The sequence below is a fragment of the Coenobita brevimanus genome, chromosome 39 (genome assembly GCF_032717465.1).
Source record: "Coenobita brevimanus isolate Jiangsu-jjx chromosome 39, ASM3271746v2, whole genome shotgun sequence".
Taxonomy (NCBI): domain Eukaryota; kingdom Metazoa; phylum Arthropoda; class Malacostraca; order Decapoda; family Coenobitidae; genus Coenobita; species Coenobita brevimanus.
In genome coordinates this window covers 3,449,471-3,521,559 of record NC_136992.1, presented here as the reverse complement: position 1 = coordinate 3,521,559, position 72,089 = coordinate 3,449,471, and the positions used below count along the sequence as shown (strand labels likewise).

Sequence of the window (72,089 nt, the reverse complement as noted above, 5' to 3'; positions counted from 1 at the left end):
TAAACACCTACCTACCAAAAGTAAATCCATCCATCCATCCATATACATACATACATACATTAATACATACTGCACATACATACACATGTACGGCACACACACACACACACACACACCACTCAGTCTGGTGGGGCAGGTTGTGTGTGGGATGACTAGGGGTTATTGTGGGTGGGATGAGCGCTAGGTGAGGTGGGGGGCAAGTGGGGTGTGGGTAGGTGGGGTGTGGGACAAGTGGAGTGGGGGCAAATGGGGTGGAGAGGAAGTGAGGTGGAGGCAAGAGAGGTGTGGGTAAGTTGGAGGGGAGCAAGTGGGGTGTGGGTGAGTTGGGTAGGGGCAAGTGGGGGTGGGAGTGAAATGGGCATAAGTGAGATGGGGGCATGTGGGGTAACTGGGGTGGGGGCAAGTGAGGCGTGGGGAAAGTGGGGTGGGGGTAAGAGGAGGGCGGCTGGGGGGGAGGAAAATAAAGTTGGGGGGCAGCTGGGGCAATGGGTATAACAGGTTGGGTAGGGCACATGAGAGAAACAGGATTTCGAGGGGATGGGGAGGGGGGAGTCAGACTGGGCTAGGTGCGGGAGGGAAGGGGGAGGGAGGGAAGGGAAGGAGGAGGTGAGAAGAAGAATAGGTGGGGAACACAGAGGGAGGACGAGAGGTGCAGATGGAGTGAAGGGATGTACAGTAGGAGGAACAGGGAACTGTGAAGAGGGAATAGGGGAGGTGAGTAGAGGGTAGATGAGGGGACAGGACCTGGAGTCGGTCTGGGGAATAGGGTCCTGAGGGGAAGAGGGAAATGGAGGGATGGGAAGGAAGAGAAAAAGAGACTTAAGGAGGGAGGGGAGGAGGTAGGTAGGGTAATATGGAGCAGTAGGAGGAGGGAATCAGGTGAAGGGAACGGGACATGAAAAGGAGAGATAAAAAGAATGGTGAAGGTGAGGGGAGACGAGAGGGAAAGTGAGGGAAACAGAAAAGGAGAGGAATGGAAAAGTAAGGAGTACGGAGTAGATTTATGACAACTCCCTACATACTTGAACCCCTGCCAGCCTACCCTGCCAGGTCTACTGACGTGACTTATATTGCATGACACATCTTTGCCAGGTCATGCACCAGGAAGGAGATTGCATGACCCCTTCTCAAATTAGAGGTTCTTTTTCATGACCCCTCCTTGCCTAACTAGCTCGTATTAAATCTTATGCATCACACTCACCAGTTTTAGCAGTTCGTGCCTTATCATATGCTTGGATACTTATTGCATGACCTCTTCTAGCTAACTGCTTTTCGTCAGACCTCTTGCTGCATGACGGTTTCCACTTGTACTCTACGAACCCTGATCATGCACTTAGCTGCATGACCTTTCCCATTTTCAATATCTCTTGCCTAGTCATTCACCAGGAAGTATACTGCATGACCCCTTCTGGCCTCACTGTCAAACGCATCAAGGTTTGTTTTGCTGTTATCTTTCTCAGTTTCATTACCACACGCTTGACCATGCATTAAAAAAGAATGTAGCTACATGGCATTTTTCAGAATACCTCACATTCATATCAGGGAGTATATTGCCTGACTCCTGCTAACTCCAATATTACACTCCTGGCCATGCACTTGGGTACAATAGATGCATGACCTACCTAATTTCAGCACTTCACATATTCTCATGCACTGGGATGTTGCATGACCACTCGTTGCAAAACATACAATACAATGCGCCAGACATGACATTTGCATGACTCCTACTTTATTACTCCTCACCTTGTCATGCACTACACTCAGCTTTTTCTTATCGAGGCGAAGATGCACTTGACAGGTAGGTGATGACTGGCTGAGTGCAACATTACTTCATAATCTCATTACTCGTCAGCATTACTGTTTGATAACATATATCTGAGGGGGACATTTGGGTTAGTAAATGTTATTAGGACATGTTGCATTCAGCCAATCATCGTCAACGTGTCAAGTGCATCTTCGCCTCAATAAAAAAAAAAAAAAAATGAGTATACAGTATAGTACGTATGCAGCCTGACCTTTTCCATTTCCATATACCTCCATACTGTCATCGGGAGATAGACAGAGAGACAGAGACAGAGACAGACAGACAGACAGACAGACACACACACACACACACAAACACACAGACAGACAGACAGACACACACACACAAACACACAGACAGACAGACAGACAGACACACACACAAATACACACACACACACACACACACACACACACACACACACACACACACACACACACACACACACAAGATACACTGCATGACCCTCGCATCTAGCCTCATGTAAATCTCACACCCTCTCATGCACAAGGATGTTTAGTGCATGACTGTTGTGACGTTACCAGAACATATGCTGCCTAACTTCACCCCCGTCATGCACCAGGAAACAGAGGGCATGGTTTGTGTTAGTTTGGTTGCGTCATGTTTGCACCACTCCTAGATGATACTGCATGACCTTTGAGAGAGATAAATAGATTGACAGATAGATGGACAGATAGATAAATAGGTAGAAACAGACAGAAACAGAGAGACAGACAGACAGACAGACAGGCGATTAAAGAGAGAGAGAGAGAGACAGACAGACAGACAGACAGACAGACATGCGATTAGAGAGAGAGAGAGAGAGAGAGAGAGAGAGAGAGAGAGAGCAATCACCCATACACTCCTAAGATATAATTACTCCATAGCAATTCTTCTTTATCAGTATGTCTGTATAGTTAGCTGTTCTCATCTGACGAAACTGGGCAACTCTGACAAACTGAATACTTAGTCGTGAGTGCATGATATTCAGTGAGCTTTAGTTATGAGTCATAGTTGAATCTCCTTGGTTACTAGTCAAATTCCTTAAATCTGACAACACCTGGCCATCAACTGAACTGAAAGGGGTAGGGATCCTTACTGGACTGAAATTAGTTTACTATAGTGATTGGAAAACGTGCTATAGTTTTCTCACTTTAACTCGGCCAACATTTTCGTCCTTTTTATGGCTCATTTCACGTAGCTCAATGGCAGAAAAATGCAGTACTACGACTGTACATTCGTTTCCATAGCTCTTCCTCGTTACTAGCATTATATTCTAATGTTCAGCTATCGTTACAAGGAAGTATTCAAGGAAGTATTCAAAATGGAGGGATGGTAATTTTAGGCCAAGTTAGAGTAAAAGGGGTGTAGGAACGAAAATATGGGAAAAAATTAATAAAAATATGATAAAGCTAGAATGAATAGGAAATGAATAAGTCTGAACATGGGCAAGAGTGAGTAAAATATGAAAAGGCTAGAATGAATAATGAATAAATAGCCTTGAACATAGACGAGTGAATAGAGATATGTAAAGGCTAGAATGAATAGGAAATGAACAGGCGTGGTGTATGAATGAAGCTTAATATTTGTGAAAGGTTACTCGCTCCCCCAGTGCTGTGATGATCTAGATAAATGATTAGATTAATAAGTCAAAGGAAAAGGTGAAAAGCCAGAGGAAAATGTGACAAAATATCCAGTGGTTGTTGTTGTGCGTGTCTGTTTTGCCTGCCTATCCATCTATCTATCTATCTATCTATCTATCTCGTATATGAAGTGCTGTTGATATATGTTGTCAGGTGAATCTACAAGGGGTGCTAATTAAAACACCGAAGAAGTATAGGTTTCTTAGTGTGTTTACCTATCTTTCTTCTTCGTGTTCTTCGTCTTTTTTCTTTTTTCTTCTTCATACAGCATTACTATCATTAATATTTTCATTATCATCATTGTCATCATCATCATCATTACCACCACCATCACCATCATCACCACTATCATCATCATCATCATCATCATCATCATGTTCTTAGTACTGCAACTAAGGTCGGCAGCGTACAGACGCAGGAAAAAGGAAAACACAAAAGAGGAGAACTATAATAAGAGTACACACACACACACACACACACACACACACACACACACACACACACACACACACACACAGCACCTCAAGGAAGACAGTGAGAGAAGGAGAAAAAACAGAGCGAGAGCTGCAAGAGAAGCAACACACACACAAAAACAAGCTAACAACAGCAGTCCAACTTGAAGGATGAGTGACGGTACCAAGATATGATTCACGTACACACACACACACACACACACACACACACACACAAACACGTACACACACCACTCTCGGAAATAATGCACAGACATATAAGAAACACACACGCACGCACACACACACACACACACACACACACACACACACACACACACACACACGTTATATTTATGCGATTCAGGGCACAGGCTAGACGGTTCCTATACTCCAGTCACGTGCAACATATGGCGCCACACAGCGTCATATGTCACCGCACGGGTACTCACACCGAACCGTCCATACTGAATACATGCTGGGACGGTCGATGGTCATTTATTTTTGTACGAAATGTATCTGTGTCTGTCTGTCTGTGTCGAAAACTCAAATCTCAGAAAGTATTGCTTGTAGAAGGAAAAGTTATTAATCAAAGTTGTTTAGAGTCACAACCTGAGTTCACATGTCACTCAGCCAGCACTGGGAGTCATCCAGGATGCATACTTAACAGTCAAGTTTTCATCTAACAATATTATTACAGTCTACCTGGCTCACAGATGACCTGTAGTCCTCTCTCTCTCTCTCTCTCTCTCTCTCTCTCTCTCTCTCTCTCTCTCTCTCTCTCTCTCTCTCTTTTTCTTCTTTGCTTTGCTTTGCTTTGTGTGTGTGTGTGTGTGTGTGTGTGTGTGTGTGTGTGTGTGTGTGTGTGTGTGTGTGTGTGTGTGTGTGTGTGTGTGTGTGTGTGTGTGTGTAAGGCACGACACAGGTTTAAACAAAATTCAGAATATCGCTGTTCCCTGCTTCAACCAAAATCCAAAGTTTTAATCAGTCAAGGTCACATCTATCCACTCGACTTTAGCATTACCCTGGGATCGCTATTTACCTCGCTCGAGACGGAGTCCGGCGAGGTATTGTTTTTGTTTCTTATTTTCTTTGTTTGTTAGAAGCGTTACGGAAAAACGGCTGAATGAAATTGCATGAAACTTTTTTCAGGATGTGTGGGCACTGATCCCAGAAGAAAGTGATTAAATTTGGGGGGTAATCGAATGACCCTGAAGGGTCAAAATCAAGATCACGGATTTTCAGAATTCTGTAACTGGAAACCGGTATTGAGTGACATTGAAAGGTCAAACTCAAGGTCACGGATATTCAGGGGGCAATAACTCGAAGTTGATTGCAGATAGTTATTTACTAATATCAACATACAGGAAGTCCCTTATGGGTTTTTAATTGGCGGCATGATCTTTGACCGTAAGTAACTTGAAAAGTCAAACTCAAGGTCACGGATACTCAGGGCTCCATAACTCGAAACAGGTTGTAATTAGTGCTGACAGGTAACAAATTCCATTTCAGTTGTGCCATTACCTTAGACCAGGGGTGGGGAACGTACGGCCTCCGGGCCGTATAAGGCCCGCAAGACCATTTGATCAGGCCCGCGAGGCAATTCATAATGGCAATTTAATAAACTCATGAACGAATATATATATATATATATATATATATATATATATATATATATATATATATATATATATATATATATATATATATATATATATATATATATATATATATATATATATATATATATATATATATATATATATAATGTACTGGGATACAGTTGATTATAAGTTGATAATTTTGTATAGCCCGCGAATGACGTTAAAAATCCTAATGGCCCTTAATAGGAGAAAGGTTCCCCTCCCCTGCCTTTGACTTCAATTGTTTACTTACGCTAAATGGCAGTACCGAGTCAGTGTATAAAATAACTGCTGTAGGACGAGATTTTTTGTACCTGGCGCCACTTGTTAGTTTTATCATTAACTAGTCCACTCCTTTACCACTTCATTATCACGAGTCTTCACTATCTATCTTTATATTTCCTCCTCTTCCTACCTAGCAGAAGTTGCCAGTCGGGGTGAAAGTCATAGCTGTCAAATGGTGACCAAGGATTATTTCATCATCTGCTGCCACAAGAGAAGGAGGCCTGTTATCTACCCTTACTCTTAACTGTATCTGCCTTCACTGTTAGTTATATCTACCCTTCCTCTTAACCATCTACCCTTACTCTTAACCATATCTACTCTTGCTCATTACTAAACCCACCTTTAGACTACTCCTAGCTATATTTACCCTTATTCTTAGCTATATTTACCCTTACTCTTAGCCATATCTACCCTTACTGCTAGCTGTATCTACCCCTACTCTTAACTATATCTACCCTTACTCATCTTAACTACGGTGCATGTTTATACTGTGTTCGCTACTCCAAGGAAGGGATTGGGGGTAACTACTGATGCCAGTGTGTAAGAGGTACTGTACCGATACCTGTCGAAAGGTGTAAATTTAGCACTGCGACACTCTCGGTACTCCTTTCCCCTTTCCCACCCCACCCCTACCTCCCACCCCCATCACCACTCCCAACCCCACACCCACAGTCACTCCCCCTTCCCAACCCCACACCCACAGTCACTCCCCCTTCCCAACCCCACACCCACAGTCACTCCCCCTTCCCAACCCCACCCCCACACCCTCCCTCGTTCTCACCCTCCACCTCCATCCCTACCCACCCTATTCCCATCCCATCTTCACCCTCACCCCTTCCCAGTGCACCACCACTCCAACCCTCATTCCTTCCCCCACCCCCACCCCTATCCCCATGCCCCTAGCCAAACCCGTCCCCCTCAAGTCCAACACGTGCCCTGCAACTTACACACCCGGGCAAGCGGCAGAAGTTTTGACTCAGGCAGTATGACTCTAGGTACAGAAGAGAGGCACGTGTGTACCCTCTCTCATGTTGTTCATAGGAAAAAAAACTTCGATATGCGCAAAAGATATTATTCCCCTTTTCAGGTGTACGGATGAGGTGTATTCTAACTTTCTTATTCTTGTTCTTAGGAGAAAACTTTAATTCATGCCTACTTTCTGAGGTATATAAAAGAGGGGTGTGTGAGCTGTTTGCAGGGTAGCGAAATGGCGGGGGCCAGGGCGACATGGAGGCGATTGTTTGTGCCTACCCCTTATGGGATTAAGGCGTCTGGCAGTAGACAGATGGAGAGAAGAGAAAGCTTTGATTTGCACCAAAGAACTTATCCCCAAACAACAACGATCCTTAATTCTACGTAAAGGGATTGGCGCGTGTCTACTTTATTATCGCCCACCTCTAGAAGGCGGAGCGATAATGTTTTTGCCTGCCTCTGTGTGTGTGTGTGTGTGTGTGTGTGTGTGTGTGTGTGTGTGTGTGTGTGTGTGTGTGTGTGTGTGTGTCTGTTCCCGTCATATCTTATGAAAGGCTTGAGCTATCAACATGTAACCTTCAGGGTATCAAGATATGACCTAAAACTTGGCCGACAGCATAATCTACCGGGAGATTAGCATTCTGCTCCTGAATGCTTTTCTTTCATTATTGTTATTATTATTGTTAGAAATAGTAGTAGTAGTAGTAGTAGTAGTAGTACTAGTAGTAGTAGTAGCAGTAGTAGTAGTAGTAGTAGCAGCAGCAGTACTAATAGCAGTATTCGAAAACCCTTTAATGTTTGCCAAAGAGTATATCCGTGCACAACAGCTCTTCTTACTTCTAGGGATAGGGAGAAAATTTTGGCACGTGTGAAAGGACTTATCCCTACACAGCAACGATCCTCCTTTCGGGGGATAGGTAGGGAAGTTAGTGATGTCTGTTTAACCGGGCAGCTAATCCACCCACTCATATCGGTGCCACCTCATGAAGGCGTCCCTCTCCAGTAACCACGATAGGAATTTCTCAGACATTTTTGTTGTTTTTAATGCACCAGTTTTGTGAACTTATAACAGAAAGAAAGTCACAGATGGAAAGGAAAAATGGATGGGGTGTTGACTGCCAATTTCTGCCCAGCTAAAATAAGGAAGGATTAAATCTGGCAGTGTACCTCCTATGGACCAAATGTACCGCAGTGACTAACAGGCTATACTGCACATTTATTTCCTTCTTGTTGCTGCCCTAGTATTTTTAACGCCTTGGAGCTGGTGGCATAATCTACCCGTTTATAATTAGTGGTAGTATCCACCTACTACATAGCTGGAGACTTGTTTTTGCTGGTATTATTATTCCCGCCTCAGAGTCTCGCAACGATTCCAGGAGCAACGGAGACTGCGCAAGGAATCTGAAGGTCCCACGTTATGTGTCCTGGCCTGTTCCATTGCTGATACAGAAAAAAATCCAAATCTCGCCAATGGGGCAAAGGACATTGCAAGAAACAGTAGCAGGAGACTAGTGACTGTCCCGAGAACAGTAGACAAAAACTTGGCGGACAGATTCCTAAGAGTTTATTTCGTTTTATTATTGCAGTCCACCTGCTACATAAGTGGAGACTAATGTTTTCGCTGGTATTATTATTATTATTATTATTATTATTCAGGCCTCAGAGTCTCGCGACGAATCCAGGAGAACCGGAGACTGTACAAGGAATCTGAAGGGCCCAGTTATGTGTCCGGGCATGGACCATTGCTGAGAGAAAATTAAAAAAAAAACGTATCTACCTGAGAGGGTCAAGGTCACTGGAAGAAAGAATAGGTGGAGATTAGTGACTATTCGCAGGGCAGTTACAGAGTACTATATAGTTATTGTTACTGATCTCCACTTATTACCATAGGTGGAGATCTTCTTTTTCCATTATTTTATTATTATTATTATTATTAATATTATTATTATTATTATTATTACTACTACTACTACTACTACTACTACTTCCACTACCGCTACTACTACTACTACTACTACTATTTTAACTTGGCCTAAAATTACCATGGTTCCATCTACAGTGCTGAGTTGTAGCAACAGATTAACACCATAATATGATACTAGTCACAAAGAAGTGCTATGGAGATCATGTACAGATTCAGCATTGTATTTGTCAGCCGCTGTGAAATAAGCTAGAAAAAGACGAGAATCTGGGCCAAGTTAAAGTGAAAGAACTGTAATGCCGTTCTCTCTCTCTCTCTCTCTCTCTCTCTCTCTCTCTCTCTCTGTTATTCACTGCCCTACACCCATTAAAACACCTTCAGCCCGAGGACGTCTTAAATTAAAGCTCTTTCTCCTTAACATGGCCCAGATTTTCGTCCTTGTGTACTTTATTTCACGTAGCTCACTGGCTCTACACCCTTCTCGTAGCACTTCTTCGTGACTAGCATCGTATTTTAGTGCTAATCTCATCCTACAGCTCAGTGTTTAAGATGAAGAGATGGCAATTTTAGGCCAAGTTGGTGGAAAAGGAGTATAGCTTATTCTTCTTATCTCCAGACGATTTTATTCAGCTTAGGAGAGAGAGAGAGAGAGAGAGAGTTGAGGGAGGGGAGAGCAGGTACTAAGAAATGTGTGTGTGTGTGTGTATGTGTGAATGAGAGAGAGAGAGAGAGAGAGAGAGAGAGAGAGAGAGAGAGTTAAGGGAGGGGAGAGCAGGTAATAAGAAATGTGTGTGTGTGTGTGTGTGTGTGTGTGTGTGTGTGTGTGTGTGTGTGTGTGTGTGTGTGTGTGTGTGTGTGTGTGAGAGAGAGAGAGAGAGAGAGAGAGAGAGTTGGGGGAGGGGAGGGCAGGTAATAAGAAATGTGTGTGTGTGTGTGTGTGTGTGTGTGTGTGTGTGTGTGTGTGTGTGTGTGTGTGTGTGTGTGTGTGTGTGTGTGTGTGTGTGTGTGTGTGTGTGTGTGTGTGTGTGTGTGTGTGTGTGTGTGTGTGTGTGTGTGTGAGAGAGAGAGAGGGGGGGGGAAGGGAGGATAACTAAAGCCCCCCTGGCAGCACCTCGACACACATACCCCTTTGCCCTTGACACACTAAGAGGAGAGGGGAGAAAAAGAGGGAGAGGAAATATAAAGGAAAGGAGGAGGGGAGGAAAAAGGGAGAGGAAAGATACAGAAAAGAGGAGGGGGAGGAAAAGAGAAGGGAAAAGAAGAAAGAGGAGAGAGGAGGAAATATAAAGAAAAGAGGACGGGGGAAAAGGGAGGGGAAAAGGGAAGAGAGAAAAGGGGTCATAGAGAAGAAAGAAGAGAAGGAGAACAAAAGGGGATGGGAGAAGAGAAAGAGAGGGAGATTGATAATGAGGTGTAGGTGTAGTGGGGTATGAGAAAGGGGATTTGGAGGTGATGGGGAAGAAGAGGGAGAGGAAGCTGAGGGAAGAAGGGAGGGGAGGACGTCAAAAGGGGTAAGAAAAAGGGGAAATAGTTATGCTAAGGAGGAAAGGGGAAGAGAGGAGGGGAGAAGTGGGGAGAGGGAGGGGAGAAGTGGGGAAGAGAGGAGAGAAGAAATGGGGAGAGGGAGGAGAGAAATGGGGGAGAGGGAGGGAAGAAATGGGAGAGAGGGAGGGAAGAAATGGGAGAGAGGGAGGGAAGAAGTGGGGAAGAGAGGAGGGGAGACGTGGGGAGAGGGTGGGGAGAAGTGGGATGAGGGAGGGGAGAAGTAGGGGGATAAATGGGGAGAGGGAGAGGAGGGAGGAGGGAGCAGAGAAGGGAGGGGGGGAACATGCCCCTGAAGGGAGGGGGAGCAGGGGAGGGGTTGGGACTAGGAACAGAAGAGACACAGAGCAAATGAGGAGATGGGGGAGAAGGGAGGAGAGGAGGGAGGGAGGGAAGAGGGGTACCTGAGGAGGGAGAGAAAGGGAGAGAGAAACGAAGGGAAGGGGGTAGGAGGAAGCAGAGGGAGGAAAGAGGTGGAGAAGGAAAAGATGTAGTAGTGAAGAAGAAGGGGAGGGGAAACAGAGGGGAAAGGGAAGTAAGGGAGGAGGAAGAGGGGAGAAGAATTAGGGAGGGGAGAGGTGTGGGGGGAGGAAGGAAGGAAGAGGTAGAGAGGCGGTAGGAAAGAAGGGTACCTAGGGAAAGGGAGAGAAAGCAGAGGGGGAAGGGAAGGAGGAGAGGGGGGAATGGGGAGAGAGAGGTGGAGCAGGGGAAGGGGGAGGAAGCAGAAGGGAGGTGGAGAGAGAGGAAGGAGGGGAGAGGTAAGGGGAGGGAGAAGAGGGGGAGAGAAAGCAGGGGAGGAGAGAGAGAGGGTGAAGAGGGGGGATGGGGAGGGAGGGGGACGATTTGGAGTCAAGTACACAACAATACCTTAGTCTCAGGGTCGACGTGGCACCACCTACCACCGCCCTTGTACCCGTGGACTTAGAAGGACCCCTGACACCTTAGCGTCTGTCCCTGTGCGGTTTAATGGCTGATTGTATCCGTGCTGAGAACTGGCACCTTTTCTCACTGTTAGTTATTATTATCTATCCATCCACCCATCCATCCATCCAGTATCTAATCCATTTTACCTTGTCCGGACGGAATCCGACGAGTATTATTTTTGGTCGAGTTTGTTTGTTTGTTTGTGTATTGATTGTTTGTTTGTTTATTGTTTGTTTTTTTGTTTGTTAGCAACATTGCGGAAAAACAGCTGAATGAAATTACATGAAACTTTCCTGATATATGGGCACTGGTCCCAAAAGAAAGTGATTAAATTCATTTGGCGCCAAGACCTTTGACCTTACATGATCTTGAAAGGTCAAACTCAAGGTCACGGATATTCAGGGGGCTTTAACTCGAAACTGGCTGAAGATAGAGATATATTTATTATAATCAACATATAGGAAATCCCATATGGGCTTCTAATTAGTACTTGACCTTTGACCGAAAGGGGACCTTGAAGGGTCAAACTCAAGGTCACGGATATTCAGGGGGCTATAATTCGAAAATCGTTGAAGATATATTTACCATTACCAAGATATAGGATGTCTCATATGGGCTTTCATAAGCAGCATGACCTTTGAACTTGAGTTACCATGAAAGGTCAAACGCAAGGTCACGTTTTTCAGAGGGCGTAATTTGAAAACATTTTCGCAATTACCTTAGACTTTAATTTTTGCACTGACACCAAATGGCAGAAACGAGTTAGTATTTAACAGCAATAAAATAACTGTTGGCGGGCAGTTTGTTGTGTCTGCCACCACTTTTTTTTTTTTTTTTTTAACTCCTCAGGAGAGCAGCGACCCAGGGCAATGGTAGTTGGTTCAGACATTTAGATCGACAGTGACTAGCCCTGAGAAGCATTATCTGGGTAATAAACTAGAAACGTAAGCCACTGTTATTATTATTATTATTATTATTATTATTATTACTACTACTACTACTACTACTACTACTATTACTAACACTATCACAACTACTGCTGCTGCTACTACTGTTTGTACTAACTGTGACGAAAAGACTTCTTCCACACCAAGTGCTTCTTGTAAACTCTTTCATCTAACCACATTTTTTTTTTCTTCCTCCAGACGATTTAGTAACGCTCTGCAGATATAGCAAGAACCAGTCCCCATCAACCCCTCCACAGCCTCATTCCTCTCCCTAAGCTGAATAAAATCGTCTGAAGGCAGCAAGAATAAAAATAAGAATACGCCTGCCAACGAAGCCTTCACCACTCTATTTCTGCTTACATTAATTTTTGGCAGTGATTTTGGAGCGCGCAGAAAATACTAGAGTGAGCATTATTAGAACAGTTACTATGGAATCCTTAGTGACCTCTGTATTTCCCCTGCTTCATATGCCATCCTTAGTCAGCTCTTTTTTTTCTCTAGTGAAGCTTTCTTTGTTAGGGGTATTGGTGAGCACAAGAAGCATTAACGTGAGCTTTAATAGAACGGTTAACCATGGAATATTTAGTGAGCTCTATTATATCCCCACTGGAGCTTAATATGGAGTCTCTAGTGAGCTCTATGCTTCCCCAGTCGAGCTTAGAATAGGATTTTTTTGTGAGCTTTATAATTCACCAGCGAAGCCTGCCTTTGGAGGAATTTTTTCATTCAGATGCAAGCAGATCGACTGAGGAACATATCTACAGTGACGTGAACAGAGTAGTAGTAGTAGTAGTTGTAGTAGTAGTAGTTGTAGTAGTAGTAGTTGTAGTAGTAGTAGTAGTAGTAGTAGTAGTAGTACAGTAGTAGTAGTAATAGTAGTAGCCGTAGATGTCGCAGTTCAAGGCTCGTCAGAACGTGATTCCAGGTGAGTGTAAGCTGAAGTTGCCCTCCTCCTATACCACCACCTTTTCGAGGATAGGGAGGGAGCTGAGGGACGTTTGTATAACCGGGCAGTGAAGCCGCCTTGTTACGTCAGTGTCACCACGTGAAGGCACCCAGAGCCGTGGTTAGAGTAAGTATATTGTAGGATAGATTGGGGCATATCGGTATATCGGAGGAACCTATCGTATGTTTGTTTTTTATAGATGTTTCTCTCGCTCTCTCTCTCTCTCTCTCTCTCTCTCTCTCTCTCTCTCTCTCTCTCTCACGCACAAAATCAATTCTCCAACCATTTATTCTCTGCCGTCCTTGCTGCGACCCTGTGTAAACTCTGACACACACACACACACACACACACACACACACACACACACACACACAAGCACGCATGCACGCGAGAGGGCAAACGATCAAACACAAACTCTTAACAATTCTTGCCCACGCTCTCTTCTATTGTGACCCTGCACACACACACACACACACACACACACACACACACACACACACACACACCACAATAAACGCCACTTCAATGCCACACCCACTCTCCCAGCGTTTGTGTCTTGTGTTGGCAGCAGAGCAATGTAGACTGTGCACCTGGGGCAAGAATAATTAGCCACAGGTGAGGTACAAAGACACCTGAGGCAAGAATAATTAGCCACAGGTCAAGTACAAAGACACCTGAGGCAAGAATAATTAGCCACAGGTGAGGTACAATGACACCTGTGGCAAGAATAATTAGCCACAGGTGAGGTACAGACACCTGAGGCAAGACTAATTAGCCACAGGTGAGGTACAAAGACGCCTGAGGCAAGACTAATTAGCCACAGGTGAGAGACAGACACCTAAGGCAAGAGTAATTAGCCACAGGTAAGGTACAAAGACACCTGAGGCAAAACTAATTAGCCACAGGTGAGAGACAAAGAACCCTAAGGTAAGAGTAATTAGCCACAGGTGAGATACAAAGGTAAGCACATGGGGTCTTATTCTACTCTTCACAAATTAACTTGGCCTGATTTTTTTTTTTTTTTTTTAAGACACTGGGGACCTGTATTTCTTAACTTGGATTAAAATTACCATCTATCCACCTTCAGTGCTGAGACGTAGCAAGAGGTTAATAATGGAATATGATACTAGTCACGAAAAAGTGCTATGGAAAGGATGCAAGCCGTATTTTTTTCTGCTACTGACCTACGGGGAGAAAAAAAGCTGTAAAAAAGGACGAAAATCTGGCTAAGTTAAGGTGACGAACTAGCTACAGTGTATATTAATTTCTTGATGTCAAAAGTGCTTTGATGATTATGATAATTATGATGATGAAGACAGTGATGATGATGATGATGATGATGGCGATGATAACGACGATGATGATGACGGTGATGACTATAATAATAATAATAATAATAACAAGAGACCCCCAGGGGGGAATCACACCAGTAGTTAGCCGATACATATCTAGCGCGGCTCGGAATATGACCTTGACCTTGGCCTACTTTCACCAACTTCGAACTCGTAGATTTTCATCCCTACTGCACACCTCTATAATTTTGTAATATCTTGAGCGGTTGCGAAGTTATCGTGCTAACTGAAACACACACAGACAGACACACAGACAAATTAAAAACAACACCAGCTTCGCTATCGCGGCTGGTAATAATGATAATAATAATAATAATAATAATAATAGGAACAACAACAACAATAATAATAATAATAATAATAATAATAATAATAATAATGAGGATCAGGATGATAAATGATTAGCCAAATACAGGTTATCTTAAAATATGTGGCTTTCAGTGAGCTTTACCCCGTCAGTACAAAAGCTCTCCACTAAGCAAAATAAAACCGCCTAAGGATAGAAAAAATTAAAGGCAAAAAACCGTCTTTTAATTATAATTCCTTTCCTACGCGACGTCTCCTCAAAGCTGAATAAAATCGTCTGGCCGTTGCAAGAAAAATGTGAAAAATATATACGTAGTCGCCTAGGAGGGATTGAAATACTCAGCTAACATCACACACACACACACACACACACACCGGTTCAGTGGATAAAAGTTTGGTGTATACAAGAGAATACAATGAGTGTTGGTAAAGGTTGTGTACAGTAGGAGACGTGTGTGTGTGTGTGTGTGTGTGTGTGTGTGTGTGTGTGTGTGTGTGTGTGTGTGTGTGTGTGGTAGTGAGATGTGCGTTTGTGAGGTGTGACAAAATGTAAGGTGTGACAGTTTGAGGTGTGACAGTGAGATGTGGCAGTGTGTGGTGAGGCACTGTAAGGTGTGGCAGTGTGTGTTGTGGCAGCGTGAAGTGTGTAAGTATGAGGTGTGACAGTGTGTTGTGTGTGTGGGGTGTGGCAGTGTGAGGTGTGACAGTTTTTGGTATTACAGTGTAAGGTGTGGTAGTGTGTGGTGTGGTAGTGTGAGGTGTGACAGCGTAAGATGAGTTGAGGCAGCATACGGTATGGGAGTATGTGGTGTGGCAGTATAAGGTGTGACAGTGTGAGATGTGGCAGTGTGAGATGTGACAGTGTGTGGTGTGGCAGTGTGTGATGTGGCAGTGTGTGGTGTGGTAGTGTGAGGTGTGGCAGGGTGAGATGAGTTGTGGCAGTGTGTGGTATAGTAGTATGTGGTGTGGCAGTGTGTGGTGTGGCAGTGTGACGTATGGCAGTGTGAGGTTTGGCAGAGTGTGGTGTGACAGAATGTGGTGAAACAGTGTGAGGTGTGGTAGTGAGAGGTAGGCAGTGTGAGGTCTGACACAGTGTGTGGTGCGGCAGTGTGAGGTGTGGCAAAATGTGGGGTGTGTTAGTCTGTGGTGTGGCCGTGTCAGGTGTGGCAATGCGAGGTGTGGCCGTGTTAGCTGTGGCAGTGGCAATTGTGTATTAGGAATGACGGTATCAGAGGGAGCTTACTGAAGAGAGAGAGAGAGAGAGAGAGAGAGAGAGAGAGAGAGAGAGAGAGAGAGAGAGAGAAAAGTAAAGAAAGAAAAGAAGTCCTCTTACTTCTATAAAGTCTAACATCCTATGTGTCACAGTATTATGTGAATTTGTATCTGCTTAGATTTAATACTGATGATGGTCTGACGCAGACTGATGATTATCCTGCTGCCGATGGTGATGATGATGATGACAGTATACAAATCATAAAAAAAAGTAGTGTGCAGTATTAAGCCTTGACATGCTGTTTAACGATACTGCTATCTGATATTGATCTACTTTGCATAAATAACTTATAAAGACAACCTAACCCGTTTTGTGCAACTGACAAGGACGAGGTGCCAAATGAGTATTTTAAACCTACCTAACAAAGGTCCGTGAAGGAAAGTACCGCCATTAAAAATTTGATCTTGTATGCCATTCACCTCGCGTTCTGACCTCCCGCCCTGCCAACGCGGTCAAGGCCTCCCTCCCACCCCCAGTCACTGTAAATTGGACGTCGCCACCCGGACAAAGCTGCCAAAACCGATCACACCACCACCCCCGCTTCACAGTTGCCAAGCCGAGTTGACGAAGGCCGCTCAAACCTGCTCTCTAAAAATCGCTAGAATGTCGCTAGGCGTCCACAATGTCAACAAACAGTATTTTCTTCCCCCTCTTCACGTTTCGAGACTGTTGATGAAATTTTTTAAATATTTTCTAATACGAGTATACAGTCGTTTGCGTGCATACTGATATTATTTTTCTTACGACAAAACGAAACAATTGGCGCACGCAAAAAAACAAAACAAAAAAAAAATACCTTATCCATAAATTGCATTCACTCTGTACGCCTGCCAGATTACACTCATAAATGCAACCAGGCATATTCTTGAAAGGCTCCAGACTGTTACTAGGTACAATAATCCAGAAAACAATTACATTAAAAGTACCATATTGATAAAATCACTCCAGTACTGATAAAATCTATAGACTGTACAGTATCGTAACGTAATATAATATCATAAAATGTTTAGGAAATAGCAAGAGCATTCTCAGCGCCTCCGGATTGCCGCATAATTCGATTTCAGGCAGTTAGCAATTAAACTTTGGCGCAAAAAATGTGAATACCATTATTTTCTATACAACTGAACTAGTACTGTAAAAGCTAGGAAACTGACAAACCAAATTCATAGACAGCAACAGAAATATTAACTTTTCAATCCAGTGACGCATATTTTCATTGTTTATTCTTGCCGACCAAATGATTTTATTCAGCTCACGAGAGAATTTCCGAACTGGGGATGTCAGATAAAGGCTTCATTAATCCGCAGAATACGAGCGGCCTTTCTGAAGCTGATTAAAAATTGCTTGTTAATAGCAATATATATGACAGAAAGTACATAGCGGAAAAATATTTGAAGAAGAAAATAAAAATAGTTTAAAGACGTCATCGAACTGAAAAGATTACTCTGCAGTTTTTTCCTATACAGTAATTTAATGTAGACTAAAACCCTTCAATCCATTTTTTTTTTTTTTACTTTATTATTGCTACCTCTAGACGATTTTTTTTCGGATTAGTGAGGGGATTTTTTTTTTTTTAACTAGAGAAGTTAGACACAACCTTCACTCATCCCTTCAGTACGGAAGGGGTTTCTTAAGCTGAATAAAATCGTCTGAAAGTTAAAAGGAAAAAGGCAACGAGGACAAAACTGCTTGATGAGGGAGCTTCAAGGCCCTTTGGTTAATGCCCTTGGTGTGTTGTGATGTGGTGTGGTGTGGTGTGGGGTGTGGTGTGGTGTGATGTGGTGTGGAATGGGGTGGGGTGGGGGTGTGATGTGGTTTGCTGTGGTGTTGTGAAGTATGATGAGGTGTGGAAGGGTGATTTAGCGTGGCGTGATGTGGGAGGGTGATTTTGTGTGGTGTGGTGTAAGAGTGATTTTGTGTGTTGTGTGGCGTGGTGTGGTGTTGGGGTTGATTTTACGTGGTGTAGGGCGACAGGGTGATATGGTGTGTGGTATGATATGGTATAGTGTTGTATGGTAGGATAATTTTGTGAGGTGTGGTGTGGTGTGATGTGAGAGGGTGATGTGTTGTGTGGTGGTGTGGTGTGGTGTGAAAGGGTGATATAGTGTGTGGTGTGGTAATGTGGTGTGAGGTGAGAGGGTGATATAGTGTGTTGTGTGGTGGTGTGGTGTGGTGTGAGAGGGTTATATAGTGTGTTATGTGGTATGGTGTGGTGTGAGAGGGAAATATAGTGTGTTATGTGGTGGTGTGATATGAGAGGGTGATATGGTGTGTCCTGTGGTAATGTGTGGTGTGATGTGACTTCGCTACAGCCTACGGAAGTGAAGCACCTCGTATCCGAAAATAGCGAGACAGGCGGGCAGAGTCGTTTCTAGAAATGCTCCCGTTTCTAAAAATAATAATAATAATAATGATAATAAAGATGATAAATAGATAAATAAAAAAGTTGATGAAAAAATAAAATAATAGACAGATGGACAGACAGAGAAGACCGATAGATAGATAGATAGATATAATGAAACATACGCTACGTATAACTGGAACTTCGTGTTTCGAGCGTAAGACTGGCTGACTTGGCAACACTATTCTTTGTCCACTGCCAACACTGCTGCCAACACAAAGTGGGGGGGGGGGAAGAAGACGGAGATCAGTGCCTATCAAGAGCACGTGTGACGCTGAGGGTCTTTTCTGAGTCCAAATCTTCCCTTAGAATGTGACCTATGGCAGTCAGTGTTGCAAGAAGAAATGAAAACAGAAATACGAGTACAGTAGTGGTGGTGGTGGTGGTAATGGTAGCAGTAATAGCAGTAGTAGTAGTAATCATCATAATAATAACAATAATAATAATAATAATAATAATAAGGGATGACTTAATACATACCAAATTCACTAAGGTCACTGAAACAGACATGCAATTTTTTCTCAGTGTCATTCTTCTCCTAGAAACATGACGACACGCAGCAATGGAGATTTCAGTACACCCAAGAATCACAAATACAGAGTAGTCCATAACTAACTCTCCTCTCCTCGGGTTATTTCTCGTGTTTTCTGGGGACGGCTCAGCGTTACCGGAGTCTACCCTGCAAAATATATTCACATCCTACTCCCACTGCCACACCCACGCCCACACCAGCAGAATGAGCAGTCCTTTCAACACACAAGACGAATTACTAGTACAGCGCTATTTACAGACCACCTTATTATAATCATAGGTTGCTTAATTTTTCGTTTTTTTTTTTCACCAATTTCGTTGTAAAGCGTTTGGTAGCTCTACTACTGAACGAAAACGCATACAAAAGACGCTCCTTAACACCTCTTCTTGAGCGATTTAGTTTTGGATGTGACTAGTGAATATCCTCTGGTACGTTGTTTATGCAGAGTAGAACGATGTTGGAAGGATCTATATAAGACGGAGATGGACAATAAGATGTAATAAGCAAAATAAATCGCCTAAAAAAAAGGTGTTAGGAAACTTCCTTAACCGACAAGAATACGCGCCTAGTCTCTATAGTTCATTCACTTTAACTTGGCGGAGATTTTAGCCTTTTTTAGCTTATTTCCCGTAGTTCAGTCGCAGAATGAGGCAATACTATAGCTCCACACCCTTTCCATGGCACTTCTTCGTGACTAGCACCATTTTCTAGTGTTAATCTCTAGCAGTCGCTCCGCATTAAAGATGGAGATATAACAGTTTTTTACACATATAGTTGTTTCAGCTTAACTTGACCAAGATTTTCGTCCTTTTGAGGCTTATTTCACGTGGGTCAGTGGCAGAAAAGAAATGCTACGGCTCTATATCCTTTCCATAGCACTTCTTTGTGACTAGCATCATATTTTAGTGTTCCTTTATTACTTCAGCTCAGCATGCAAGATGGAGGGATGGCAATTTTAGGCCAAGTTAGGGCAAAAAGGGTATAGTTTAAGTGAAGACAGCATACTGTAAGTACTGTAAACATCTGGGTGAACAAAGACAAAGGGAGAAATAGAGAGGATGGAGAAGTGTGAGTAGCCATGCCCCCATCTCCCACATCTTCCCTATCTCCCACATCTCCCCTATCTCCCACATCTCCCACATCTCACTCGCGGTAAGAGCTTGAGCAGGTGCATTCGTTTCCATGCCGACACTCTACTGATACCTTCTCTTTATTTCTCTTTCACTCTCCTTTGCACTCTACTTGGATCCGTGAGAATTTGTCAAAACGCAGAATTTTGAATGAATGAAGTTGTCCCATCTATTTTCCCATGGCCAGTAATGCTGCTATAGTCCTTTTAGGTTAAACTGTCCTAAATTTTCGTCCCTTCGCAGCTTATTTCACATACCTCAACGGCAGAAAAATATAATTACTTCTGCTCTATATCCTTTCCGTAGCACTTCTTCGTGACTAGCACCATATTCTAGTGTTAATGGTTGTAACTCAGAATTCAGGTGGAGAGATGGCAATTTCTGACCAAGTTTTAGGAGAAGGAGTATTATCCTGTGTTTTTCGTGTATTATCTCAGTGTTATAGTCCCGTAAACTGCTAAAACGGAAAAACTATGCTCACTACTGCAGCTGTGTTGATTGTAAATACAGCAACAACTTCTGCCCCACTTGGACCCTCTTTCATAAATTCGATATGTGGGTATGATTATATGTTTTCCTGTGTCTGGGTATGGGAGACTGCCGAAGGTCTGAATGTTTAGCGGATGGATGTTTGTCATGTTTTGCTTGGACACATTGAGGGTAGTTTTTCCTACTTCCGTGTTTTCGTTTTCTTGTTTGATGATGATGATGATGATGATGATGATGAAGGAGGAGGAGGAGGAGGAGGAGGAGGAGGAGGAGGAGGAGAAGAAGAAGAAGAAGAAGATAATAATGATGATGATGATGATGATGATGATTTTGCCAACCTCATGTATAGCAGCAGGAAATAGGAGCCTGGAGAGCTAAAGGCTTGAGTGATGAGACAAGAAATACGTGTCCCAGTTTCACAAGTCACTCTGGTCATAGTTTTACTCTATTGTATTTTTTTTTTCCCCGTGTCATGGATTTGAAAAAAAAATAAATAAAATAAAAATGGAAACCTTGAGTAATGACTGACTAGGTATGTGTTCTATTTCTCTGTTGACTCTGATTTTCTTCACCTTTTGCTGTTTTTGTGGCTTTCATTTCCATGGTTCTGGATATGTGATAATGTGAAATCTTCGAGTATGACTGTGTGTGTCCCATTTTCGTAGCGCATGATATTTAAAAGTGAATGTAGTTAAGAGTAAAGACGTGGTATATGAAAGAAATGAAGTCACGGAGAACATAGTGAGACTGTATGATCAGGAATGTGGGTGCCTTCAAACATTTAAGTAGTGTGATGAACAAGGATGGAATTTTTGAAGATGAAATGTATGAAAGGTTATAGCAGGGAAGAATTGTTGCTGGTCCACAGAGAGCAATAATAAAGAATGGGAAAACGAGCATGGAGGTAAAGAGGTCGCTGCATGACAGTTTGTGATCTGACGTAATGAAGCAAAGCGTAGATCCCGCTGGAGGGACAGAAGTCAAAAGTGAGAGCAGAAATGAGTTAAATAGCATGTGAAGTTACCTGGAGAGACTGACTGATGAATAAGGAAGTGAAGGGGCGTTGTGGTGTTACTATGAATATGCTGGAAAGGAGATGTACTTTGAGATGGTTGACCGTGTGGAGAGATTGGAGAATGAGAGACTGACTAGGAGTATAGTAGGGTGTGTGAATGAGGTGGAGGGAGAGAAGGGAGAGAGAGAGACCGAGGATGAGATGGAGGGATAGGGTGGAGAAATAAGTGAGAGAGGAATGTGTGAGTTGGAGTGAGGGCAGCCTGATAGCAGAGGACAGGGTTATATGGGGCGATTTGTTTGTGGCCACTCCTTCTGAGATTGAAGTATATGATGATAGACAGACAGACTTTGATGATGGCGTTCCTATTCTGCTGTACACTTTGGACAAAAGAAAATTTAAAGTCTTCAGTGATAAATGTGTGTGTGTGTGTGTGTGTGTGTGTGTGTGTGTGTGTGTGTGTGTGTGTGTGTGTGTGTGTGTAACTGGAGCTCTGTATCTGGCTATGTGGCTTATGTCCAGATTCGAGTGTATAAAACAATGACCCTGGTGTGTGAATTGCAAAGTTTATGTTGCAGTAAGTATGTTCTGTTCAAAGTCAGCTTGTATAATGATGAGTTGCAAGAATACTAACTCACTTATGGTCTCTTCCCTTCTACCATTTTATTCCAGATAACACCAAACGATTTTATTCAGTTAACAGAAAGACCCATGAGCCTAGAACTGATAATACTGACTCCATTAACCCACTCATGGTAGATACAACTCTAAAAAATTTTTTCCAGCTAACACCAGACAATATCATTTTTATCCGAGAATGTGTCACAGGAACCTGAGAGAATTAATAAGTGGTTTCTTGAAATTAAGTGACATATTAATCACTCAGCGCGTGTCTTGAGAACACAAGAACATAATAAGAGAGAACATTTTTCGATTATTGCTATGACAAATTAGGGTGACGGTGAGTGCCTCAATAATCTTAGGCATGCTGATTTTTTATTTATCTGTTTATTTACTTACTTATTTTGTGAAATGCTTGTGGAACAAGACCTGATACCAAGTTCACTCCTTCGTTGGTAGGATTTCCCTCCCTCACAACTACTTCGACTGGCTTTTGCCTAAGAAAAAGAGTTTGTGCGGAGCGTCTGAATGTGGGCTGAAAGCAGAAGACTTTAGAGGGAAATAAAAAGTACTCAAACCACAGTTAAGAAGAAGTAGGAACAGAGATGAGGATATAAGTTGAGAATTTGAAGGAAATGTGAAATTAGTAAATTTTCTGGTCTGGAAGGAAGCAACAACTTTACCTCATCATCCTTCCCTCCTCTTTTCTACACTGATGACTCTGTAGCTATTTCCTCTATTGATAAAGCAGATCCCTTCACTCAGACTTTCTCCTCCAATTCCACCTTAGACGATTCCGGTGCTGTTCCTCCATCACTTCCCCCCTCTGACTTCCTCATGGCTAACACTAAAATTTCTTCAGCTGAAGTCTTTTCTGCTATCACTGACCTCAATACTAACAAAGCATATGGGCCTAATAGAGTCCCTCTTGTTGTCCTCAAGAACTGTGCTTCTGTGCTTACACCCTGCCTAGGTAAACTCTTTCGCCTTTGTCCTTCAACTTGTACCTTTCCTTCTTGCTGGAAGATTGCTTTCATTCAGCCTGTCCCAAAAAAGGATGACCATTCCCAACCCTCTAACTATAGCCCAATTGCTTTAACATCCTGTGTCTCAAAAGTATTTGCATCCATTCTTAACATAAAAATTTTAAAGCATCTTTCCTATCACAACCTTCTTTCTGATCGTCAGTATGGGTTCCGTCAGGGACGCTCCGCTGGCGATCTTCTCACCTATCTTTCAGACTCCTGGTCATCCTCCTTTTAGGATTTTGGCGAAAACTTTGCCATCGCACTTGACATTTCAAAGGCTTTCGATCGAGTCTGGCATAAATCTTTAAGTTCCAAACTGCCCTCTTAGGATTTCTATCTTTCTCTCTGTGCCTTCCTCTATAACTTCCTTTCTGGTCGTTCTATAGCTGCTGTTGTAGACGGCCATCGTTCTTCTCGATCTATCAACAGTGGTGTTCCTCAGGGCTCTGTCCTATCACCAACTCTCTTCCCTTTATTCATCACTGACCTTCTAAGCTGTACATCTAACCCTATCCACTGATACGCTGAAGATTCCACCGTTCACCTTTCCGTTCGGTACCTGCAACGTCAGTCTCAGCAGTTACTTCAACAAACAAGGGATGAGGCTATGGCACACCTAATATCTGACTTGGCTCGTATCTCTGACTGGGATAAAAGTAATCTTATTGTTTTTAATGCATCAAAGACTCAGCTCTTACACTATCAACCTGACAAAAGCTTTCACAGGAGTACCCACTAATGTTTAATAATATCCGGCTCAGTCCTGCATCATCCTTGAACATGCTTGGGGTTTCACTCACTTGGGACTTATCTTGGAAAGATCATATTACATCTCTTGTAAAATCTGCTTCCAAGAGATTAGGTGTGCTAAGCCGACTCCATACTTTCTTTACTGCTGCCCAATTGTTGACTCTACACAAGGGTTTTATCCGCCCCTGTGTGGAGTACAACTCTCATGTATGGGGAGGCTCCCCACATACAGCTCTTCTCAATAGGGTGGAGTCAAAGGCTTCTCGTCTCATTAACTCTCCTCCTCTTACTGCCTCCTTTCAACCCCTGTCTCTTCGCCGTACTGTTGCATCTTTATCTCCTTTCTATCGCTACTCCAATGGTCACTGCTCCTCTGAACTGTCTACTTGCATTCCTTCACCTCTACGACGGGCGCGTAGCACCCGTCTAACAGCAAACTCTCAGCCCTTTTCTGTCCAGCTCTCTAATGCAAGAGTTTACCGTTACTCCCAGTCCTTCATTTATGCAATAGGTCAACTCTGGAACTGTCTTCCTCTGTCTGTATTTCCTGCTAGCTATGATCTCCAGTCTTTCAAACGCAGCGTGTCCAGGCATCTCGAAATGATCGAATCTTGAATTTGACTCTCTCTCGTATTTTTTTTTTTTATAATAAATGGAGGAAGGAAAAGCAAAGGAAAAAAAAATAAGTCCATGCGCGTACAGGCATCCTCCATTCATAAAATACTTATAACAATTGGATTTAAATTCGAGACGATTAAAATAAATGTATGTGGGAAGCATCTCCCAGGAAGTGAATTCCAGAGTAGTAGTCTGGGGATAAATGAATTTTGATAAGCAGAGGTTCTGCATTTTGGGGGAGTGTGAGTTCATGGGCGCTCTCAGCTGCCAGAGTATTTAGGGAGAAAATGTGAAGGGGATCGAGGCACAAATGAAGCCAGTTCGTCAGAGCACTTACGGTAAACATATCGATAAAATAATGCTAAAGAAGCAACATCTCTACGTTATGGCAGGATTATTGATTAATCTAATGGCATTATTTTGAATTTTGTCCAACTGCCTCTTGGAAGGAACAATTATTGCGGGCTCGTGGCCTTTGATTCCTTCTTCCTAGTATATATATATATATATATATATATATATATATATATATATAGATAGATAGATAGATAGATAGATAGATAGATATAGATATAGATAGATAGACAGATAGATAGATAGATAAGAGAGAGAGAGAGAGAGAGAGAATGTAGTTGCTTCCTGGCAGCTTGTTTTTAAGAATGAAAATATCTTGCTAATTTGTGTAATTATAAGAATAAGTTGGGTACTGTTCTATTGCATTTCATGAGTTAAAACATGAATGTAAATATTTATATACCTAATCCCTGACAAATGCCGTGCTACGATTGGCTGGCTGGTGTTGTCAATATACGTCAACACATTCCAGAGTTTAAAATGTCTTCGATATTTTTGGTCATTTAATGGCCATTGAAAAAGCAACATGTGATGTTGAACAACAAGTTGCATTACAGTTAGGAGAGTAGGTATTATTTTATACTTTCAATGCGTACGTAAGATGCGATAATAATACAATAATTGAATACTATGAGTATTGTTACCTGGTAGTGTGATTACTGCAGGGTTGTAATTTTGCATTAGGCTAACACGTTGCTTTGCCATTGTGATGCAACTTACCTAAGTAGGTACAATACAGTCAAAGCAATTTCAAAAACCAGCAAACACAAAATCAGGTCTTCAGTAGCTTTGGGTAATGAGAGATGCATCTTAAATCTGCTGCCATCGGTTACAGTAGCAGTTTGGGAGCAGAGATTTTTTTTTTTTTTTACAGTATGATTTAACTTTAGGATGGGAAGTCGCAACGAAGCAGAATGAAAACGTCTGTAACAGTAGGTGAGGACTTTCACACTCCTAAGAGAGCAATTTTAATTGCTGATTCCATCAAATCAAAGATGATACTTCTATTTTAGTGTGATTAATGCCACCTGATTTGGTTCATCAGAGGAGAAACCTTTTAGGGAGAAGGGATGGTAAGTTTCTTGTTTCATCCAATACTAGTCTTGGTGATGTTTGTGGTTTTTCCTTTGCTTGTGTGTGTGTGTGTGTGTGTGTGTGTGTGTGTGTGTGTGTACATTCATTCATTGCCAGACGCCATGTATCCCAAACAGGGTGGCCAAGGGCTTAGAGTTAATTGTTTTACAGGAAGAGGCACTAATCCTCCACCAACCCCACTTGACACATAGGGATGCCAACAGCATCTGGTGTTCCCAGGCGGTCACCCATCCAAGTACTAACCAGACCCAACGTTGCTTAACATGATTTGTTAAATTTTTACAATGGAAATTACCGATATATGAGACACTCCCCCCCTTCCACTGAAGTGATTATAGTAAATTACAAGTCATTTTAGGCAATAACCCAGCCTGGCTCCACTTAATGTAATGTAACCTAGACCCCAAGCAATTCAGTCCAGACCAAAACAAATTCCAACCTTACAGCAGTCAAGAAGCTACCGTTCCTGGAAAACAACAGCTACTGTTGCCCACAGAGGCCATGATGAAACTGAGTTGCCAGGCAGCTTACATAGTGATGGTAAAGAGTCTAGGGAGTCAGAGTTTATAAAGGGTGCCTCTTCTCAAGATGTGAGCCTCATACTGGTCATAGCGATCTTTGAAGGAATTAACATATTCACTCATCAGTACCTATTCCAGGAGATGCTTCCATTTGTTGACAGTCCTTCTACTAAAAGACTTGTTCCTCTTTGTTACAAGCAAGCAAGCGATTAGTTTTTAGCAATATTTACTCATGAGACCAAAGAAACCCCTTGGCCTCCCAGATTTCCAAGGAAATGTACCAAGGGTGCCAGATGACATTCTTCACTAAGAAATCAAATTTAAAAAGATGTCCTGTTTCAACACTGTATTTTCATGCATGAATTCTAACAATTAAATATTGGATATTATGCTCATACTTTTACATGAAAGTTTTTTTCTGTTTGTAGAGGATGAAATCAGCAAGGTTAATTGCCCCATTTCTAGGTTTTATCATTCTGTCAATACCCTAGCATTTAGCAACGTAGTTCGTTGACAGCAAGTCGGGAGCAGAGAATTGGACATTGTGCGTGTGATAAATGCCACAGTGCTTCACTATATGCACATCCAGAGATAAAATCTGGAGAGAGAAAACATGAGAAAGAAATATTGTGGCTTATTTATTCATCTGTTATTGTTCAATTACCTCACCAGAAATGTTAAACGTTTACACCAAGATGAAATTATGATGGTAGGCATATGTACAAAAGCATGCTTGCTCATCACTCTTGCACAAAGTGCACTTTACTGGCAGTATGGTGCCTCTGTTTTCCCAGCTTCAGGGTATGTCCCATGGTCTGTGGATGATCATGTCTTGAGGCCAACTGGAGGAAGTGACCATTCTTAACATTATCTGTGCCCTTCAGGATCTTGAAGATCCAAAGTATGTCACCCCTTACCCTCTTCTGCTCCAGTGTCCTGAGTTCAAGTTCAATCACATCACTTGTCCATGATTTCAACTGTTCGATCTAAAAATGTTGTATCCCCATTATCATTGATTTCTGACAGAAATATCACAGAAGAAAAGGCTTTTGCACAGATAAGCTTTAACTACAAACACTCTCAGAATAACCAGATCAGTTGTGGGCTAAAACGAGAATAATAACGAAGAGGTTTGAAGCAGTCCATTAACCCCTTAAGCCCATGGATGCGTATTTTGTATTTTAATCTAGCAGATGTTGGACAGTACAGGATTATTCATCTGAGGAGAGACCCATTGCACTGAATGGGTCATACCATAGTAAAACCTGAAGTCACTCTTAAGATGAACTGTATTGATTGGTGGTATCCAGAGTGTAATATTCAAGAATTCTTAACTGTTAAAAAGAAATTAAAACTTTTGGTGAAACTCTGGGAGACATCCTCGTTCTATGATTTAACACTGAATGATACCGGTACTGCACGATAGGCTGTTTCTGTACCCTATCCTGTCTGATTAAGGATACACCAGCATCATTTGCCCTACCCTATATTTCTTTTATAACCCTCTATATATACTGTGCACAATGAACAACCACGGAGAGATGACACAGCCCTGTTTCAGTCCAAAATTCAGCAAAAAATAACAAAAATAAATAAATACCGGTACTGTAAATATATAAATACTGTAATAAAATAATAATCATCCATCCATCCATCCAACATCCAATCCTATGTCACCTCAGAGAGGAACTTAGGAACCTGGTGCTAGGCAAGTTGGTCCTGACATTTAAGATGAGAGTGACCAGCATTACTCATCCCTGAGTGGCATTACATGAGCAATATATCCCAACCATCCCTTGGATATAAACCTACACAGGCTCAATCCGATTTGAGCATCTTTAATTACCCACTAAACCACCAGGTGCCACAATTTGGTTATATGGTTAACACCCAGCCTAGTAAATGGTTTCCTAGTGTGCAGGAAATCATTTGGCTTGTCACTCAGTGTACTCACCCATAGGCAGAAAGAAGAGGAAAGTACTGGTATGAAGGAAAGAAAGACAAAAGAGGAAGGATGGAAGAAAGGAAAAGGTAGACACTCAAAGCAGCACTACATCGAGTGAGCAGATGGTGAGCGCTCCCACCTACCACTAAATAATAATAATAATAATATTTTTCCCAGTGGACTGTAACCCATGTGCCTTCATAATACTGTGAACTGCATTCAGCTGTTTCCCAACAGCTTCATATATTCTCAGCACATACCACATTCCTAGTTTGTCTGCCTTTTTTGTATGCTTTCTCCAGATCCATGAAGGCAGGATACAACTTCTTTCCCTTTTCTGAATGCGTGTCTGTTATAGCTAGTTACATCTTAGAACATTTGATCTATGAAACCCTTCCTCTTCTGAAAAATACATTAACAGTATACTGTACTCTGTAGTGTCTGTTGTCTTACTTTCTGACAGAGTGTAGGTAACAGATGTATCCTGATATTCTAAATTGTATATACTTAAGAATTCCTTATTTTATGTAAAGATGACGGTAGACGATGAGGAGCCATTGACAGGATCCAAACGGGAAGGTGACATAGATGCAGAAGCTGGACCAAGTGGGGGTAATGAGAAACTTAACACCATTCTTACCTCAGCACTCCATAAGCATGCTGCTGCCAAGCTGGCAAAGGTGAGGGTTATGCTGGCTTGCTACTATGATTATGTGATGTATATGCATTATCAAGGAATGATGATGATGATAATGAAAACGAGAGTTTAGATAATGCGTACTTAGGAGAATTAGATTTTGTAACTGAAGATGCTCAATTTCAGTTACTGTATTCTTGTTCCAAGTTGGTTTAGGAGTGGTGAGAAAATGTGGGAGAGAACTTGGTAGGAAAGAGAAATTTTACTGAAACTCTGATATCCTGCTGTGCAGATCAGTATGGGACAGAGGCTTTCCATGTCGTGGGATGTTTAGTTTTCACTTTTTAAACTCAAGTAAATAATATTTTCAGTGGGGATAGGAAAAGAAATAATGGTATCCATGCATTTCCTGCATATCACAAAAGCTGACTTTATGGACTGTATGAGCTGGTAGCTGGAACTCCTCCGCCCCACCACTGTGTTGGTGTAGGAATGGGTTACCTTCACTATTCTTTGCATCTGCTACAAGTAGCCTTGTATCTCCATATATGAGGGGGGGAAAGTTGCCTTGTCCTTCATATATTCTCTGATTGTTGTGGCCCTAAAGAAATCAAAGAACTCTAAAATCATAATCACATTTAAATGTGGGAAATTAGATTGATATGGTGATAATGATGAAGAAATGTATTTTAATCCAGTTATCCAGTGCCTTATAAACAGACACTAAAATTTTTGTTTGCTAATAGCATTTCTCAGTGCCCTCTGCTTGATAGAGATATTTTTATGCCTGATTATGTGAATAAATATACAGTAATAAAGTCATGTACGTAATCTGGTCTGTCATATTATCAAGGTTAAAGATTCTTCGAAGTCAGGCAGTTAAGTTTTATATATACATTTTCCTGTGATTTGTCTTCCTGTTTTTTTTTTTTTTTTAAATTGTGTATTCCATGTCATGGCAAAATCCTTTAAATGGGATGTGAGGTCACTGATAAAAAACTTTCTTTGCAGAAGTTGACAAAGAATAAGAAAGGTGCAGCACCAAGTGAAGATGATGCAAAAGGCAAGAAAGAGAGGAAGTAAGTCAGTTTATTATATTATAATATGAGAGTTATATACTGTATAGTGTTAATAATGTTAATAATATAATGATAATAATAGTAATAATGATAGTAATAATACAGTACTTTAGTCTTTCACATCCCAAAAGAGCCAGTTCTACTAATCCTGCCTTGGGCCTTGGGTTTGTATTTGGAATTTTCTTGTCATCCAAGGGTAGCAAGTCCAGCCCACCCCTTGCAACAAGTTGTAGTTGTGTAAATTTGTTATTGTTGTTGTTGCTTAACCCCAGTATGTGTGGTCAAATTGCTTCTGTGGGGCAGTCCTACAGATACATATACAGTAGTAGTAGTAGTAGTAGTAGTAGTAGTAGATGATGTAGTAGAGTAACTCCAGTCTCCATGGTTGAGCAGACCCATCAACCACAGGTAAGCAATCATCCCTGCAGGGCAGTCCCTTGCAGTGGACAGCGCCATGCTTCAACGAAGCACAGGAAAGAGTGTGGAGGTTTGACTCAAAGATGAATAACACATTTGTAGATTAAGATGATTTGGGCATGTGGAGAGGATGGGGAATCATAATTGGGTGCAGAAAGGGAGAAGTGTTAAAGTTGGGGGTAGGGTAATGAGAGGTAGACCGAAAAAGACCTGGGACGAGGTCGATGAGTGTGACCTAAAGGTTAAGGGACTAATAGGGAAGCTACCAGAGATCGAGCGGCATGGAGAGCTCTGAGGTGACCAAGGCCAATGCATGCAAACATGTTGGGGCCTTCAAAAATGAAAACGAATTGTGTTTATCCAGCTAACAGGGAACCAGCACTGCCTTGTGGTAGACAGCTCCTTACCTTGGTTGGACCACGATCCTTTCCACAGTGAGGTGTAGGGAAATATGAGGATGTTTGGCTCTGCTTCAGGTTGGATGCCGCAGCTGCAAACCCAGAGTCATAGTGCTATCACAACTAGTCCCTTAAGCACCTGTGTAGGAGAGCTCTGTATATGAAGTAGACTCAGCCTGGACCCTGTGTAAATGTAGTTGAATTTCTTGCCTGGGAGTGTCATACAAGGGCAGCTACTGGACTTTTGGCCACATACCACTCCCATGTTAGTACCTGGTGATGGTGGTGGTTATAATGACAGTGACCTTACGTGCATTTATTTACATTTTATGTATAACTGAATTTACTTTAGTGGCCTGACCTTATATTTTTTTGTGAGAATTGGGACTAAGTTTGTAATGGTTGTGAGCTTAGTGAGCTTACAAAAGTTTATTATTTTTTTTTAATTATTTTTAGGGACACAAAGAAAAAGGGGAAAAACAAGAAATCTGAAGAAGAGAAGAAAAGTGAAGAAGTCGAGCTTCAGGTGATCAGTGAGGTGCCACAAGAAAGAGAGAAAAGCAAGAGAAAGAAGCAGGGTGAAGGGAAGAAGAAGGAAGAGGAGGAGGAGCAAGCAGTAAAGGAGATTAAAGATGATGAGAAACAAGGAGCAGAGGAGGAGGAGGAGAGGAACCAGGAAGAGAAGGAGAATGAAAATCAGGAAGAGGCAAGTTTAATTTGGAGTGAGTTGCCAACTTGGGTGTGTGAATTTATGATTATTTAACCCTTCAAATAAGATGATGTATTTTATTGGTTTATTTTTACTACATACACGTACCCAGACTGTGGTGTGGCCACCACCCTTCCTTGCAACAGTACCAACAAAAAATACAGCTCATAAACAATCCATATTGCTCACATCATGGGGGAGGCGGTGGCTCATTTGGTAGAGAGGTGGCCTGCAGTCCTACAGGACCCAGATTCAAATCCCCGCTGGGGCAAGGAACAGTTTAAGGATTTGAATTTTGTAAAATCAGACTTTACTGATCTAGCAGGAGACCCACCGACATGTCATAAAAATACCCTTGCTAATAGCAGTACACCAGCTCTGTATGAGACAGCCCTAGCATGTATTCAGTATGGATGGTGGGTGTTAGCACCGAAGTGGTGACATGTAGAGGTGTATGGTATGTAGGAGGGCACTGGGCCTTGGCAGCAGGCTGTGAAGCCTATGCACAGAGTCAGACTCATTATAAAAAAAAAAAAAAAAAAAAAAAAAAAAAAATGCAACCCTGCTGCACCACAACACACTGGCTCACCACGTGCACCACATGATCACAGCACAGAGAGTCCTTCAACATTATATCAACAAAAGACCTCTAGGAGTGGCCAGTGGAAGTGGCTGATTTCCTGTGGTCAACTGAGTTCATAGTGAGATGAACCTGGGGTGGCAGCAACATCAGTGACAACCATTCTCACTACTTTCGGGTGATTGTATTCACCTTAAGAGAGACTGTCTGATATGGCTGCCAATGACTTATTATATGAACTAAGGGAGTTAGTTACTTTAGAGCTCTCATGTATCCCATCACTTTATTATTTTTTTTTTTTTTAAATAATAGAACAGAGGAAGGAAAAACAAATACATAAAAAAAACTAATCCATACACCAGATTACTGGTGTCATCTGTTCATAAAGTATCTTTAACAGTTAGACTTGAACAGCTCTAGGTTGAAGTTTTGAGGGAAACAACTCTGGGGAAGCGAGATCCAGAGGGATGCAGTTCGGGGAATGAAAGAATTCTGATAGGCAGAGGTTCTGCAATATGACTGAGTGACATTCCAGTCATGAGCGCTACCAGATGCCCGTGTAGTATGAGGGAAGGCATGGAGAGGTGGCACCATGGACACAACTTCGTCTGAGCATTTGCTATAAAATTATCTGTAAAATAATGCAAGGGAGGCACCATTCCTTCTTACTTGTAGGGGAAGTAGTTTATTAGTAATAGCAGGATCATTAATAATTCTAACAGCTTTGTTCTGAATTGTGTCTAGTTGTTTTAATGCAACCTCTCCACATCCATTCCACAAGGGTAAGCAGTATTCAAGCAGAGAGTTCACATGACTTTATAAATTACAGCTAATTGCTCGTCAGTGAAGAAGTTATGGACTCTGTACAATAATCCAAGTTTCTTTGAGGTGGTTTTAGCAGTTGATCTGACATGAGAAGTCCAGCTGAGGGCATTGTTAAGTGAGACACCGAGAATTTCAATACTTTTGGAGATGGGAATATTTGTACCATTGAAGGTAATGTACGAATCTGGCAATACCTGTCTATTATTAAATTGTATATATTTAGTTTTACAAGCATTAAATGAGACAATGTTGTTTTGTCCCCATTCACTGATTGTAGATAACATTTGATTTATGGAGATGGCTGTACTAAGTTGAGAGTTAGAGATATCAGACTTTGTAAATGGGTGTCTGAGTGTGAATGAACTATGAAGTGTTGAGTCATCTGCATATGAATGGATGGGATTGTGGGTGATAGATAAGAGATTAATGTGAACCAGGAACAGGGTTGGCGCAAGAACTGATCCCTGTGGCACACCAGTGTTAATTGAGTGGAAATTGGAATATACATTATCTACTTTTACTCCCATTTTTCTGTCACTGAGATATGAGAAAATCAAAGGGACAAAAGACTTCAGTCCATAGCAAGGGAGTTTAGACAACAGGGAACGGTGCCATAATCTGTCAAAAGCTTTAGAAATATTAAGGGCTACTGCATGAGTTGCTCCATGTAGGTCGATTGATTGATGGATGGTATGAGTCAGGAGATTGAGTATGTCAGTGGTGGATCTTTTGTGGCAAAAACCATATTGTGTGTCACTAATAAAGTTTTTGGATTCAAGATATTTAACGATGTGCTTATTAATGAAAGTTTCAAATACCTTACTGAGAGAAGATGTGACAGCTATTGGTCTGTAATCAGATGGGTCAGAGGAACTTCCTTTCTTTGGAAATGGGTGGATATTGGCTTCTTTCCATGAATTAGGGAATGAAGAAGTACGTATGCATAGTCTGAATAATTTAGCAAGAACAGAGGCAAGTTCTGGGGAACACATTTTCAAAACAATTGGCTTAATTCCATCTGGGCCTGGAGCTTTGTTGGTAGGTAAATTGTCTAGGATGGATTTTACGTATCTTGTCTGTATTTTAAGTGGAACAATTTCGGGAGAGTCAAATTCTAGTACTGGGACGTTCTGGTTGATTTCCTCTATGGTAGAATTTCTGGCAAATGTACTGGCAAAGATATCTGCTTTCCCACGTGGGTCATTTGTAATGTTGCCATCTGAAGTTTTTAGTGGAGGAATGGATGATGACTTGTTAAACTTATTATTGAAAGAATTGAGAGTTGACCAGAATATTCTATTGTCATTAGGGTTGTTAAGTACTTTTGATGCTTGATTTTGAAGAAAGTTTGATTTTGCGAGATTTATTACAGCTTTTGCATGGTTTCTAGCAATTTTAAATTGAGAGAGTGATTCAGATGTTTTTTATTTTAAGTAAGAGTTATATGCTAATGACTTTTGGGCTGTTATTCTGGCACAGTTCCTATCAGACCATTTTGGAGAGTTCGATCTTTTAGTGAACTGTTGACTTGGTATGAATAAATCCATACTAGCTAATATTAAGTTGCAAATGTAGGACTGGGTAGAATTGGCATCACTAGAGAAGAAAAACTGCCATGAAATGTCAGCAAGATAATTTCTATATCCATCCCAATTTGCCCTATCAAAGTGCCATCGAGTCACCTTGACAGGTTCAGAATGGGGAGGTTTGGGGGAGCTAACTAATGAAGCTTTGATGAGATTGTGGTCAGAGGATCCAAATGGAGACAATACCTCTATCCTGTATTGATCTGGATCCTCTCTTCCTATTTCTCCCATCTTTCTTGTCACTTCTTATTGCTTTTCTTTCCTTTACAGGTGGCTTTACATTGAGTGACAAGCCAAATGGTTTTCTGTAAACCAAGAAACCACTTACAACGCTGGGTGGTAACCATATAACCAAACCGTACGTGCTCCAACGTGTCAGCAAGTGGGTTGGTGGAGGGTTAGTGCCCCTTCCCGTAAAACAAATAACTCAAAGTCAAATGGCCACCCCTTACAGGATTATGGCGTCTTGCAGTAGATAGATAGATGGATAGAATAGATCCAAGAGATGGGCATTATGGTCAGGATTATCTGGTATTCTGGTTGGTTGCTTTACCAGCTGCATGAGATTAAACGATTCTGCAAACAGCTTGCACTCTAGACCAGCATTGTCAGTCCTGGCAGAATGCAATAACCATTCAACATTACGTATGTTAAAATCCCCCAGAATGGTAATTTCGGTGCTAAGGGAAAGGTTAAGGTTACTCAGCTGTGTGGATATGGAATCAAATACACTGGGTTCTGAAGAAGCATTGAGGGTGCGATACACCACACGGATATATTTGGTAATATTTTGACAATTTAGCTTATACAATGAGTAATCAAAACTGGATGAAGTAAAGTTTAAAATGGTGTCAACTGCATACTGAGATTTGATATAACAACAGGTGCCGCCCTTGTTATGGAAGTTTGTGAAGAGATGGTAACCGGGAAAACAAAATGTGGATATTTCAGTAGATGGTGAGATTTGTGGTTCTGTGAAGAATAGGGTCAGAGGGGATATGGACTGTAGGAAAAAATTAACTGAATTTAAATTGGTACTAAGACCACGGATGTTGGTGAAGAATAAGGCTGCACTTTCACTTCTCCGCTGATGAGCATGACCTGAAATTGCACTAGTCGCTGCCAGTACAGTCGCTTGATGGCAATCGGGAGGACCATATGCTGCAAGCCCTACCCTGTCGGTGGTGGCAAACCAAGGTACCACCTCATTAGAAAGTAATATTGCAGCAGCCATTGCTAAAGAGAGTGGGAGTAGAAGGTGTGATGTCTTATGTGCATGTAGTGTAGTGTAGACAGTCGAAGGTAGAGGTATTAAGAGAGCATGCTGGCCTACTCTCTGTGTAAATGAAAGCACTGATAATGTTCAGCAAATGTTTTCCATGAGATGAATATACAATTAGAAATCAGTACTGTATATGAGTCACAGGTTTGTAAAGCTTTATTTGTTAGGTAGGATTGATTCTGGTAAGAGTTATCATCATCACTACCTTTGTACTTTCTCTGTTACAAGTAGAATGGGTAGGATATAGGAAAAAAAAAAAAAAAAAAAAAAAAGTATAGCAAAAGGTATATGTCAAAATCATACCCAGTAAAATACAGGCAGCCATTGTTATTCATCATTCTTTCATTGCCAGACGCCATGTATCCCAAACGGGGTGGCCAAGGGCTTAGAGTTAATTGTTTTACGGGGAGGGGCACTAATCCTCCACCAACCCCACTTGATATGTTGTTGTTTTTAGGTGTTTTTTTGTGGTAGGCGGGGCACTCACCATCCACTCACTCAGTGTAGTGCTACTCTCGGGTGGCTGCCCTTTCCTCTCTACTTCTTCTTTCCTTCCTTCCTTTTCTGCATTTCTTTCCTTCATCCTTTCCTCTCCCTTCGGTCTGTGGGTGACTCTACACTCAGTGACAAGCCAAATGGTTTCCTGTACACCAGGAAACTTTTTACTCTGCTGGGTGGTAACCATATAACCAAATTTGGTGCCTGGTGGTTTAGGGAGTAATTAAGGAGCTCCAGTCGGATTGAGCTGGTGTAGGTTTATATCCAAGGGGTAGTTGTGATTTATTGCCCACGTAATGCCACTCAGGGATGAGTGAGGCTGGTCACTCTCATCTTGAATGTCAGGACCAACTTGCCTAGCCCGGGGCTCCTACGCTCCGCATGGGGCAACATAGGGTTACATGATGATGATGATGATGTTTTTTTTCAGTACAGGCATAAGGTACCTCTAAACTTCCATCCTTACTCATCACACTACCCAAGTACTTAAATGCACTCACATTTTCCATTTCCTCCTTATCCAGCCTTGCTGTACATTCACTGACTTCACTTCTATCAAAGACCATAACTTTACTCTTCCCTACATTCGCCTTTAGATTCCGTTCTTACACATTCTCCCAAACTCACCCACCAAGCCTTGCAGCTCCCCTTCATCATCACTTAACAACACAGTATCATCTGCAAACAAAAGTACAGGGAGTTTCCAAACACTGCCCTCTCTCACTAGTGCCACTTCAACATCCACTGCCCTACTTTGTATCTCTTTTAATAACCCCATCCATTTACACATTGAACAACCATGGAGACATGACACATTCCTGTTTCATTCCAAGCTTCAAAATAGAAAAATTCACTCAGTTCAATATCCACACGCACATGATATACTGTCTGAAAAGATGAGTTCATATCCAGGCTGGGACAGGGAAATGCGATTTAAAAAAAAAACATTAAGGAGACACTGCTGATTTTCCATAACTCCTCAACATTCAAAATAACACCCTCATTAATGCCATCACACCAGTCTTGAATGGGAAAGCCCAAGCATTTACAGTACTGTTCATTATTAATGGTTGGTATATGTGCTGAAGTGGTGACATGTGATGGTATGTGGCACATTGGGGAACTGCTGAGTATCAAGGAAAGGAAGGACAGTCATCACATCTGAACCCAAAGTCAAATTTGTTGAATGAAAAAGAAAAAAGAAAAAAAAAAGGAGTGGGAGGAAGGAGTGGTTGTGTATCTGCAAATTAAATTACTAGAGGAGCTAGACTCCCAGTACATACTTTGGTACTTGGGAAAGTTTCATGTCTCTCATCTGTCTGCAGGGATGTCCTTCAGGAGTGTCAGTTTCTCTACAGGGATGAGGGTAATCTTATTGGTAGTCTGATGGCAGTTCTGCCATGGCCATTCCCCATAAGGGAGTTTGTGAGAGAGCATGTTGTCGGAGATGATAATGGTGATGATCAAGATTCATGATTTGGAAGGAAAATGAGTACTGTATTTTGTTATGTAACCTGATTTATTTCAAAATAACCACATCATGTTTATCATAAGAAGGCTATTCTTTTGTAGATTCATATTTATATACACAGAGCAGTTCATTACTGTATTTGGAAATCTTGCAAGGTACAGTAGACCCTTGGTATAACGGTCTAATTGGGGGGAATCCAGGTTCACTAAAGCCTAAAGTTCTTCATCTCAGAGGGTCCTCCCCTCAGGGGATAATTCAAGTACATGTTGGAAATAATTAAGTTCAGTATCATATTCTAATACTGTACCAAAAATGAAAACTATAGGCTACCCATTTTTACACTACTTGGCTTATAATTTTGCCTTTTTGCAGCCTGTTTCACATGTGTCATAGCACTTTTTCATGACTAGTCTAGTATTACTGTAATCTGTTATTACAACTTGGGAGTCACAATGGAGGGAGGGCAGTTTCTGGCCAGGTTGGAGTGAAAAGGATAGGACACACATGTATTGTGACCCACCACAACCCATTTAACAACCATTGTTCATTTGTAGCAAATGAAAGTTCAGTGGACTTTAAGGCATTCATTAAATCTGAACTCTGCAATATTGAGGTTTTATATAGCAAGGGTCTACTGTACTTATTAGCACCACATATAACAGTTCATTTGTTGCAGAGTACAGCAAAACTTTCTCTCAAATATGTCATTAATTTTTCATATCTCTGTAAGTAGGAGAGAAAGAACAGTACTCACATTTTCCATGTGTTCTGTAAAAATTATGGAATGGGCCAGTAGTGAATAGTCATAAATTTCCTGTGTTGTGACATAAGCATATGTAGACCTCAGGACCTAGTACTGCTGCTTGAAGCAGCCTCATATGTCTCATGGTGTAGGAGAGGGTGTTGTTGTATCTGTGGCTTTCTTTTTCCTCTGAGACATATACAGTTATTTCATCTGCTAAAAAATATTTCTACGTATAGATTTTGCTGACCCTTGTAAACTCAGTGATTGGATTACAATAGTGTTTTTGACACTCATTAGTACTTATGTCAACAGAATACTGGTACTTAATCATGAAATGTATGAGTCTAGCCTGAACTTTTTCCTGATTCTTCAGGAAAGTGAGGGAGAAAGGAGTCCTACACGGCGATACCTGGCAGCAGTGTCTGTACCCAAGAAACGAAGCCGTGCATCTAAGCAAAACACAGGTAAATTCATTTTTATCTGTTGTGACACGATGGTGCTATGATGGCCATGATATGAAGCCGTAATCTGAGCACAGCAGCAACGAGAGAACTACATGACGATGTATTAGTGCCAGTATCAGTGTATTTGTATGAACTTTGAAAAGGCACATGTATTAGAATGTATTGAATGTACTCTATGTCAGTTGCATTGGCTGGATCAGATAAATGTAGAGATAATAGATGTGGATAGAGGAATTCCATTCGTCAGTGGGCAGACGATTATGCTTTGATGACATGGTCATATAGAGAGCATGGAAGTGAGTAGTGTGGTGAGCTTGAAGGTGGGAGGGGGCATGGGAGGCCAAGAAGTGTGATTAATAATGTTTGAAAATGTTGGAAATAACAAAATATGGAGGTTGGGTAGAAAAAGGAGTTGATGATTTATAGTGGTGGGTGAAGTATGTATGGAAGAGTCTGTGACAAGGGTTGCACCTCTTTTTAATCTTGGCAGTCAGTGGAGTGACTTCGTGCCATAGACAAGTGCAGTTTTGTGTAGATTGTATTATCTGTGAGATTCAGCTGAAAATTTTGAAGGCTTGACCAGGGGCGTCATTTAAATTTTCCTTAAGGGGGGCATAGTTTTTTTTTTTTTGTTTTTTTTTTTTTTAATGTGTCCATTTCTGGGCATAGGCTTCACAGCCTGCTTTCAAGGCCCAGTAGTCCTCCTTCATCCTATACACTTCTACATGTCACCACTTCGGTGCTAACACCCACCGTCCGTACTGAATACATGCTAGGGCTGTCTCATACAGGGCTGGTGTGTTGGTATTAGCGGGGGTATTTTTACGACATGTCGGTTGGTCTTCTGGTAGATTAGTAAAGTCTGTTTTTATTAAATTCAGATCCTTAAACTGTTCCCTGTCCCAGTGAGGATTTGAACCTGGGTCCAGTAGGACCACAAACCATCTCTCTACCGACTGAGCTACCACCCCCCCCTACTCCCACCTCCCCACATGGGTGGGGTGGTGAGTGAGCATTTTGAAGCCACATGGAAAGCTATAGTCAGGGAATTAAAGCAGTAAACAAATGTATATACTGTATGTAATTACTGGTATTTGTTAAACCAATTACTTCCTGACACACACACTAATGGATATTCTAGCACTGGCAGTATGTCTGTATGAAGTTGAATATGTAATTTAAAGTGCATGGTAAAGTACATATCATTGCATTATATGCTACTGACCTTGGATAATAGACCAAGTAGCAATTAAAATATTTGTATTGGTGTAAGCTTAAACTGACTTCATTCTTATAGCCTAATGAAAAGAAAATGACTATAAAATTGGGAATGAAAAGATATCAACTTGTAATTGAAATAAAAATGGAAAGCTTTTAGTTTACTAGCCCCCAGGATACCATGAACCATATAAAGTAATGTGAAAAAGTAAGCTGTACACTAAGAGGTGGGAGAAGTAAAATGATGGTTTTTAAATTTGGAAGAGGCTCAGGTAAGAAGAATATATTAATTTCAGAATTCAATGGAGGAAATTGAAAACTGAACTACATATATTTATTGGATTGAAAAATGAATAAACTACTGCAACAGTGGATATCTCCGTGATCTCTGCTTTGCAAAGTTATCAACCAGGATGTTAAAGTTAAGATTTTTAACAAGTTTCTTTTCTGAGGCCATAAGTAGCAAATCACTTAAGTGATCATTTCTCATTGAGGTTCTTGCATATGTCTTGACTGAGCTGAGTACTGACAAAAGTCATTATATGTCTTGACTGAACTAAATACAGTAATCACTCTAATATCCGGACGCCCAATAACCGAACATCCCCACTAACTGAACCTTATCGTCCTGGGATCAAACATTCCCAAAATGGTCCGAAAATCCAAAAAAAATGGAAAAAAAATCGATTTTTTGCCGTCCGTAATTTGAACTTGCCGCGCGCGCCGTGTGAGAGCATTGTTTTGGTTCGTCATTCCTCCGACGTCCGATAGAGCGCCGCTGCATCCTCCCCACTTCCCGCCTGTCTCTCACCGCGACAAGACCTGCGCTGTTCGCCATGACTTCTGTGTGTTAGTGACTAAGTTCAGTGCAAGACTTCAGGAAGAGTGTAGTGCAAGTGCTTCAGGAAATCGTTCTTACTGTCAGAGTCCGAGAGGAGGCGGTTATTCATCGAGGTGGCCAGGGACTTGCTGTAAGTAGCCAGAATGTTTCATGTTGTACTATTTTCCATACTATATTTACCAGAATGTTTCATATTGTATTTTTTCCCATACTATACTTACCAGAAAGTGTCGTACTGTACTTCTTTCCATACTAAACTTACCTCATGCATGTGCAGTAGGAATGTGTTTTTCAGAGTTCGGTTAGGTTCGGTTAGGTTAGGTTCGGTTAGAGTCCATAAGTACCAGAATGTTTATTAATGTATGAACATACTTCTAAACCCACATTTTATGTTTCTATTGCATTTATTTCAGTCATTTATGTGCCTTATTGGTGTGATTTGGGTGTTAATTAGGTGCTGTGCATGTCCAGAGGGAGTTGTATAGGTGTTTCTCTGTGTTAGGGTCCGTAAGTACAAGTCCATAAGCTGGGGCCCAATATCCGGACAAAACCAATATCCGAACCTACCGATGGCTCTATTGATCCGGATATTGGAGGGGTTACTGTACTGGAAAAAGTCGTTCATTGCCGGCAGTTAGTGGAAGGTTGATAAGAATTTTGACAATTTTCAATATTTCTGGATACGCACAGTCTAATGGTTTGAGTTCATATTATTCAAACAGATTCTTTGGCTTGTCACTCGTACTTAGAAAATGTCTTTTTGCGACAGATATTTGGGAAACAAGAAGAATTTCATCTATGTATATATCTTTGTAAGACTGTACTATAATAGAAAGCTTCTCACATTCTAGAAAGTCTCTGGAACTGCAATGAAGTGCATTCATTGCTTCTGTTAGGGGCATGTTTTGTCTGGAGCGAATATCAAGCTCTGAGAAAAATCACTAATTTATCAAAATAGGTTCTTTTGGTTTCAGTCTTTGGAGCAATACAAATACTCATCTCATTTCTCCTTAGAGCTGAATCAGTTAAGAAGCGCATTAGTCTTGATGATACCTTCTGAATTCTCTTACGTCTGCACAACTGATTTGAATTTTCCAAGTTGGTATCAGCCTTATATGTTGAAGCAAAATCTTTAGCTTTGTCAAAAATATCAGAGAAAGCCTCATCAGTTCTCAAGACCTGCAATTCTTTAATAATTGACTGTATGAGAGAGCAAGCTTCAGATAGTAAGGCTTCCTTTGCTTGAAGCTGATCCGACAAACTACTGGTAACACTAAGGACTTGTTCAGTAATATGTAGATCCATTATGAACCAGAAAGAAGGGATCTTTATTTTGTTTTTGTTGATTTGGAAAAGGCCTTTGACAGAGTCCCTGGAGAGGTGGTGAAGTGGGCAATGAGAAAGCTTGGCTTGGAGGAGTGGCTGGTTAGGGTGGTTATGGCTATGTATGTGGGTGCTCACACCCAGGTAAGAGTGAATGGAGATTTGAGTGATGAGTTTTCCATGAATGTTGGTGTGCATCAGGGGTCAGTCTTGAGTCCCATGTTGTTTTTCATGGTACTTGAAGCCCTTTCACATGACTTTAGAAACGGACTCCTGTGGGAGTTGCTGTATGCTGATGATTTGGTGTTGATTGCAGAGAACGAAAGGGAGGCGGAGGAAAGGTTTAGGAAGTGGAGAGATGGTATGGGGGAAAAGGGTTTAGGGGTAAATGCAGATAAAACAAAAGTGATGATATCTAGGGTTGGTGGCGGTACTGTCAAAGACGAGGGAGAGTGGCCATGTGCAGTTTGCCACAAGGGCGTGGGAGTAATTCCATCTTGTGCGGTGTGTGTGATAAATGGGTGCATAAGAGATGTAGTGGTATCAGAGGTAGACTGCGAGATAATGCTGATTTTATGTGTACGGTGTGTCAGGGTGAGCAGGTGGAGATTGTCAGATGTGAAAGGATTGAACTTGCTGGTGAATCTCTTGAGTGTGTGGAAGAGTTTTGTTATTTGGGAGACATGTTGTGTGCTGGAGGTGGGGCTGGAGTTAGCTCTGTGGCTAGGTTGAGAAGTGGTTGGAAAAAGTTCAGGGAGCTCTTGCCTCTCCTGACATTGAGAGGACTCTCCCTACGTGCCAATGGGTCTTTGTATGCAGCATGTGTTAGGAGTGTAATGCTGTATGGTAGTGAGACCTGGGCAGTGAAGGAGGAGGATATTCGCCGGCTCAGATGTACAGAAATGACAATGATTAGGTGGATGTGCAGTGCATCCCTGCGTCCAAGGCCTGGAGGGGCTGGGTTTACGTTGGAAGAGTTGAGAGGTAGGATGGGACTGGAGTGTATTGGTGTTGTGATGAGGAGAGGTAGATTGAGATGGTTTGGACATGTGAAGAGAATGGGGGATGATAATTGGGTGAGGAAGGTGAGAAGTGTTAATATTGGGGGTGGGGTTATGAGGGGTAGACCGAGAAAGACATGGGACGAGGTCATTAAATGTGACCTCAGGGTTAAGGGACTGAACAGGGAGGCTGCAATGGATCGTGCAGCGTGGAGAGCCGCCATTAGGTGACCAAGGCCGACACATGCAAGCATGTTGGAGCCTTTAAAAACGAAAACAAAATGACTCTAACTTTTTGTACAGTCCATTTGCTTCTGCCGCAGCTTCTGAATCAGAACCCTCTGGAACTGTATGAAGCACTGATAGCAGACTTCCATAGCGAAGCTTGACCTTACATATTGACCTATGATAGTAAGACCATCTAGTTACAGTAGGTCTTCCTAGTGTCAAAACCTGAAGATCTTCTGCTTTCTGTGCCTCTACGTAAAGTTGGTTGCCTGTGTTAATGTTAGTAATAATGTGTAAAGTGTATTAATAACTGAAACAAATTAAGAGAAGCCACTGGTGTTCTTTATGCAGTTGCCCAGTACTAAATTCAGCCTGTGTGCATGGCAGTGTTTGTATACTGCTTGGGGAATTTTATCCCGTAGTGTTGCTTGAATCCCGCTAAAGCATCTACTTATTACACTAGCACCATCATAACACTGAGTCACACAGACCAAATAAAACCAGGTTTTTCTATCTCCTTATATATAAAATAAGCTAAACTTACAGTATCAACTTTTTCCATGTGATAGGTTCCAGTGACACATTCCTTCACAATACTCTCACTAAAGTACCGCACAAGAATAACCATCTGTTCCTTTTTTGACAAGTCTTTCCTTTCATCAGCCATAACTGAAAAGTATTTGGCTTGTTGTGCTTGAGCACAAATTGTGTCCTTGATGTGTCTTCCAACAACTGATATCAACTCATTCTGGTAATGAGGACTTGTGTAATGGCTATATTGTTGATCTAACTTTTGTTTTAGAGAGGGATTTGATTCAGCAATTAGGTGAAGAATTTCTACAGAATTTCCTGAATTTAATGTATCACCACCCTCATTATGTTAACAAAAAGACAGGCCCTGCCTTCCCAGTAATGCAGTGACATTTCAAAGTAACTTTACATATTCCTTGTTGTCCTCAATTTCTTGTAGCCTAGCTGAAGATAGAGAAGATGCTACAAACTGAGTGGACTTTGACTGAATATTCTTGAAAGTAGACCAAGTTGTAATACTTTTAATGCCTGATGTTGTTTGAGATGGGTACTGATATCCTTCCATTTCCTTATTCCAACATCAATAAAAGGTCTCCTACCTAGTCCTTCTCCCTTACGAACAAATGCTCCAGCAAAGTGCCTACATGGAAAGCAGTAACATGCATCTTGTGAGACCGAGTATTCTAACCAAGAAAAAATATCTAAATAGGGACTTCTAAATGTCCTGTTATTCTGGCTGCTTGAGTAGCGTGACAATTTTGGTTGACTGGGTTTATCACGGGGGGACTTAGATATATATATCATCTACTTTAGTCTTTTGAGTTTGTGATGTGGATGGACTGTCTTCTGTGTCTTTTTGATCTTGGTTCAGTGCAACAGTATGTGCTAATGTGACTTCTGGTTCATCAACAGGAATCAAATATGAGTCTTGACTAGGGGATGATGTAGTGGCGAAGTCAGTATTGTCGGTTGCTGTACAGGTTGAAGAACATGAAGCTCTACAGGCATCATCATCCTATAAAGTGGAAACATATATATATATATATATATATATATATATACAATATGTGTTTCCACTTTATAGGATGATGATGCCTGTAGAGCTTCAAGTTCTTCAACCAGTAAAGCAACGCCCACTTTGGGAACCACTGATGTAAATGAACTCTTAACCCTATCCCGTGAAAGGGGGAGCGTAAATTCTGGCTGTGCGCGTAACTCTCGCTCGAGAGCTTTCAGAATAGTTGCGTAGAGATATTTTACTTCTAACGCTCGTAGGAAAGTTACTATTCATCATAGAAAGGCCACTTTGGTCTCATTTTGAAGATGAAGAGTTTTGCTCTGTCGTACATTGTCCAAAAAGACTATATATCAAAATAAAATGCAAAAAACGTGAGTAGAAGTTAGCTGACATGCTAAAGTTTTACAGTCCTTTAAAAAAATATTCAACAAAAAAAACGTATTCAAGAAATAATAATATTTTTTCCTGCAATACGTAGCAGAATAAATTTCCTTTCCAATAATGCATTATTTGTTGTATTTTCTTAAATAATAACACCGCATATATACGCGAGAAAAAGGAGCATAAGTGTTCAGCAGGAGGTCAGGAGGTGTACATTCTACCTGTGAGGAACCTCACACCATGCTGAGCCAAGCAGACAAAGTGAGCACACACGCACCAGCTGTGGCAGGCTTAGCTCTGTCCACTTTTGCCCGTCATCCAACAAAAATGACGACTCTCTAAATATTTCTTTAGAGATTACATCGGATAACGGGCAAAGTCATCATACTGACATCAGAGATTGACAAATGCATGACGACCCAGGTCGTCATTGGTAAGAGTAAGGGTTAAGACTCCTAGCTGCATGAACGTACATCCTAAGATGAATAAAAGCTTTTAATGATAGCCAGAATACATTAAAAAAGGCAGCTCGATACTGAAGTTAACAGAACAGTGGGCTACGAACATATACAGTATACATTTACATCCTTTAATATACCTAGTATATTATTGTGATTATTTTACACACACACACACACACACACACACACACACACACACACACACACACACACACACACACACACACACACACACACACTTCACTCAAAACGTATTGAGGCTAAACACAAATTATTTTTGATTTAACGATATTTACCTTATATTTTTTTTCATTAATTGTAGTTGATTTGGAGACCCCCTCAGACAGCTTAAGGGGGACGAGCGCCCCTCGCTGTCCCCCCCCAAATGATGCCCCTGGGCTTGACTGATGAGTGAATGGATAGCTGTGAGGCCCATTTCACTGTACGCTTTGTTTGTTCTTCAGCTTTTGTACTTTCTTCAGGAACCCTCCCACCCCATGTAGAAGTAGGAAAGAGGGTTAAAGTGATAGATGATGATAAATGTATCTATCATGCCTGCATTTTTTTCCAAGTTTGTTTTATATATGCATTTCCACAAAGATACAAAAAAAAAAAAAAATGTCTGTAGTCTGTGGGCATTTTTATTATACTGTAGTACAGTTTCATCATCAACCTAACCCCAGCTCCCCCCCCCCCACCAAAAAAAAAAAAAAAAATGGATAGGATCCCAGAATTAGGAAAGATATATCACAATAGTTAGGAGAGCTGTCAAACAGAGAGGAATGTCTGTGTGGTCCCTTTAATGTTCCACTCAGTCATTCACACATCATTCTTTTGATTGTCGGCCTTAATGATCCACATGCAGTTGATAGGCATAAATCTTAGGCCTTTTTCTTCCCATACATAATACTTAGCCTCTAAATGTTAGCTGTGACTATTTAAGATTTTTGGCGGGCATCAGGTAAATTTGATCAGCCTAAATGACCACAACACAGAAGTGAAGAGCAGTATTACAGAGTTCTTTATTCATTCATTGAGGAGGAACTCTTAACACTTCCTGTTTACTTCTTTTTTTTTTTTTTTTTCATAATCACTTTCCTATAGGATCTGTGGTTTATGTAGGCTGTGTTGATTTAAAGTTATGTAAGGATATATTAAAGAATATGTGGATGTAATATGAAAAATAAATCCTGTAGGTTGAGGTGTTAGGATGCCATGTAAGTCAACCTAAGGTACAGCTGGAACAAGAGTTTGCCTATTTTTCCACTGCAATTGCTTCAGATTTTGGGCATTTCGGTCAGCGTTTTTATCATATCAGTTAGAATGATTGGCTTCTCAAGGAAACATATGTGCCAAGCCTCGTTCAGTCTAGAATATTAACTAGCAGAAAAAATTAAAAAGTAAAAGAGAGGAAATATGAAGGCTACTTTTGTACCTAGTTATCGGCATATAAGAAATTGCTGGTCTCATTTATGAATAAGTATCAGCAGAGGTTGGAGGAGAATGTGGCCTACCCAATCCCCACCCCCCTTAATTCAGATCCAAAATATGGTTAGAGGTTTTTCTCTCATCTAAATGCTACCAGGGACATAGGGTGGTCTCCTGTGGCATATATTATCTGAAATTCAATAGTCTTTAATTCCCAAGCTGCCGTAGGGTGGTCTCCTGTGGCTTAAATTATCTGCAGTTCAATAGGTTTTAATTTCCACCTTGTTCTAGTATGGTACTGTCCTTTTACTGTGTCTGTGCCTTCATTTCTAGTTTTCTTTCTGGTCTTTTTGTAGCAACTGTTATAGATGGCAATTGTTTTTCTTCAAAAACTATACTGTACAGTAGTAGGGTTCAACAGGGTTCTGTTTTTTTATAAGTTCTCTTCCTTTTTGTTCACCATTGATCTTCTGAGCTACACACCAAGTCTTGTCCAGCCATACACTAATGATTCAACCCTTCCCATTTCAACCCACTAGCCATAACATTCATTGCAACAGTTACTTCAGCAGTCATATGATGGATTAATCTGTGGCACACCTGGTTTCTGGCATCTGTTATTTCTGATTAGGGTAAAAGAAACATTGTTAACCCTTAGACTTACCAATGACGACCTGGGTCGTCATGCGTTTGTCAGTCTCTGACATCAGTATGACGACTTTGCCCTTCATCCGATGTAATCTCTAATGAAAAATTTAGGGAGTCGTCATTTTTGTTGGATGACGGGCAAAAGTGGACAGAGCTAAGCCTGCCACAGCTGGTGCGTGCTTGCTCACTTGGTTTGCTTGGCCCAGTGTGGTGTGAGGTTCCTCACAGGTAGGATATACACCTCTTGACCTCCCGCCGAACACTTATGCTCCTTTTTCTCGTATATATATGCAGTGTTATTATGTAAGAAAATACAACAAATAATGCATTATTGGAAAGGAAATTTATTCTGCTACGTATTGAAGGAAAAATTATTGTTACTTCTGGAATAGTTTTTTTTTTAACTAATATTTTTTAACGGACAGTGTAAAACTTTAGCATGTCAGCTAACTTCTACTCACTTTTTTTGCATTCTATTTCGTATATAGTGTCTTTTTGGACAATGTACAACAAAGCAAAACTCTTCATCTTCAAAATGAGACCAAAGTGGCCTTTCTATGATGAATAGTAACTTTCCTTAGAGCATTAGAAGTAAAATATCTCTACGCGACTGTTCTGAAAGCTCTCGAGTGAGAGTTATGCACACAGCCAGAGTTTACACTCCTCCCTTCATGGGCTAGGGTTAATTTTAATGCTTCAAAAGTGTAATTTATCTATCTACCAGCTCACCAAAGTTTTCACAAATACTTTTCTTAATATTCAGTAATACTTAGCTCAGTTCCTGTCTTGGTAATCTTGGGGTTATACTTTTTTCAAGACCTCTCATGGGGAGATTGTATCATAACATCCCTTGCAAAAGCTGCTTCCTGAAGATTGGATGTACTAAATCAGCTCGGTATTTTTAAAAATTCTATATGGTTATTTACGTTATATAGTTTTTTTTTTTTTACATTGTATGGGAGCTTATTCACCCTTGTGTGGAGTACTCCCCTCATGTGTAGAGGGTATGATCACATATATTACAGCTCTCCTGTACAGGGTGAAGTCCGAGGCTTTTCATCACTGATGTACCCTCCTTTTACTGGCTTCTTTCAGTCTCTCTCTCTCTCTCGGTTAAAAAAAAAAAAAAAACTAGCATCAGGCTGTCATATGCTCCCAAAATGGTGACAGAGAATTACCTGTTATGTTTTTATTGCTGTATATCAACAGGAGGGGTTCTGGGAGTGACTGTACATGCTGCTGATCGCCTTGAAGGCTCTCCACTGCTCCTGCCTCATCCCCTTGTCCAGGTATTACATTGCACTTGATTCTGCTTGCAGTCCACCATCTCCTACCATTTGTGTCTGTGTTTCTCCTTGTTCTTATATAGTAACTGTTAACACTGCTCTTGTGAAGTCCTTGCTTGCATGCTTCATCTTTCAGGGCATGCAGACAGAACCCTTCTAGCCTTTTCCTCTCTGCAGTACCATACTGCAGGTAGTGCACAAATGGTCATCTCTTGAACAGTGTGTCTCGTTCTTTATTTCCTTTAGTTTACAACTCCCACTCGATTGAGCACATTGTCTCCAGGTATTTCACAGTGTACATTGATGATTTGTCTCTTTATTGCTTCTGTGTATGGAAGAGATTATTTATTCTTTTTTTTCAGGTTTGTAACCTTTAGTTCCATCTTACTGTGCTGCATTACAAAAATCACACTTTAGTGAAGATGAGTGATACCATACTTGATGATGCATGATGGAAAAATATCTGCAATTACAATATGGTTTAGCTGTTCTTATCTCTCTGCCAGTGGCTTTGATGATGATGATGGGTTATGGCGTACTGTTACCCATATTATAATGAAAGAATATTGATGGTTAGGTCTCTTCACTACTGACTTTTTAAATATTATGGATTTTAGATTTGTAACTAAGCTGAATCATTTTATGCATATTATAAATTGCATAAGTTTTTAAACTGATGTTCAGAATGAGGGGTCTTTTTAGAGCTGAATATTATTGTCTGGAGATGGCAAGATTGAAATATCATAAGAGACCTCATTCTCTTCAAGAGATTGATGGAGAAAATATTTCACCTCTTTGCTATAAACTGTTGGGATGATGTGAAGCCTACTGTGTATGGTGCCTTTGTTAATTGGACAGAGAGACACAAATGCAGTATCAGTTCAGGAAACAAATCTCTGCACTCTTCCTCATGCCTTACTGTGGCAAGGCACTGTCCACAACAAGGGAACATTGGTTCACTGCAAGGGATCACACGGGAGGGACAGTTGCCTGCCTGTGGTCGGTAGGTCACTCCTTCAAACAGACCGGGGTTGCTCTCTCTTTACATGAATAAGGTTGTCCAGTAGCTGTAGGCATAAGCCAGGCAAAAAGTACTAATAACGTTTATGCTTCCCAGCCTTTTGGAGTGCAAGGAAGGGCCAGAGGAGTGATACATGGCTTATGAGAGTGGATGAAGGAAAGTACAGTATGCATAGGTGATGTTAAATATATTTCAGTAGCATGCACATCCAATGGATAGTGTGCCAAAGAAGGATGCAGAAAGAATGATTGCAAATGATATTGAAAGAAAAAGGTTGTAAATGGTATGGAAGAAGTGAGTAGAACAGGACATTAAGTGAGAGAGATGGAAGAGAAAGGGAGGGACAGAGAGATATCCTGGGTATGCAAGGACAAAATACCATTATCTGAAGGTCATACTGTCATGGCCATTCCTAAGAGCAAGTATGGCTTCAGAAATAATAATGAGTACCTAGAAAGAAATAAAAAAGATTTCATTGTATATATGAAGTCTGTCATTACATGAATTGAAAAAAAAAAAAAGACATGAAGTACATTCTTGTGCGATATGCTTTTTATGACTGACAGTGCAGAACACTAATGGTCTGTATGGGAGGAGGGTGGATGGGACCCAATAATGAGGATAGCGGAGGTACACAATGTGCCAAGTAATTGTGGCAAAGCTGTCCAGAAACAGAGTGAATTGACTGACCTTGAACCTTGAGAGGGCCAGCAATACAGCAGATGAACATGTTCAGATGTAATAGATATATCACTAACAGTTTCATTTACCCCTTAGTATAAGGATGATGCTTTTCTTTTAATCCCAGGTAATGTTGGGTGATTTATTAAGCCTAGGAATGATCTCACACACTAAACGGGTTAATGGCATGGTAGTATGTATTGTACTGGTAACTATGGTAGCAAGTATCAGGTGTAAGGCTTACAACTGTACAGTATTAATGGCATGAGAAGAATGATCTGACAGTTTCAGTAATGGCATGACAGGTGTACATGGTAGAATGTGACACTGGCCACCTGGTAAGCAAGAGAAGCCGTGAAGGTAGAGCTACATCATACTATGAAGCTGGCCGAGTTGACCACATCCTACCCATCATGACACAGCCTTTCTACCTCTCCAAAGCAAGGTGTGCTGATGCATTTTCATCACTGTGTTGCATGACCGTGTGTGGTGGTTTGTGCAGAATTCATGGCATGGCAGTGATACAGTTGTGGATTGATAGATTCATGGTTTCAGTAGCATGCAATGGTAAGTCATAAGGGATGAATACTGTACCTGATTTTGATTCTTTTATGAAGGGATTTCAGTGAGTAAGAATTCTACACACATATTCCTTGCATTTTATAAAATTAGCCTAAACTAGTAAGTGGTGGGAGGCAGGTCTGGAGACCTCTCACTCTTTTTGCCATGTGTAGGGATGTGGCAACCTCACCATCCAAGTCCTTTGGTGCAAATTTATACAGATCCAGGGGAAGGATGACTGTATGTAAGACATTTCTTCTGTTTCCTATGATGGATCTGTTTGCCCCATGTGTTCATTGGACTGGGACATTTCTAAAGTCCATTTTTTTTTTTTTTCTTTAATAAAAGCCAACACATTTTCTTAATAATCTAAATAAAAAAATGACACCATGTTTCCTCTTAAGGAATCCCTGTATTGGGGTTGGCCATGGTACAGCTGAGGTATTCTGTGAAGAGGTTCAAGCCAACCAGTAGCCAAAGCCAGCTACTTTAATTGCCTCCCATCAGTAGGTGGAAGATGTTGAGAAATAAAAAATTTTAGATATTCAGTAAAACTTGTAAAGATGTGAGAGTCTCACCTCAGTCTTTGACTCTATGTGCAATGTGCACTCACTCAGGAAAAAGATCACTGAGGGACTGTATTTGTGGCTGAAATTTTCCTACCTAAATGATGATTGTGTGGCTAGTTACCAAGCTTGTACCCACATTTCACTCTCATGGTAGTACGTCCCAGGGTCAGTAGGAGTCACTGCCCTTATTAGTTAGTTTAAATGAAGTAAGCTATGACCATCTTAAAATGTGGCATTATCTTCGGCTGCTCATTTGAAACAAATTTTGAGTTTGCCTAATTTTGTGTTGTTTAGATCCAAGAAATATGGAAGCTTAAATGAATGGTAAGTGAGTAGATTTATGATTCAGTTTGTTGGGCACTATGTTGATAATTTTTGTACATCTGTGTTTTACTTTTTATGTTTCTGGGTCCTAATCACCCATATTAATTGATGAGAAATGGGTTATGGTGATGATGGTTTGTATTGATGATGATGATGATAATGATAATGGTGATGGTGGTGTCTGTTGTTTGTACTGCAGTATCATTATCTAATGAGTTTGCCATGCAGGAGTGTGGTTTGCCGGTGGGAGGAAGAGCTTGTCTTCAACGAACCAATACGCCGCTTCACTTCCTCAGACAATCCTGTAATGGTGTTCTTCCAGTTAATGGACTTCCCAGACAGTGCCCAGGGAAGTGGCCAAGTGGGCTGGCTCACATTTGCATGGGCCTTTCTGAAAATACGTGCAGCCAATGACAAGCTAAATGTTGGTCAGCGGTTGCGATTGCAGCTTTGGCGTCCTCGACGTACAACTGGGGTAGCCCTGGTGGATCTTTATAGTTGGTGGAAGAGTGGCAGTAGACTCAAGTACCCCTCCACCTTATATGTTACCCTGCAGGAGGTTACCCTGCCACCATGTCCTCCCCCAGCACTCAGGTAGGTGTTCTTTTACCTTATCTCTCACTTATAGCCTAGCCTTGGACTCCAGTACTCCTTCTACTGGGGCAGTATAAAACTGAATGGTGGATGAAGGAATCTTACCTAATGAACATCAAACATTAGACAAATAGGTAATGAACTGGAATGTATAGTCAGGCCTCATCATTAGTCAAGGGATGTATTCTAAAGTACCAGTATCATAATAAATTTGCACATACAGTACAGCTGATACCAGTACAGTGGGTTGGGGAAGATTGCCAAGTTTGCTTTATAGATAGCAGTGGATATGTAAGTGACATTTTTCTGTTAGAGACTTGGGATGTAATAGGCACGTCAAAATAAGGCTACATGTGACAAAGATTTACTTTATTTTTCATTCGTTGTTTTCATCATTATTATTATAAATATGGAATATATAATACAGGGTGGTAGGGGTGGCTGCAAGCATGTTGACAAACCACACAGTCCTGACACCAGGGCAGAACACTCAGCCACAAGCTCTGTATTATACATAGATTCAAAGCCCAGACTGAAACTCTCACATAATTACAAGTCTCATTACCTGTCTCAGATATCACATTGTTGCTTAACAGAGATGTGTACCGATACTTTTTTAATCACGTGTAACTCTAAACTCTAAATTAAGGGGGTGGTGAAAGTACAGGGTATAGACAGTTCTGCATATCAGTAAGGCTTGGTTAAGGTGAGTGAGAGAGAAGAAAAATAACAAAGATGAGCAACAAATGATATAGGAAAAAAAGGAGGATCTGTGCTGTAGATTGCAGTTTGGAAATATATATATATATATATATATATATATATAAATATATGGGTGACCACCTGGGAACACCAGATGCTGTTGGCATCCCTACATGTCAAGTGGGGTTGGTGGAGGATTAGTGCCCCTCCCTGTAAAGCAATTAACTCTAAGCCGTTGGCCACCCCATTTGGGATACATGGCGTCTGACAATGAATGAATGAAAAGCCGTAAGTTTAACTAAGATGGTATGGTGGTTATTTTTTATTTTTTTGTTTGTTTATTTATTTTTTAATTCAGTGCCATCCTTGCTTTGAATCTTTTCAAGAAATCTTAATGCATGAGAGTGCTATCATTGCAGATTATTCATCCATCTGTCATCCAATCCTATGTTGCCCCATGAGGTGCTTAGGAGCCCGGGGTTAGGCTTGTTGGTCGTGACATTAATGATGAGAGTGACCAGCCTCACTCATTCCTGAGTGGCATTACGTGAACAGTAGACCCCAGCCACCCCTTGGATATAAACCTGCACAGGCTCAGTCCGATTGGAGTGCCATAAGTACCCACTAAACCACCAGGCTTCATATAACTTAGTTATATGGTTACCACCCAGCATAGTAAATGGTTTCCTGGTGTATAGGAAACCATTTGGCTTGTCACTCAGTGTAGGGTCACCCTTTTGCCAATGGATGACTTTACACTAAGTGACAAGCCAAATGGTTTCCTGTACACCAGGAAACTGGTAACCATATAATCAAATTATGGAGCCTGGTGGTTTAGTGGGTAATTAAGGTGCTCCTATCAGATTGGGCCTGTGCAGATTTATATCCAAGGGGTGGTTGGAGTTTATTGCTCACATAATGCCACTCAGGGATGAGTGAGGCTGGTCAGTCTCATCTTAAATGTCAGGACCAACTTGCCTAGCCCCGGGCTCCTTCACTTCTCATGGGGCAACATAGGATTGGATGAAGGATGGATGAATGGTATGAAATGATAGCACTCTCACACATTAAGATTTCTTGATAAGATTCAAGGCAAGGATGGTGCTGAATATTTCTGTAGTTCCATAAGCCATTTTTAAAAGTTAAATATCGGTATTGTATATTTTGTTATATCAGTAATTTGACAAAACTGGAACTTCAGGCTTGCCAGATTATTAAGATCTGTGCTCAGTGTGTGTGTGTGTGTGTTTGTGTGTATTTACCTATGGTGGTACCATTCTTAACTGGCGGTTTGGGTGGGGCACCAACCTCTGTACAGTGTTGCCACGTTTTCCATACCTACGATGCCTCTCTCTCTCTCTCTCTCTCTCTCCTGGGGGGAGATGTGCGTCACCCTTGGAATTTTGTTTCTTTTATGAGTGACATAAACTTGTGCTTTCATTTCTTTATTTTGTTTTTATTATATCTGATTATATTTAAAAATATTATTGTTTTACATATGGCGCCAGATGACCTCACTATTGTGGCGCCATGATTTGTTTTCATTCAATCACTCTCCCTCCTTCGTTCCCACCCTTCCTCCATCTCTCACTCAGCTGCACTCAACACTGCCCCTGGTCTGCCTTCCCCCCCCCTCTCTCTCTCTCTCTCTCTCTCTCTCTCTCATCTGTGGTATTTTAGGATACATTTTGGTTATTTTCTTTTACTTTATAATGTACATATTGTCAATTTGGCTTTATTTCCACACCACCCAGGAGGTAAAAGTCTTGGCTCATCTTTTTTTAAGAGGTGTCCCCAAACTGGCCTAGGATAGAGGAAGCTCTGGCCAGGTGGGACTGGGTGTGAGTGTTGCCGCTCACGAGGGTTTAATGTATTATTTTTTTTTTTACTAAGAAATTGACATATTTTTACTTATATTCCTGCACATTATCTTATAATCATAATTGTGACATTATTACCAACCCCAGAAATACGGTAACAGCCAATAAAAGTGACTACTTTTTTTAAGCAACACTGTAAAATATTTATGCCACGTTTCTGTATTGCCGTATAAATATTTTACGCATAATAAGTTTACTGTTCTTTCATATATTATAATACACAATTTACCATTATATTCTTATGTGTTTATCTTATTGTGATGCCTATTACATATATCAGAGCCATTCACATAGGGTATGGAACACGTAACAACACTGTACAGAGGTTGGTGCCCCACCCAAACCACCACTTAAGATTGGTACCACCATAGTTGTAATATACAGGATATGAACTACACTCGTGGGGTCCCGTCTCCATTTCTCAAGAAGTCAAATTTTGCTTTGAACTCATTTAAGTTTTTAGACTGGACGATCTCTCTGTCCAGGCTATTCCACAGGTCTGTGCATCTGTATAGAAAACTGTATTTCTTGTGTGTGTGTGTGTGTTTGTGTGTGTGTGTGTGTGTGTGTGTGTGAGTGTTTTCTTTTTTATAATGTTACCTTCCAAGTCATTGCTGTCAGTACCTACCAGTTATGGTGAAATGGTGTGGTTGGAATTCTGACAGTGACTGCATAATTAGCATGATGAATTATTTCAGATCCATGTTAGCAACACAGGCTGAGGCAAGTGGTGGTTTGGTGAATGAGATCCAGGGATCTCTAGCCAGTGGAAGTGGCACAAGCCCAGTTGCATCACAAGAATCTGAGGTGAAATGGGGTCGGCGGCCACACCAGCCATGTCAACTGCCTGGACAAGTATTAGTCAGGTTGCCACCAACTCCTCAAGGCTGTATGGTGGTGAAATTTTCCCAGGATGGTGTAAGGTTGGCTTGTGGAGGTCACGGGGCTATACGGGTGTACCGCATACCATCTGGTAGTTTGGAACAAATTCTTCCTGGCCACATGGGCCTGGTATATGACCTTTGCTGGGGCAGCCATGACACCATGTTGCTGTCAGCCTCAGCTGATGCCACTGCCAGGGTATGGTCACTGGGGTCAGAGGGTGAGGAACCACAGATTCTAACCCACCCAGCCTTTGTGTATGCAGCCATATTTTTACCCAGTGGTCACGTGGCCACTGGCTGCTATGACCATCTTGTGCGGATTTGGGGCCAGCAGAAAGGTGGGAAAGGGTTCAGTTTAATGCAGGAGTTGCCAGGCCATCAGGGCTATGTTACAACACTGTGTCTGACTCACGCTGGGAAGCAGGTCTTGTCTGGGGATAGTCAGGGGGTTATAATGGTGTGGGATACAGAGAGTGCTGGTGGGGAGAAACATGAAAGCCGACGAAAAAAGATATTGAGAAAGGATCAAAGAGTGGTGTTGGATGAAGCGAGGGGTGTCCCCATCAATGCCATAGTCCCCATACCTGAGGGGTGGAGAGTGTTGGTCCACTGCAGGGACAGTCAGCTGCGCCTAGTGTGTGGCAGAACTTGGACAGTGACACAGAGGCTGAGTGGTGCAGTCAACGTGATTCAGCAACTTCGTGGTTGTGTCACACCCTGTGGCACGTGGATCATAACAGGTGATGAGGAAGGTACCTTGCATGCCTGGCACTCTGACACGGGCTTGCCTGCCTCCCCACTGGCTAACACCTTACCAGGCCCCCTTTCCTGTGTAGACTATCACCCATATGACCACCTGGCTGCCTTGGCTTTCTGCAGTCCAGATACCCCTGTCCTGCTGGTAGGCCCCCAGAACACTGCATCCAGCCTTCCTCCTGACTCACTGCCATCCCAGAGTGAAGAAGGAATCCCATTGGGCATGAGCACCTCAGTACGGAGTTATTCAAGTCAGCAACATGAAACAGGGTCCCCAATTCCTCCTCCCAGTACAGTGTTCAGGCAAAACACTCCAGCATCTTCCCTCAGTGCATCTCACACTTTCATCCAATCACAAACTGTCTCACAGGAAATAAGTCAGTCTCAGGTCATCTCTCAGCAATTCAGCAAGTCGTTTGTTTCAAAGAGTTTTGGTCAGTCACAGGGCATAGTCTCACAGCACCTCAGCCACTCTCAAGTCAGCTCAGCATCTATATTCAGTGAGGAGTTGGTGAGACGAGAATCAGGCAGTAGGAGAGGGCACCACCACCAGAGGGATTCAGTGCTAAGAAAATTGGATGCTGTCCTCAAGATGGTGACCACAGATACATTCACCAACAACACACGGAGGTAATATCATACATTCTATTTTTGTTCTTAGGGCCATATTTATTATCTCTCTTAATCTTTATCCATCCATCCATCCATCATCCAATCCTACAGTGCCCCATGAGGAGCGTAGGAGCCCAGGGCTAGGCAGGTGGTCCCGACATTTAAGCTGAGAGTGACCAGCCTCACTACCCTGAGAGGCATTACATGAGCAGTCAACCCCAACCACCGCTTGGATATAAACCTTCACCAGCTCAATCCGATTGGAGTGCAGTAATTACCCACTAAACCACCAGGCACCAAAATTTGGTTATATGGTTACCACCCAGCATAGTAAATGGTTTCCTGGTGTACAGGAAACCATTTGGCTTGTCACTTAGTGTAGAGTCACCCACAGGCGAAGGAAGTGGAAAGAATGAAGGAAAGAAAGACAGAAGAGGGAGTGTAAAGTCACCCGTAGGCAGAAGGACAAGGAAAGAATGAGGGAAAGAAAGACAGAAGAGAATGGAAGGAAAGAAGGATGGAGAGGAAAGGGCAGACACCCGAGAGCAGCACTACATCGAGTGAGTGGATGGTGAGCATCCCCTTTTATTAATATACTGTATTTAGCTACTATTTTTTTTTCTGATGCAAGTAAGAAAGAACCAAAGGCTGGATGTGTACAAGTTGTTGTTTCCAGGAAAAACATACAAGAAGTCAGATTCAAGACCCATCAAGAACCATGTATTTTGAGATGTGTGAACACATTGCTTTTAAACGTTTGAGGTTATAGGCTTAAGAAAATGCAGACTGAGAAAGTTTCAGAGTTGACCTGTTGGAGACACGAAGGACTGAGAGTAACGATTAACTCTTGCATTACAGAGTGACAGAAAATGGATGACTTACTCTATTGTAGTGAGGGAGTTACTGTTCTCAGTGAGATCATAGAATTGTGTTACTGATTTTTTTACTCACTGTAAATGTGGGCAAATTTGGTAGGAATGATGAAGATGAAGAATCAGGGTAGTGGACTATGTTAATGAGGTCTTAATTGCACTGGGAATACCATTGATAGTTCTCTCTCTTTTATAATTTTATTGTTGTCATAGAGCCTTACTGGTCAGTGGGGACGCTCACCATCCACCTACTTGATGTAGTGCTGCTCTCAGGTGACTGCCCTTTCCTTTCTTCCTTCCTTCTTTCCTTCCATCCTCTTCTGCCATTCTTTCCTTCATTTTTTCTTTCTCCTTATGCCTGCAGGTGACTCTATTCTCCCTCTTCTGTCTTTTTTTTCCTTTATTCTTTCCTCTTCCTTCTGCCTATGGGTGACTCGACACTGAGTGACAAGCCAAATGGTTTCCTGTACACCAGGAAACCATTTACTACACTAGGTAGTACTGGTAACCAAATAACCAGTTTATGACGCCTGGTCGTTTAGTGGATAATTAAGACACTCCAGTCGGATTGAGCTAGTGCAGGTTTCCATATTCAAGGGGTGGTTGAGGTTGATTGCTCACATATTGCCACTCAGGGATGAGTGAGACAGGTCACTCTCATCTTAAATGTCAGGACCAACTTGCTTAGTCCTGGGCTCCTACGCTTCTTATGGGGCAACGCAGGGTTAGATGATGATGATGATGATGATGATGATGATGATGATGATGTCACAGAGCCTTCTTTACTCATGCTTTGGTGATAAAAAAGGTCAGGATGGTGACGATGATGATGATAACAACAGTGGCAGTTACGATGATGAAGGACTCTGATGATTTTGATGATGATGATGATAATGTTAGTGACAGTTATGATGATGATGATGATGATGGTGATCATTTATTTGCAGACTGTCATCAACTGTCCCCACCACCACCACAACCATCACCACTACCACTGCCACAACTACACCACAACTTCCAACACAACATCACAAAAAGAAGGCTCATGTTGGCAAGGTATGTTAGATAATGGTCATTTAGGTAGATATGTTACAGTACATATAAATTTGTAAGAGTAAGTCCACTTTAATTAGTCCATTAGCTGGTGAAGTAGTGTTTGAAGCATGATAAAGGTTGCTAATGTCCCATGTTGTTCAGTACATTAATATATAATTATACCATGAAGATTTCTGTCTCTCTGTCTCTGTCTCTCTCTTTTTCTCTCTCTCTGAAGTTTTTAAATGCGAAATTTGTTGATAATACAATAACGTAACTGCCATACAGGATAATATTAACTTGTTCATTACAACAAAGATGTTTTTATGCTTGGTGCTACCAGATGAATCTATTCACCTTGAGAAAAATGCCTTGTAGTGAGGGGATTTGGGTTATGTTACATTTTGTTACATTTAGAGACTGTTGGTCATGTTGGCACATGTAGGTCTTTTCATTTGATGGCAGCTCTGTGTGTGTGTCACACTTTTGCACCATTTCTGTGGTAGGTTGGGGGGCTAACCATCCACTCACCCAGTTAAGTGCTGCTCTCAGGTGTCTTCCCTTTCCTCTCCTCCATTCTTCTTTCCTTCCATCGTCTTCTGTCTTTCTTTCCTTCATTCTTTCATCATCATGCTGCCTGTGGGTGACTTTACATTCCCTCTTCTGTCTTTGCTTTCCTTCAGTCTATCCTCTTCCTTCTGCCCGTAGGTTACTCTACACTGAGTGACAAGCCAAATGGTTTCCTGTACACCAAGAAACCATTTACTATGCTGGATGGTAACCATATAACCAAATTTTGGTGCCTTGTGATTTAGTGGGTAATTACTGCACTCCAGTCAGATTGAGCCAGTGAAGGTTTATATCCAAGGAGTGGTTTGGGTTTATTGCAAATGTAATGCCACTCAGGGATGAGTGAGGCTGGTCACTCTCATCTTTGATGTCAGGACCAACTTGCCTAGCCCTGGGCTCTTACACTCCTCATTGGACAGTGTAGGATTGGATGATGAAATGAATGAAATTATTCATGTACTCATACCCCTATGTCGAAAGTTTGTTGCAGGATCTTATCCCATGTCTTCTTTGGACTGCCTGTGGGTATTTTCCCTCCACATTCATACATGTTAACCCCCTAAGCTAGCGACCTTCTCCCTTCTTTTTGAGAAGTGCAAATCATTGTGACCTGTTGGTTCACGCGAGTATCTCACGTCAAATCTTTCTCGTAGCATGCTGTTCTCAGTTCTTTCTTTTAGTGTTACTCAACTTAACCATCTCAGCATCATCATTTCTGTTAACTCCAGTCTGCTTGTTTCTTCTCTCACTGAACAGGTCTCACAGCCATAGAGCATAGCACTTCTTATGCTTTATAGAGAGTTAGGTATACAGTATTATATAAAAATTAGTCATGAAAGAATAGATATCAATGTGGCTCTCATTACCATGAGACTGTATCATCTCATTGCTTTATTCATTTAAGCTCTCTGCTATGGCATCTTGTGTCTTCAAATCTTACTACAACCAAACAGTTTTATTCAGCTTAAGGCAGACCTCTTGTTCGGAAAGGGCTTGAGACACTACACACACACACCCTCATCCATGTTAATGTCACTTTTTTTTTTTTTTAACCGCGGGCATTGTTTTGCCCCGACTGGCCTCTCCCGCGGGGGTTCCAGCCAAAATGTAAACAAACTTTAAACCTTTATAACTCTGCACAGAATAAATCTAGAGCAAAAAATAAGGTACCATTAGAAAGTACTAACCTTCGGCTTTGCAATGATGTAGGTTTCATGATTTCGTTGACTCTCTGGATGGGCAGTGCCATTAGAAGTGAGCGATCTAAAATCACTATTTTTCGGTCACACACCATTACCAAATGCCAACCTCATTCTGATAATAATACCATAAACATATATGAACACTGCACATACGATAAACACCCACTCTGTGTTCACTGAGGCAGGTAAAAGGCACTGTAATTGCCCGCACTTCACTGCCACATCAACGGTGTTGTAATCACTATTTTTCACTCACACACCATTACCAAATGCCAACCTCATTCTGATAATAATACCATAAACATATATGAACACTGCATATACGATAAACACCCACTCTGTGTTCACTGAGGCAGGTAAAAGGCACTGTAATTGCCCGCACTTCACTGCCACATCAGCGGTGTTGTAATCACTATTTTTCGCTCACACACCATTACCAAATGCCAACCTCATTCTGATAATAATACTGTAAACATATATGAACACTGCACATACGATAAACATCCACTCTGTGTTCACTGAGGCAGGTAAAAGGCACTGTAATTGCCCGCACTTCACTGCCACATCAGCGGTGTTGTCACTCACACAGCTGGACAGATACTGATGCATGTTTGGTCAGGGGTGGGGTGGGGGGCCCGGGGGGTGGGAGGAGGGAGGTGGGGGTCGGCTGGAGTGAAAGAACTTAATAGCTACTCTCCCTTGAAACAATTGGTGCACGGAAAAAACGCGCGGTATTCAAAATATTCACAAACATTCGAGAATGACACCCACGGTTTGGTCCAGTTTTTGCAATGTCATTCTGGGATGACACCTGCGGTTAAAGGGTTAATACATGCAGCCTCCAAATGTTTTTATTACATCTGCTTGCATGAAGTGCAGTGGGTGTATTGTTTTTCCCACTGTGTCTGTTAGTGTGTGTCTGCTTGTGTCTGAACATTATAACTCAACCAGGTTTTATCAAATTTTAACCAGACTTGGTGCAAGGGTTTAGAGTCAGCCAATGGTTGCACAGAAGGACAAAGGTCATGGTCTCAGGGCAAGGCCAGCTTAATCAGTTTGATCTGATTTAGATGAAACTAATGAAAGGTTTCAAGGCAAGGCAAGGATTAGACATACTGTGTTGAAGGCCAAAGTTCATGGTTAAAGGTTCAACCCTGTAACTTAAATGGTTTGATTTGATTTAGAATACATTTGGGGGAAGGGTTGATGGTCAGGCAAAGGTAAAAAGATTGAGTTTTAAGAAGAAAAATCATTGTTACTGGGTGGGGTCAACTCAAATAGTTTTCATGAGATTTGGACCAAATTTAGTGGAAGGGCTGAGGATCAGGCGTGGATGAAGTAATTTGAGTCTGAGCACAGGACAAAGGTAAATGTTCCTGTACGCCAGTTGTAGGGCAGAAGTGTTACTTTGCCCAAGTGCACTTACCTGTTTGACAAAGGGCAAACCTCTTACTCGTATGCTGAATGCGTTAGAAATATTCTCTACTAACCCCAGTGGTACAGTGTCAGTCTTTGCAGTACTGTATTTTATTCTTGCTACCTCCAAATGATTATGTTCAGCTTAGGACCCACTTCTCATACTGAACAGGTTAGAACATTCTTCATTAAACCTCTGAGTGCAGTGACTTTTTTTTTCCTGTTCTTGCTACCATCTATCTATCCATTCATTATTCATTCTTTTATCACCCCATCAGTGCAGGTTCACAGAGCTAGGCCATGCAGTCCAGATGTTTAAGGCACAAATGGTCACTCATTCTTCCATGTTGTATTGTATGAGTAATAAACCCCAACTGCCCATAGCATACATTCCCATATGGTCCACATCCAATTCAAGCACCCTAAACCCCTAGATCACCAGATAGTATTCATATGTTGGTTAGTTGTACCTGCACTTGCTACTTTCATATGATTTTATTCAGCTTAAGGCAGATTCTCATACTGAAGAGCTTAAAAACATTCTCCATTAGCTCCATCAACATGTGGGTAATGGTAGTGCAGCTAGCCAGTCCCCTGTTGCCCCCTCAGTGGCATGCATGGACAATCTGGGGGTCAGGGGCTCAAGTTAAATAAAGAGGTGAGAGAGCACACCTGTTGCCAGTTACTAATAGAGAGGGAGAAGCAAAATAGTAAAGCACTTTGTAACTGGCAGGGCAAAGGGGCAGGGGCTCAAGCCCATTGGAACCTTACTGTGTGTGTGCCCCTGTTACCTCTCTTAGGTTTTGAAGGGCCTGTGGTACAGGAAACCATTAAATGTGTCACATAGTGTAGAGCACCCTGAAGTGGAAAGAAGGGTAAAAAAAAAGTGACAGGAGGGAAAGAGAGAAGTAGGAAGAGAGGAAGATGAGGGAGGTTTGTATAATCAGTCAGCAAAACCACTTGTTTATATCTACATCACCAGGTGAAGGCATCCCTCTCCCGCATAATCTAAGTTGTAGAAGTCCTCCCTATGTCCCTGAAAGCATTTTATTATCATCATTATCCTGACAATTTTTTTCTACCTAAGATGGGGTGTTGTAGTCTATAGAAACGAAGGAAGAAAAAATACAGAGTTGGAGAACTATCAGCTGCATGCCAGGTGAAATAGGCCACAGTCATTCACACATCATTCAAGCCCCAGGTTTTGTGGCTTCATCTCGCTGACATAACCACCTTTTTATTTGCATATTTTTCATTATGTAGATGTTCATCATTATGTCAGGCAGTGTGGCAGCATTTTGCATGATAGAGAAATCATCAGCTGCCTCTTGGTTTTGAACCATATTGCCTTAACATGAGACCCTTGTTATTATGACATGTTTATATTTATTTTGCTACTTCGTGGTGATTTTATTCAGCTTGTGACAGATTACCCGTACTAAACAGTTAGCTCTTGCATTTCCCACTTCCATCTCCTAATACCTACCCTTGTCCTAAACCGAATGAGAGTATCTGGTGGCATCAAGTGTAGAATAATGAACTATTACTGTGATGAAGGAGGCAATGGAGACCGTTTTAAGCCCCATCAGTCCCAGAGGTGTATTCTAAGCTGAACTGAAGCGGTCTAACAATAGCACAAGTTCAGCACAGTAAAGAGCCATCGCTGTACTGAAGGGGCATTTTTCTGCTCCTCTGTACATATCTGTGCCTTGCTTTGTGTTTCTTTGGCTCTTTACATATCCCTTTTCCCTCCCATATATTATCTCCCTGCATATCTACCTATTTCTATGCATCCAGTCACATTCCTTTTCCTTTTTTCACACCCATCTCCCTCTACACATGCCACTTCCTCTCTACTTGTGCCTTTCCTTCTCTACTTATGCCTTTCTCTTTCAGCTTATGTCCCTTCCTCCTCTAATTATGCGTCTCCCTCTCTTCACATCCAGTATGTTACCCTCTTGTCACACACCCCTGCTTGCTTCCTGACAGGTAATCGCGGTGCCGTCGTCCACTGGTGGTGTAAGTTTCTTGTCTGACCCAGAGGTGACCCCCAGCAAGGCCCGAGCTCGCAGACACAAGGTAGCAGAACACCAGTTATAGCTCACTGTTATGATTTCACTGTGCAGGGATTTGCTCTGAAGGAAGGGTTTTACCCATATGCAAAATTATGCCCATGAACTGGGTCCAAACTGAACAAAAATTGTTACAAAGACTGTCCTCTAGGTTGCAGTGTGCCAGTCAGAGGATATGGCCATGGTGTGAGCGATTTTAGAAGAAACTAACCTAATTCATTTCAGAAGTATTCATAAGAATGCATAATATATACTATATAAAAATCAACATAAGTAAATCCATCTTTCTGCTTTAATTAAATGAAACTGGAAGACCGTAGGTGCCCAGCTTTATGCCAAATGATGATCTAAACATGTTTTTGGTTGTTGCTGGAACATGTACTCAGTGACTATTGCCAAGTAGTAGTATGGTAGTTGCAACCTCAAGCCCATCTCAACATGAACCCAGTAGACTAAGGGCCAGAGTCCTTATTTCACATCAGCCTCCTTTCTGGGGGTAGGGTTGACAATGAAGTACAGTACTATTTTGTAAACAGTGGATTCACCCATTTATATTGGTGCCACAGCATGAAGTTGTCCCTCTCCAGCACCTAGCAGCCAGGCATGTGGGTAGTAGTCATCACCACTGTCATGCAAAAACAAGGCTGTGCCAGCCTTGTAAGGCCACTGATCAAACATAAGCATTCTGTGCTAGGTGGAAACATGGAAAGTCTGAGAAAATATGGCAAGAGTCTGGAAGTCATGCTACAGGCTAATGAAAGTGCCATTTGAAAGCCACATTGCAACATAGGAATTAAAGCCCAGGATTTCTGTAAATTGCTACTTTAAATGAAACATCTGTAGGAGAGACATGTTGCTGGTTCATGGTTAAGGGCTTAAAACACAAACACATTCATATGTGACTTTATAATGAATATAAGCATCTTTAGATGAAGAAAGGATGTTTAATTTATCTGCTGCTCAATAACAAAACAACTTTAAATGAGGACAAGATGTATCTTTGCAGTTAGTATATTATTCATTATGGGGATATACTTCTTTCAGTCACCAATCAATATGCAGGATTGTTGTTGTGATCCCTTGTTCATATAGATATGAATCCGGGGGGCTGGTGAAGTCCATCCACTTAATCCGGGTAGTCCTGTACACCTTTTATAGAGGTGGTGTTGAGGAGTTGTCCATGTTGTGATTATGAGATAAGTTAATGGTGGTTTAGTTTGGGTAACAACACTTGAGGTACAGATTGTAACATCTGGAAATATCTTTGCTTAAAAATGTTAATTTTCGTAGATGCTCTGGAAAATGATATTAAATTGGTGACTAATGTAAAATTTGTGTGTTAAGTCTCAGTGAAACTTACAACCTTTTCTCTCAGGTATTTTTGTGAATGTAAAAATTGTGATATGTGTTGTGTGAGGCAGACTTGATAGTCAAGTAGGTTTCTTTGAAGCATAATACAACTGTCAGTGCTTTCCATGTAGTCATTTGGATCTTAGAATATCTGGAAGTGTTCAGAATATATTGTAAACACAGTGTCTTCATAGAAGTGTCTTCAATACATGTGCCATAGAAGTGTCACTAAAATGCTAGATGTACATAATTTTTAGATGACTGGTGGTTTAGTGAGTTTAGGTGCTCCACTTGGATTCATAAGGGTTTGATTTTGTAAGGGGTGGTGAGGATGAGATGGAGGGATGGGGTGGAGAGGTATATGAGAGAGGGGGGTGTGAGTTGGGAGCAGGGCAGTGAAATGGCGGGGGACAGGGCGACTTGGAGGCGATTTGTTTGTGGCCACCCCAAACGGGATTGAGGCGTCTGGCAATAGATAGATAGATAGATAGGTTTGGGAATATTGCTTACATAATGACACTAAATGTCTTGACTGAACAACATAACCTTGGAACCCTACACCCCTTATGGGGCAGTACTGGATTGTTAACTATAACATTGCCTGAAAGAAGTATCCTTACTTTTTCCTTCTTCACATTTGAAACAGTTGATGAAATTTTGAAATGTTCTCTAATAACTTATGACTTTTGTATACAGTATATCCACTATGTTTATTAGTGTAGCATAGTGCTCTAACTTTATGTAGTGTATGAAGTACATAGTACACTAAGAAATATTTGCCTTATGAAAATAAAACAGGTGGAAATAACATTTGTGTCAAGATAATTTTTTGGTATATTGTACTTGTATATGAGGTGTTTGATTATACAGTATATGAGGTGTATCTGGATTGTTGTCAGTACATGAAGCACATGGTACCTACAGGTTTATGAGTCTGGTCACCTCCAGAGTACAGTAGTCCCTTTCAGCATCTGAACATTAGGCTACTTGTCATTGTTGTCCCTTTTGGGAACAGTTTGCAATGTCATCTTTCAAGATATCCAATGGTGTCCTTGTCATCCATCCATCCATCCATCATCCAATCCTACGTTGCCCCATGAGGAGTGTAGGAGCCCGGGGCTAGGAAAGTTGGTCCTGGCATTTAAGATGAGAGTGACCAGCCTCACTCAAATTATGTATAATGTCCTCAGCAGCCTTGAACTGATGTCTTATTAGAGCTTTCCTAAGATTGGGGGGAAAAAGTCACAAAGACTCAAATCTGGGGAATGTGGATATTTCTGCAGTTGTGATGTGCCATGTTTGACCAAAAACAAATCAGAGATGATTGTCTGACACTGTTCACACTGCTTCTGAGTTAGTAGATGTGGCACAAACTTTGCAGACACACATTCTATGTGCAGATCTTTCATTAGAATTGTGTCACATGAATCCACAGATATTTCATACTCATTGGCTATCTCGTGTACAATCAGTTGACAGCCATTTCAAAAGAGGGTACAAGCTTTTGCAGTAATTTCCTCAGGTCACTTTCAGAACTGCTCTTCCCTCTTTATACTTATGAACAACCCTTATGAGCATATCCATATGCTATTTTCAGTATATTAAGCATCTCACTATTGAATTTACTGGTTTTAACACAAAGCTTGATGCACAGATGCTTCTCAGTCCTCTTTGACATCTTGCATATTACCATGACACAGACACACATTACTTCCCCTAGTTTACCACAGCACTATACAGCCACCTGCAGCTCATGCCATGCCATGCCATGCCAGGACACTTACAGACATGGCCAACAGGGTTGGAGCCACCTGCTTGCCATTGAGCTTGAACTACATAACCAGTCCTGATACTTTTGAATACACCATCTACACATACTCCTCTGAATTAATTGAATCTTGTACATTTTCACTCCCAGTTTATAATGCTGTGTTTTTGTCATTGTAGCTTAACCGCATAGTAAGCAGTACAATTGTCCAAACAACTTATTATGATGGATTTCAGAATGAGAACCAAGGCTTTGGTCATCTTAGAATAAGGTAGTTGGTGTGTCTGGTTGTGAGGTGCATCTGTTAATATAATTGTACTAATTATGCATTTGGTGATAAGTTTGTAATTGTAGTCAAGTTGTGGTCAAGTGAAAGAATCAACATGTGTTAGCTTATTCAGTGGTCTCTGAATGTAAGCATAAATATGTAGCATGTCATAGACAGTTGTAGCAGAAAACATCATAACTGTTGAACTTATATGTAGCTTTTAAGAACAATGTTCAGAATAAATTGTTTGCTGTATGCATTTGTATAATGTGGAAAGTGTTTGGATATAGTTTTTGTGACTGTTTGTTTATACGGGATAAGTTTTGCACATACTCAAGATCATTTCTAGTCATTTAACCCAGAATTGTGACCTGTTGTGAGAATTTTGAATGGCAAGCAACTGTTTACTTGGGTTGCAACTGCTTTCATCTTCACAAAGCATGAGAGAGTATGGCCTTGGCTGTGTATAATTATAGGAGAATATCTTGTACAGTACTTCATGAGAAAAAAATTTAAGAAGAAATTGTATATTCTGAAATAGATTTTTGTGTGTATTGTGATAGTTCATTCCTAGTCAGGTGATCAGTTAGTCATAAGTCTTCACAGAACTGAAAGCATAGTTGCATTATGTGCATTTGTATCTTTACACACTCTTGTGTAAGTATGTTTGCATATACTCTGCAATACAACTGTATTGTGCCATGTCTTCACTGTGAATATTTGTATTTTTGTGTTGTGTATTATGAATCCTTTCTTCCCTAACTGGCTATTTCTTTTTATATTTTGAAGCTCTTGGCCAGCAGTTAACAGTGCAAATTGTTGTGCTTCCTTGTTAAGTGGAATTAACCATTCTTAGAGTAATTTGCCTCTGATATTAATATTAATCTTATAACTGTTGTCTGAACACTTTATAAGCAATTAATTCACTTTAGGGCTTTGGGGAGGCTACTGCCTTTTTCTCTCTCTCTCTCTCTCTCTCTCTCTCTCTCTCTCTCTCTCTCTCTGTTATTGTTCAGCAGATATGCTGAGTTATTTGAGAAAAGTGTGTGGAGTTATATGGAGAGAAAGAAAGACACTTGAAGTGAAAGAGTGTTGTGGTGTCCACGTGGATTTGATTGAAAGCATTAGGTGAAAAATGCTGAAATGGTTTGGCCATATAGAGAGAATGGAGAATAAGAGACTGACTATAAGAGTGTATATGAGTGAGGTGGGGAGGGGAGGGGGAGGGGGAGATTGAGGATGAGAAGGAGGGATAGAGTGGAGAGATATACGAGAGAAAGGAGTGTGAGTTGGAGTGAGAGGGCAACCTAATGGCAGAGGAAAGGATGGAATTGAGGCATTTTGTTTGTGGCCACTGTTTACCAGTAAAATGCTTTTGTTGGCGAGGTACGAGTGAGGCCATTTAAATCTGAAAACATTGAAGTGTTGCCTTACACCCTGAGGATGCCTAGAGTATATTGATGGCTCTCTGCCTACCAAGTTTCATGCCTTTACGACAAACTCTCTAGCCTGTGGCCCTCTTTTGAAGATTTTTGACATGCTGCACTTGGCACGTGGCACGTGAACAGCCTGGGTGTGATGAAACTTGTCAAAAACAAATCTTAAAGAATTGGACTATCACATGGTGCAAACCACACAGTGATCGGCCCTTTGGTTGCTGAGATATAAGCTTCTCAAAAGTGTTACGGTCAGGCTCAGCCAGGCCCGTCCTGGGCGAGCCGCTCACATGTGAGAAAATACCACTATATGACGAGAGACTTGCAAGGGCTTCGCCCTCACTCTTAACAAAATTGAGGCATCAGAGTATAGATAGACAGTTAGATAGATGTGCTTATCACTTTTCATGCATATCAGGTGTGGTTGGATAAAAGTTTGGATGCTGTTACCCCTGCGCACAATTAAAGGACTCTCTCAATGATGCAGGCAACACTGTAGGTTTCATTTGTAATGAATGTAATGCTGTATGGTAGGAAATGGGCAGTAAGAAAAAAAAACATATTTGAATGGACTAAATTAGATTCAAGAGAAGGACATGTAATGCCACACTGAGCAACAAAACAGTGTTTCCAGATTTAAGAGGATGCTAGACTGTGCAGAGCATTAGTGAGATGTTGTGAACAAGTACAGTAGTATGACACAGTTTGGACTTTGAACCTGTGGGGAGACTATGTGAGTATAATTTTGGAGTCCTTGGCTGTGTTTAAAAAGGAAGTTGAGAGGAATCCTATCAAGTGTACAACTTGTAATAGATGGGTCCACAAGAGATGCACTGGTTTTAGAAATATATAAACTGCAGGATGTTAAAAATTTTCAGTGCATCCAGTACAGTGGGATATCCAGGCTGAAAGAATGGACTGTTGATTGGAGATACAGCCACTTGGAATGCATTGAGGAGTTTTGTTACCAGGAGGATATCTTGAGTGCAGGAGGAGGAGTAGAGACTAGCTCCACTTTTAGAATAAAGAGTATATGGAAGAAATTTAGGAAACTTGTCTCTCTTGAACATGAAGAGGCTCTCCTTCCATGCCAAAACATGTGTGTGTGTACTCCTGTATAGCAGTGAGAGTTGGTATATGAGAGGAGGATACATGCAGACTGAAATGCACAGAAATGAAAATACTGAGATGAGTGAGTAACAGAATTGAGAATACTTTAGTGTGCTGCAGGAGTTGGCACGAGAAGTATCGTTGGTGATGAAGTCTGGAAGACTGAAGTGGCTTTCGCATGTTTAAAGAATGTAGTTGGTGGGTCACAGGTAAGAATATAGAGAGAAGAGCACCCAGAGACCAAATGAGGAAGACGTGGGATAAGGTCCTTCATGGAAACCTCCGGGGTTGAGGATCAAGTAGGGTAATGGCTAAGATTGCAACATATGAATTGCCAGTGGGTGAAAGAACGTAACTTTAAGCATGCTCAGTAGTATCTAAAAGTTTAATGTAAACCATTTCTATGCCACAGTGCCAGGTGGTGTAGTGGTTTAAGGTGCTGGTTGGTGTGCTGGTCGTGTGTTGACCACATAGGTTCAAATTCTGAAAAGATGACTGGAATATGTTTTGATCATGTTACGTCACAAGCTACCAGGGTCCCGCTCTTAACTTCTTCACTACAGTGACATTTTTTTATTTAATTCTTGCGACCCTTGGCCATTCATATTTAACTTTTGAAAATGCACTCATACTGTTGGGCTAAGTGTCAGCTATGTCTAATCCCATCATTTCAGAAGCTTTCTCAAGTTGAACAAAAATCATCAAGAGATAGCAAGAATAAATTGAAGTTTATGCCCTCTGGCTGAAGAGGTTAAATGTTCTGAATTATGGTAGCCTAATCTGAGGTTCCCCTCTATGTATGAAGTAATGTAGAACTGGATGTTACAGTTTATATGTTTTTC

General features: G+C 41.4%; 1 protein-coding gene across 1 annotated transcript; it reads left to right on the top strand.

Annotated features, from left to right (window-relative positions):
* Positions 1-25,438: 25,438 nt before the first annotated feature.
* On the top strand, positions 25,439-65,343 carry LOC145396715 (jouberin-like). The gene is made up of 11 exons (XM_080270002.1): positions 25,439-25,513; positions 29,043-29,189; positions 30,158-30,225; positions 31,497-31,653; positions 39,110-39,200; positions 49,488-49,567; positions 51,572-51,711; positions 52,949-53,314; positions 56,595-58,166; positions 63,853-63,901; positions 65,233-65,343. Exons 2-11 carry the CDS (start codon positions 29,043-29,045, stop codon positions 65,341-65,343), a joined length of 2,781 nt encoding a protein of 926 aa, XP_080126128.1. The 5' UTR covers positions 25,439-25,513.
* Positions 65,344-72,089: the final 6,746 nt, after the last annotated feature.

Bases quoted from the DNA above. Each gene is read 5' to 3' on its own strand.
- LOC145396715 (XM_080270002.1), top strand. From the start codon at position 29,043: ATGACGGTAGACGATGAGGAGCCATTGACAGGATCCAAACGGGAAGGT. The intron at 49,568-51,571 runs GTATTACATTGC...ATGGCATGACAG, and splicing joins TGCCTCATCCCCTTGTCCAG to GTGTACATGGTAGAATGTGA. The intron at 51,712-52,948 runs GTGTGCTGATGC...TTTGCCATGCAG, and splicing joins TTCTACCTCTCCAAAGCAAG to GAGTGTGGTTTGCCGGTGGG.